Raw genomic sequence first — 72,089 nt, forward strand, 5'->3', positions numbered from 1 at the left:
TATATATATATATAGATAGATAGATATATATATATATATCTATATATCTATCTATATATATATATATATATATCTATATATATATATATATATATATATATATATATATTTATATATATCTATATATATATATGTATATATGTATATATATGTATATATATATATATATATATATATATCTATATATATATATATATATATATATATATATATATATATATATATATATATATATATATATATATATATATATATATATATATATATACGAGGAATGGGAATCGCGTGATCATTGTCCATCATGAATGAGTCAGCAGTTGCTTGCATAAATGCCATGCAAAAGTTGAAATGATGACATGGAATTAATTTAAATATGCATGAGTGTGAATGTGGGGGATATGTGGGTGCCACAAGGTAGGTTAGTACAACTTGGTAGAAGTTAATAGGCCAAACCATTAAATGACTATCTCTTTCGATCCAAGAGTTGGATTGAAGAAAATTTTATATCGTTAGAAAGGTCTTGACGAGACAATTCAATGATTTTATCCATTTTAAGTTTTGAGAAAGTTGATAAGTATAAAAGGATTAGACCCCATTTCCATAACTGTACCTTGGATATTGATTTAGCATAGTAACTATCTCTTCTTACCATAATGGGGACTATGAGTGGTAGAGGTGTTTGTTATAAGAACTTTATGTTGGGTATGTGTTATATTCTTTGCACGACTAGTCCCACACACGATATATTTCATAGGTCATGGCAGGGGATCATAAGGGTTTCAAAACCCCCCTTGTTTTGGAGGTGTAGGGGGTGGGTGCCCCGCTATATGAGGTTTGATACGACATCCCAAAAAAAAGGAATGGGTGGACAAACCCATGATTTTGCACATGGATTTATGCATGGTGATGTTTCCTATGGTTTTGTAGATCTATTCAAAGGAACTATGGTTATGTTATAATCCAAGGTTAAGGGATTGGGGGTTTATGAATGCTTTGGAATGCATATATTATATTGTAACATTGAAAGGAATATAATGAAAAATTAATTTGTTTTTCCCATTTTTGGGTTCCAAGAGAAAAATATTTGAGTATATTTTATATTCTTTCCATTATATATTTTTTTATTTTTGAGAATTCTTTTGCAAGTGTTATCTATACAGGGTTAAAACCTTAATTTGGTATCAAAGCAATTTTGGCTTCAAGGGATGCATTTAAGTACAAGGAATTGTTTCATTCGGGCATGTGGTAGGCCTTGTTATCGATCTAGGTGAATATTGGTGGCCACCCACCTATTCCACCTATACCTCCAGTCGGTTTCATCTGTTTCCTTGTTTATTGTAGAATTTTCTATTTTTAGTAGTTTTTCGGGTCCAAAACTTCCAGAGCAGTTTTGACGACCTAAACATCGTTTTTTTGAGGTTCGCAGTAGACCTGTAACTATATGCAAGGGCCTACCACAAGTCCTATAGTACATGGAGAGATATTTCCAACAGAGTATTGTACATGCCAAATAGAGATAATATGACCAAGTTAGAAAAGTTAGTTGCCCAACTAACCCCAATGGGGCCCACAAACTCTTGGCATTCCATCTCCTGGGGTTAGGATTTTGTTTGTTTAGGGGTTTCCTTTGATGCCTAATAATAAATAGGCCCTTGAGCCTCATTGTAACAAAGTTCAAAGGCATGTAGCCCTCAAATTTCTTCTCAGAGATAAGCTACCATCGCTCGAGCTAGTTTAATTTCATTCTGTTTGTAAGCATATTTCAGTATTTGATATTAAAGAAATGAAGTGTTATTTCTACTACATCTCTGTACTTATGGTTATATCTGTAATTTTTGTGTTCCTGTCTAAAGTTCGAATCAGTGGTATCAAAGCGGTCTGCTCTTTCTCTATTTTTCTTTGCATATCCCCAATGAGTTCGAGATATAAGGAGTTAGGGATTGAACTAGTCAAACCTTTGCAAGACAAGCCTCACAAATATTTACGGCCTCCCATGGCAGAATATAAGAAAGATGATGGGGCAGAAGATCCTTTCAAAATATTGCTCGGAGAAGCCCTCGAGCGATAGAGGAACATGATCATGTACAACTTTGCCCAGAACCTTCAGAGGCTACCCAAAGGCGACACATCTTCTTCCAGAAACCACTTTGGAAGCACCACACCCTTTAAGATAAATATTAACTTTCACATCCCCATATTTGAATGTCTGATAGATGTGAACACCATATATAAAGGGTTAAATCTTCTAGAAGGATATTTTTGTGTTTATGACTTTTCTAGCAAGGAAAATATTACTTCCACACTTCTCAAAGTTGCCCCCCATGTCAAGGACTAGTGGGCAACCTACTGTGAGAAAAAGGATGGAAGTCCACCCATTCTATTTTTAGCTTCACCCACTTGGAATTCATTTTGGGATGCCATCAAGGAGAAATACTACCCTGTCGGGAGATTTGAGGATAAATACTTAAAGTGGACCATGCTGTGGCAGGGAAGGTACTGAGATGTGCCAAATTTTACCAATGTTTTTCATACCCTTCATACGAAGTTGGGTATCGAGGATTCTAAGTGGAATTTGGTACTCAAGTACTGCTTTTATCTACATAGGCACATCTAGGATGAGATGGAGTTCCTGGACATTTCCTCACTTGGTATGACATACCGATATGCTATCAATATTGAGAAAAAGTTTAAGCAGAGGAAGCGATACTTTGGATCTACGAATCCAAAGAAAGGGAAAGGTGTCCCCAAACCAAAGAGGAAAGGAAAAAGCCAAGGCAGAGTAAATCAGGACAACCTACTAAAGCTGCAAGGAAAGAACAACACCCAGAAGACAAAGAAGGACATGGAAAAATGGTGTGAGTTCCATAAGAGATCCACTCACAACGCAAGTGAGTGTCGGGCCAAGAAGTCACTAGTGGCCAAGTTGAAGGCCTTTGAACAATAAGGGGAGTGACAAAGGGAAGTAATTCATTGATGCGGATCCTAGTGCCACTGTGGCCACCACCAAGATCCCAAAAAATGTTCCTGAAGATCCATAGGAAGGGGAAAAACTCTTCCACTCACAGTTGTGAGTGAAGGGTTCTCTGTTGTAGTTCATTACCGATAGTGGGAGCCAAAAGAACCTCATTTGAATAGAGGCCATGAAGAAGCTGGGCCTACCAATCATAACACATTCGTATCCATACACCATTGGGTGGCTTCACCAAGGATGAGATCTCCACGTTAGCTAGCAGTGTCGCCTTCCCGACAACATCAAGCCCATCATGGATGAGGTACTATGTGATGTTGATCCTCTTAAAGTTTGTGATGTATTATTAGGAAAACCATACTTGTGGAAGCGACATATTGTATATGAGTCTAGACCTCTCTATGTGATTATTACTTTGGGAAATACGTTGTATAGGATGCCATAGGTAGCCCCACCTTCTGCAATCTCTTTGATCTCTACAAAGAAATGGAATAAGATCATTTCATAGATGTTGAAATTTGTTTTCCTTACGATTCACCCTCAGGAAAAGAAGAAGATTATGGCCATGAATTCAAAACATGGCTCCTCTGCACAATAGCATTGGATGGATAAGGTCATGGAGGAGTTCATGGAAATTTTCACCTCACCTATGGGGGTATCTCTGCACTATCAAGTCAAGCACTCCATCGATCTGGCACTGGGTGCACCTCTACCAATTGGATCGATCTATTGACGCTCTGTTATGGAGAATGATGAGATCAAGACATAGATTCATGAGCTATTGTAGAAAGGGCACATTAGGCCAAGCTCATCACCCTATGTGAGCATAATTGTATTTGTATAGAAGAAGGAAGGGACCTGGAGACTCAGTATTGACTATTGGGTGTTGAACAAGATCACTGTCTAGAACAGGTACCTAATACCACAGATTGATGACCTTATGAACCAGCTCAAGGGGGCCAAATATTTCAGCACAATTGAATTGAAGTCCAGTTATCACCAGGTGCTTATCAAACCCTCTCATGTGTTGAATATTATGTTCAAGTATATGGAGGGACTTTTCGATTTTTTGGTTATGCCTTTCAAGTTAACGAGTGCCCTCTCAGCCTTCATGAGATTGATGGATGACATTTTGTGACCCTTCAAAAATGCATTCATGGTGATTTATTTAGATGACATATTGATCTTCAGCCAGAGTTGGGAAGAGCACCTCCATTATATTTGACAGGTCCTCCAAACCCTACAGCAACACAAGTTATGTGCCAATTTGGAGAAATTCACTTTTGCCATGACTCAGGTTCAATATCTGGGGTACGTCATTGATGAGAAGGGTGTGCATGTGGACCCAACCATGATACAATTCATTTGGTATTGGCTAGCCCCAACCACTCTAATAGAGCTCTGTAGCTTTTTGGGTCATGCCAATTTCTATCGCAGGTTCATGTTGGAGTTCTTTCATATCACTTGGCCTCTAAGGGCAGAGCGAAAGAAAATTTCTTTTGGTCCAAACCAAACAAAATGAATTTTCCAAGTTGAAGCATCTTTGATGCTCTACACCAGTGCTCACATTACCAGACCTACAACAACCATTTGAGATTGAGACAAATGCCTCCGGCTGTGCCATTAGTGCAGTTTTGACTCAGCAGGGGCATCTGGTGGCTTCGTACAGTCAAGCACTTTCAAACATAGTTTGTAAGTATCCCACTTATGAAAAATAAATGTATTCCATTTTGCAGGGCTATCATCTATGAAAGAATTACATTAGGGGTAAGGAAATGATCATCCACACAGACCACCAATCCCTGCAATTTATAAAGACACAAGGAAAAGGAAAGTTTCATAAAGATCGAAATAGGAAAGGGTCCACATACCTGCAATAGTTCCATTTGAACATTAAGTACAAGAAGGGCAACACCAATAATGTTGTAGACTGCCTCAACAGACCACCATTCATGGCGTTGATCACAATGATTGAATCCTATGGGCACAAGAATTTGAGGTGGCCAAATATTTACAAGAGTGATCTATAATTCAACAAAACATACTAGACACTCTTGTACGGTAAGGAAGTTCCAAATTTTCACCTCCAGGATGCACTGTTATGCCACCTGGGACACATATATGTTCCTTCAAGCGAGTGTGCCAAGATGATTTAGGAGGTGTACTACAGTTAGGTCGTAGGAAATTTCGGAGTAGAGGAGAGAATGGCAGTACTGTAGAAATATTTTTATTGGCTGAAACTTCATGAGGATGTGGGGAATTACATTAGATACTGCATTTCCTATGCCATTTCCAATCCAATCATTAAGAAGCAATACCTATATATTCCTATTCGTACTCCTAGTTGACCTTGGGAATCCATGTCCATGGGTTACATATTAGGCCTTCCTTCTACTAGGCAATACAGTGGATGTGTTTTCATGGTCGTCGACATATTCTATAAGATGGCGATTATGGCGGCCTACAAGAAGAGTATCACAATAAGTGCCATTGCTAATCTCTTCCTTGAGCGAGTGTGGGTACACTTTGGGATCCCACAGTACATTTTCATAGATCAAGACAACATATTCCTCAGGGAATTTTGGTCAAGTATCTGGTCAATGTTGGATACGAAACTTACTAAGTCCTTGAATTTCCACCCCCAAACTAATGGCCAAACAGAGGTCATCAACATGATAATCGTACACATTTTGTGCATGTACAACTTGAAGAATCCACGCACATGGGATGAAAGCCTCCTCTATGTACAACACAACTATAAAAGAGCTCTTCATAGCTTAATGGGCCACAACCCCTTTCCAGTAGGGCTGGGAGTTTAGCCATTATGTCCCATTGATGTGGCCATATCATTTGTAGCTACTTAGGAAGATTTGGTTGAAGTCTAGTACAACACCGACATGGATAATAGATTGATTGAGCGCATTCAACACATTCGCTAGCAAGGCCATGATATATTGGATAAAGCCAATGGTAAGTACATGCAGCGTTGTGATCAATATTAGGTGCTGCACAATTTCCAGGTGGGCAATAAATTTTGGCTACATTTGCAGAAGAAGCGCCTTATTAGACCCCACCGCAAGCTTTGCCCTCTCTGATATGGGCCATACACCATCACCAAGGTTGTAGGGGACAACTCCTGTGAGCTCAATATTCCACTGTTCCTTCGTCTTTATCCAATGTTCAATGTAGATGGGATTCGGCCATACTTTCCACCATTAGTGGACACATCCAACATTGTAGAACAACTCACTCAAACAGAGCTAAACTTGGACTACATGGAACATGCCACAAATAATAAGATCATGGACACATAGATCAAGAGTACTCACAAATATAGGATGAAACTATATCGAATTGTCAAACTAGGCCAACTCCTTCATGAGGAACCAGGTTCAACAAAAAATTCCTGCATTTTCATGGTCATCGAAAAAATCTCTAAGATGGCCATTATGGTGGCCTGCAAGAAGAGTATCGTATCATAGGCCACCACTAAGCTCTTCTTTGAGCCAATGTGGGTACAATTTGGGATCCCACACTCCATTGTCTCAGATCGAGACAACATATTTTGAGTGCATTTTGGTCAAGTCTATGGTTGATGCTAGATACCAAACATAGTATGTCCATGACTTTCCACCTCCAAACTGATGGCCAAACATAGGTCTTCAACAAGATTATCGTACACATTCTGTGCATGTAAAACTTAAATATTGCATGCACATGGGATGAAAGCCTCCCCTATGTCCATCACAACTACAATAGAGCTCTTCATAGTTCAATGGGCCATAGCCCCTTTTAGGTAGGGTTGGGGTTTGATCCATTATGTTCCATTGATTTGGTCATACCATTTGCAACTACTCAGGCAGATTTGGCTCACATCTAGCCCGAAGCCAATAGGGTTAATAGATTCATTAAGCACATTCAACACATCCTCCTCTAGATCTATGATATATTGGATAAAGCCAATGCTAAGTACAAGTAGTGTTGTGATCAACATCGTGTATTGCAAAAATTCCAGGTGGGCAACAAATTTTAGCTACATTTGCAAAAGGAGCACCTCACTAGGCCCCACCAAAAGATTTTCCCACTTCGATATGTGGTATACACTATCAACCAGGTTACATGGGACAATTCCTTCAATCTCAACATTCCACCGTTCCTTTGTCTTCATCCAATGTTCAATGTAGCTCGTCTTCGTCCATACGTTCCACCATTATTGGACATATCTGACATTGTAGAAAAACTCACACCAATAGAGCTAAAGCCAGACTACATGGAATAGGCCACAAATGATCAAATCATGGACATGCAAATCAAGAATACTCACTAATATAGGATCCAACTATATCGATTTGTCAAATCAGGCCAAGTGGTTCACGAGGGACGAGGTTCAATAGAAATTTGCTCACCTCATGGAGGCTCTGCATGCAATAAAGACCATTAATTCCTAAGGAGGGAGGACTAATATAGTTGGATATTGGTGGCCACCCACCTATTCCACCTAAACCTCTAGTTAGTTTCATCCATTTCCTTTTTTATTGAAGCATTTTCTATTTTTAGTAGTTTTTCAGGTCTTAAACTTCCAGAGCAGTTTTGACCCCCTAAACAAAGAAGAAGATGAAGTTGTTGAGGATAGATAACAGTGGATATTTCTCATAGGAGCTTCACTCAATGAACCTCTAATATATCACATCCATTCATGGCATACTAAATTATACACCTAATTTGAAAACATATTAGACAATATCTCTAAAAATCACATTATTAGACCCCTACCAATACAAACCTAATACAACTTCCCAATTTGTAACTATTTATATTTTTCGTTAACTTTGACCTCCATTTTTTATACCTATCAATATAAAAACCTTTTAGCCCCTAATATATGCTCAATTTATTGTGTCATTTTTTCCTCAATATATATCCCCTAATATGAATCCACGTGGTATGGTATTGCTCCCCCAGTGAAGCCCTGGTGAGAGTTCTATAAGAGATGTTAGATAGCATGGAAGAAGACCACATAGACACCTGAAAGAAATGAAGTTGCAAAAAGAATGAATACTATTATGATGGAAAAGGAGAGGAGCATGCTCGATGGTGTAGGCTTAGGACAAAAAATTTGGGTGCAGGCAATCGAGACTGCATGTTACCACGTTAATAAATTACCTTCATCAGTTTTGGAGGATAAGAATTCACATGAGGAATGGACTAGTAAGAAACCCTCTCTCACACATCTAAATTTATTTGGTTTTGATGCATATGTACATGTTTCGAAGGAGAAAATAACCAAGTTGGATAATGAGTCTGAAAGGTGTATCTTTGGGTTTAAAGATGACTTAAAATGTTACAAGATTTGGAACATAGAAACAAAGAAGGTTGTGTACAATTAAGATGTGGTATTTAGAGAAGTGAAAGATGTAATGAAATAGGAAGTCCTACCAAGGGAAAAGGAACTAGAGAAGATAGTGAACAATATGAAGGATGGAGAATCCAGCTCCACAACAGATAAAGAATCAATACAAGAACTAAAAACTCCAATTTTTAGGAGATCAGTTCATTAAAGAAGGAATCCAAAGACGTAGAGTCTGTTTTATTTCCATTCAAATTTTTATTTATGTATTACTGATAATGATCCTAGAACTATGAGGGAGGAAGTGGATTCATAAGATAGAAAACTATGCAAAAGGGCCATGATTGAAGAAATGGAATCCTTATACAAGAAGGAGGCTTGGGATTTTGTGAAGCTACGAGCTGGAAGAAAACCCATTGGCAACAAAAGGTTATTCCTAGGTTTTAGGAACTATTTTGGTGATATTTTCTTCTCCTATTTCCAAGTTAGCTTCTATTAGATTACTTTTAATCTCTTGCTGCAACTTTTGACTTTGAGGTAGAAAAAATGGATGTGAAGACAAAATTTGTACATGGAGATCTGGAGTAAAAGATCTACATGATATAACCAGAATGCTTTACAGTAAAGGGCAAGAAAGAACTAATATGCAAGTTGAAAAATTCTATGAATGGGTTAAAGCAATCACCATGGATGTCGTATCAAAAATTTGATACAAACACACACACACACACACACACACACACACACACACACACACATATTGAATTCACTTCATAAGGAGAAAAGCGAATCACTATGTGTATTTTAAATTAGTTGTTGATCGTACTATTTATTTTGTCTTGTATGTGGATGATGTGACGTTGATAGGAAATGATAGAAAAAATATCGAGGATGTGAGGACCCAATTGTCCTCTAAATTCGATGTGAAAGATCTTGGAGATGCAAACTTTATTTTGGGCATGGAAACTAAAAGTGACCATACAAAGAGGAAACTTTGGTTAAATTAGAGGAAGTATGTCGAGAAAATATTACAAAGGTTTAAATGGAGGATAATAAACTAGTGAAGGTTCCTATTCCTATTGGTGCAATGTTATCTATAAAATAATGTCCCAAGTCATATGAAGAGGAATATAGTATATCTTGTGTTCCATATGTGAGTGTAATAGGAAGTGTGATGTATGTAATGGTTTGTAATAGACTAGAAATTTCACATGCAGTGGAATTATTGAGCAAGTTTATGTCAAAACTAGGGAAGGACCATTGGACAACAATAATGCAAGTTTTCAAATATCTGCATGGCACTAGTGATTATGGTTTGTGCTACCAAGGAAGGACAATATTGGATAGTGTTGGACATATGTGGCTTTTTTGATGTTTACTAGGCTGAAGATATGGATCAGAGAAGATCTATAAGTGGCTATGCATTTAACCTATTTGAAGGAGCAATTGGTTGGATAAGCAAGAGACACTCCGTAGTGGCACTTTCAACTATAGCAGTTGAATTCATGGAAACCACTCATGCAAGAAAATAAGTATTTTGGTTATGATATATTGTGTTTATGTTTGGCATTAATACAATAAGCTATAAGGATAGATTGTGATAACCAAAGTGCAATATTCTTGGCAAATAATCATGCTTATCATTTGAAGACAAGGAGTATAAAATTTCATTATCACTTTATGATGGATATGGGTGAATACAAAAAGGAATTATTTGATCCGTTAATGAAAAGGTATTATAGATTGTGTGTGAGTTTGCTTATGTTACTTAGTGCAATAGATCGAAAAGATTCTGAATAACATAAACACATAAACAATTTGAAAACACATTCAAACACATCAACGCAACCAAAATTAATAAAGGAGTTCACCAGACTTTCTGGCTACGTCTCTTAGTCCTTTCGCTTCCAGTGCTGACCTCTTTATTTCATCTTCAAATTTTTGTTACAAATATGAGCTCGAAAATAGAGTCTCAAATAAGAAAATGAACATCACCACTGTGTTCAGCTTGACATTTTGAGTCAAACGAGTATAAACTTGACCATATTTTGTCACTGTGACATCCAGACACCCTGGAATGGTCCAAAACCATAATCGTTCTTTATCTTTTAGTTATGGTATTAATATACCACATGTAGTTGCAATCTATGGTGAATGTGGGATAATGTGAGAACATAAAATCAGAGGACCGACGGTCATGGGGTTGACCCCGACGTCCAACCTTTTTCCAGCGGAAATCTCGACACCAAAAATACAAGTTTATCATATCCTCCAAATCTCCACCATCGATCTGTCCATCTGATCCAACGACTATCATGTCGTCCACTCACCAACTAGCCAAGACGATCTCCACCATTGATGTGACACGTCCAATCGAATGGCCATTGCGCAATCTCGCGTGAAATCTCACATGAATGATATCAAATCGAGAGCATATGACAAAAGTGGTTTTCTTGTGCTACGTGTCGCATGCTAAGGTTAATCGCCTGAATTTTCAAAAAGCCATTTACCACCTTTAGGGCGTGCGAGATACCACTTCCCATTTTCCTGTTGGAACTCAAAGAAGTTAAACTTGTTTTTAATAACCACATCGCGTCCGTTTAGAACATTAACCTGCTTGTGTTTTCTGACGCGATATGCATCAATCTCCTCTAATCGGATGATCACCACTTCCCTGCGATTTCCATCAGTTTTAGCAGATTGCCAAATTTCTTTCTCATCAACCACATTGGTATTTCATCCCAACATTGGGCAAATCCAGGCTGCTATGTGTTAGCACTGGATTGGCCCGTATGAACCAATCACAAATTTCCATGTCACCTTCTCTGCTGACATCATCTTGAACCCATGACTCATTCCCAGGTTGCTATATTTCCTGCTGACGTAGGCATTTACTTTTCACCTTTGACTTGGTTCCACTTTCATCTGCATTTGAAGACTTTGATCCGGAGGCAAAATTGAATTCATTTTGGATCACTCGTCCCCAATGGAAGCTTTTGGTCCACAAAATGTTGGTTTTAGCTGTTGAGTAATTGAGGATAAAGTTACCTCACTTTTCCAATCTCCATCCATCGTGCTTTACTTGGATTTGTACCTTTGAGTCCAACTCGAAGATACTCAACATTTCCCCATTGCGAAGTCCTTATCCTCCTGTCAAGAACTGTGTCTTCCTATAGCTCATTGTGATACTGGGTAAAAGATCTTCAATGGAAGGTAGCTGACCTTGCTCTTCGAGATATTCAATCAATGAAGGTTCATACAACTCCAAGTTTTCAACATTTACAACAAAATAGATCTTTATATAAGCTGGTATATCTAAGCAGAAAGCATTTTCACTAATTTTTCCAAGTATTTTGAAAGGACCATATCTAATTGGCTTCAACTTTTTACCTTCCCCTTGCAGTCTTTCTTTGCTGATATAAAACCAGACTTGATCACCAACTTGAAAACTATGCTCAACTCGATGCTTGTCATGTTGCACCTTATACTTTTCTTGGCTCCTTTCCAGCTGTTCCTGTACTACCTGGTGAATTTCATGGATTTGTTCAATGAACTTGGTTTCTTTGTCCACATCACTGTGTCCATCAACTGCTATGTCTTTACCAAAGACAAAATCCAAGGGAGACTTTGGTATAAAACCAAAAAAAGTCTCAAAAGGAGATCTATGAGTAAAAGAATGTTTTGCATTGTTGTAAGCATGTTGCACATAACACAAATGCTCATCCAAAAGTTTGGGACGCTTGTTGCAATATCCTCAAATAAATTGTATCATTGTCCTATTGACCACTTCTGTCTAACCATCTGTTTGCGTATGAAATGTTGTGCTCTTCTTTAACTTTGTGTCCATTAGCTCCCATAGACTTGGCCAAAATTTCCCAACAAATCAAGAATCTTGATCAGATACAATAGAAGTATTTAACCCAAAATGAACCCATATATTTTGAAAGAACAACTTTGCAGTTTGTTCAGCTGTGACCTGTTTATTACATGGTGTCAAAATACACATCTTACTGAACCTATCCACAACTACATACAAATAATCATGACTCTTTCTAGACTTTGGCAATCCCCAACAACATCCATGGAAACACTTTCCCAATGACGAGAAGGAATTGGAAGTGGAGTATACAAGCTTAATTTTCTATTACTTGGATTGTTTGTAGCACACATAGTACATCCTTTAATATATCTATAAATTGTCTCATTCATTCGTGGCCAATAGTAGAATATTCGTAATTGTGCAACCATTTTACTTACACCAAAATGACTTGATATGAGAGAAGTATGTGCTTCTCGAATTATATTAACTCTTTCACTTTGTGGAATGCATAACTTTCCTAAATTTTATAAGAGTTTGTCCTTTATAAAATAATCCAATTCTTATACCTGCTTGCCACGACTTAAAGTTGCATATACATCCTTAAAATATGTGTCTAGAGCATATTGTTCGATGGAACTTTCATGAATTACCGAATTATGCTCAATTATTGTGGATGCATTTATAATTGGTCTTGATAACATGTCTGTAACCTTATTATGTATGCCCTTCTTATATCTAATAACAAGATGAAATTGTTGAATAAATCCAATCCACCTGTAATGTTGTGACTGTTGAAATTTATTTTGTGAGTGTAAATATTGAAGTGGTTGATGATATGTATGTATGATTGTTTCTTTACCCATTATGTAATGTTTCCACTTTTTAACACTTTGAACTAATGCATATAATTCCTTATCATATGTAGGATAGTTAACTACTACTGTTGTGAATATCTCAGAATGAAAGCATATAGGCTTTATGTGTTGCATCAACACTGCCCCCATGGCATATTCACTTGCATCTGTCTCGATCTCAAATGGATGTTGAAGATCTGACAGTGCTAGTACCGGTGTTGTACTGATCCTTTCTTTCACTGTGTCAAGCGATTTCTTCTGTTTTCCTCCCCACTGAAACACATGTTTCAGACTTGTCAAAGCATGTAAAGGAGTTGCAATCAAAGAAAAGTTAGCAATAAACTTTCTCCAATATTGCACTGCCCATAAGAAACTTCTAACTTTTGTAGTAGTATTGGGCTTAGGCCAATTTACAATGACTTCGACCTTAGAGGGATCTATATTCAATTCACCACCCCCTACAATATAACCCAAATAATTCAAAGATGTTCTACCAAATTCACATTTTGACATTTTTACATAGATATTTTCTCTTTTCAAAACATCTAAAATCTGCTTTACATGCTTTACATGTTCATGCCATGTTCTACTAAAAACAAGAATATCATCTAAATAGACTATTACAAAATCATCAATGAGTGGTCTAAATAAATCACTCATGACTCGCATGAGTGTAGCTGGAGCATTAGTTAAGCCAAAAGGCATAACCATCCATTCATAGAGTCCTTGCTTCATTTTGAAAGAAGTCTTCCATACATCCTATTCTACAACTCTGATCTAATGGTAGCCACTTTGCAAGTCCAAATTAGAGAAGTAAACTGCATCTTTTAACTGATCTAACAAATCATCAATACAAGGAAAAGGATAATGATTCCTTATTGTGATTTTATTTAATGCTCTAAAATCAGTGCACATTCTCCACGAATTGTCTTTCTTTCGCAGTAACACAATATGTGATCCACACGGTGATGTGCTTGGTCGAATAAACCCTTGATCAAGCAACTCCTGTACCTACTTCTTTATCTCTGCATTCTCTATAGTTGATAACCTGTACATTCCAATATTAGGTAGTGAAGCATCTTGCTGTAAATAAATCTCATGTTCTATCTCTTGCTTGGGTGGACGCCCTTCAGGCTCTTGAAATAAAATATCATAGTTTAAAACAAATTTAACTAGATCTGACTTCTATTTAGGATTACAGCCTTGGAAAGCATTAGCTCTATCAATATCCTTTGCTTTTACAATCATAAGTACAAATTGTTTACTTGAATTTACAATTCTTTCCCTGAATTTATGAGAGAGAAATTATGTTTGAGTTTATGAGCCCTTACAATATATTCAGTTCCATCCTTAGTGAGTTGATACTTATTTTTAGTTCGATAGAAGATATCATTTCTATTGTACAAGTATGGACTTCGTAATACAATTCCACATATGTCCAACGGGACTATGTCTAACTCAACCTCATCTACAAACTTTGACCTAATAGCAAAACGAAGTTTACATTGTTTCGTAACTTGTAGCTTAGTTTTATCACACACCCAACCTAATGGATATGGCTTTTTATGAGGTTTTGTTTCTAGACCCAACTTCTTTACAATTGCTTCAGAAATCAAATGAACTTGTGACCCATTATCAAATAATGTATCAATTTTAGTATGCTTGGAAATGAATGTAATATGAAATAGCTCATTTATTTTACTCTCATCATGATCATTATCAAAAAAATGTGAAGAAGTACTTGTAGATGCTTTAGAATCTTTATTGTCTTGTCACCTGAATCTCACCCCAAGTCCTTTTGCATAGTAGCAACATTCTTTCACTCTTTACTCCTAAACTTCTTAGGCTTCAATTCTGGATGCAATGACCAACAGTGTGCCTCATCATGTCCTTCCTTCTTACAATGACTGCATGATGGTTTATCCTTCTTCACAGTGTTTTTTTTCTTCCCCTTCCATTTAAGTTTCTTCTTGCCTTTATTCTTGCTTTCAATAGGCTTGGATGATTTCCCAACATCTCGGGTTACATTTTTACCTCTAGTTTGTAGATGAGTTGCTTGAACTGATACATCATCTAAGCTAGTTGGATTAAACATAAGTATGGTATGCCTCAAATAACTATGAATACCACCTATGTATTTCAACAATGTCTCTGGTGAGTCTAATGATATGCCTAATCTTAAAGCTCTCTTATTGAATTCTTGAGTATAACTTTGAATACTTTGACTTTTTAATTGATGCAGTGTTTTCCAACTCATCATTGCTTGTTGCATATAAGTCAAACGATAAAATTTCTTTTTAATAGAAGAAACAAATTCATTCCAAGTTGAAATGATTTTACCATGCTTTTGGAGATCTGCTTTGTGTTGCCTTCCCACCATACAAGTGCAGTTCCTCCAAGTCGAAGGCTAGCAAGCTGGATCTTCATCCTTTCTAAAACAAATTTACACACCCTACAATATACTTCAATTTGTCTTATCCAATTATCAAGCTTTTTAGTGTTAATTTCTCCATCATAAATTGGCAAATCAAATTTTACATCTAATTTGATCAAAGAGGATTTCTTATTTTTCTTTTTAGAGAACTAGTTTTATGAGAAGAAGATGATGATGACGATGATGGTGATGATGGAGGAGATGGTGGAGAAATCTTTTCCCTTGTCTCTTTATCTGGAGGACCAGAAAGAAAAGGTTCCTTTGTTCCTTTGTTTGGTTTAGGTGATGAATTGCCTTCACCTTTACCCTTTTTAAACTCATTATACATCTCTTCCACCATTGCACGTATCATCATGAAACTATCCAATAATTGGGATTCTGACCCAAGTGGAGTTTCATCTGCCATCCTTCTTTGTGAGAAGACCCTTCCAATATTTGGATTCGCCTCAACAAGTTCACCTTCACCTCGTCCGAGCCTTAACCTAGTAAGCGTTCAAATCTCCACACAAAATTGTCAAACCTTAAAAACCTTGTGCTCTGATACCACTTGATCCGTTAATGAAAAACGTATTATAGACTATGTGTGAGTTTTCTTATGTTACCTAGTGCAATGGATTTAAAAGACTGCGAATAACATAAACACATAAACAATTTGAAAACACATTCAAACACATCAACACAGCCAAATTTCATAAAGGAGTTCACCGGACTTTCTTGCTACCTATCCTGGTCCTTTCACTTCCAGTGCTGACCTCTTTATTTTGTCTTCAAATTGTTGTTACAAGTATGAGCTCAAAAATAGAGTCTCAAATAAGAAAATGAACATCACCACTGTGTTCAGCTTGAGATTTTGAGTCAAACGAGTATAAACTTGACCATATTTGGCCACTGTGACCTCCAGACCCCCTGGAATGGTCCAAAACCATAATCGTTCTTTATCTTTTGGTGATATGGTATTAATATACCACATGCAGTTGCAATCTATGGTCAATGTGGGATAATGCGATAACACAAAATCAGCGGACCAGTGGTCGTGGTGTTGAACTTGACGTCCGACCTTTCTGCAGTGGAAATCCCGACACCAAAATACAAGTTTATAATATCCTCCAAATCTCCATTTTCGATCTGTCCATCTGATCCAACGAATATCATGTCGTTCGCTCAAGAACTAGCCGAAATGATCTCCACTGTTGATGTGACCCATCCAATCGAACGACTATCGCGCAATCTCGCATGAAATCTTGCACGACCGATATCAAACCGAGAGTGTGTGAGAAAAGTGGTTTTCTCGTGCTACGTGTCAAACGCTAAGGTTAATCGCGTGAATTTTTGAAAAATCATTTACCACCTTTAGGGCATGTGAAATACCACTTCCCATTTTCCTACTGGAACTCAAAGAAGTTAAACTTATTTTTAATAACCACATCGCGTGTAAATAAAACAACAAGTGGAAGAATGTTGGGTATGTCTTATATCCTTTGCATACATAGTCTGAGACATGACAAATTGCACCACGAAGGTCACAGTGGGGTTTGCAACTGATGGGCCTCCAAATTAGACATAAATTAAAGCCCATATGACCATCCTTCAACACATTCAACCTCTTTTTTTGCATTTTATGAAATTTTTTTAACTTTAATATGTTCAATAGGAAGTTTTATAGATAATTTCATATTTGTGCCTAATATTATTTATTTTTGTAGAATATTGTGCGAATATTGGGTAGATTATGAAGATGTGTAGGAGGAGATAATCTAAGGACTTTCTCCCTAATACAGGAGGATAAAAATTGGATAATAAATGAACAAAATATCATGAAATGATTTACAAATTCTCGAGCTCTATTGATTGAGAAAATCTAGGAATGTGTTCCCTATCATTTAATTCAAATTCCTAATGTTAGGAACCAGATCCACTATTTGCAGGATTTTGGAGGGAAAATATTTCTCCTTTCAAGGATAATGCTTCTTCATCAATTTTTATAAGTTCCAATTCAAACTTTCCTAGAGAGGTAGGTATTTTTTAGTCTTCTTGTGGAGAAAACTTGTATTTTTGGAGCTTGACTTTCATTTCTAGCAGGGTTTTACTTGGATTGATTCAAATAATAAAGTTTTGTGCCATTTTTAGCTTCTTAAGAATGGTATTATTCATAGGAACCTGATTATCATTGGGCTTGGCCATCCCAGGAGCCTTAAATCCTTTTTTTATAATTTTATTTTCTTCTTTTCACTTCTTATTCACATGCATCTCTTATTCTTGTTTTTTCATTTTCTGCATTTAGTATTGATGTGTTTTTGCTATAAGATTGTGTTAAATGTTTGAAGTGAGTTATTTTGTAGGTTATATATAGAGTCACAAGCCTGATTCATCATTATAACAGATTTGGAAGGTCATAGGCATCATTGAACTACTTGGCTTGGGTTACTAGTTCACAAATCTAGAATTTTTGAAAGTCCCTTGTAGCAAATAGTACTAATTTTCTGCTATTTTTTAGAAAATTTTAATGAGATTCATTTGAGTTTATTCCAATTGGATTAGTTCATAAAAAAATTCAAGTTAATAAAAAAATTTACCCTATTTCATTTTCACTTGATTAGGTTAGACATTTGATAGGTTAACTAGCTCACTAGTTCCTGAATTTCCAGTTTTTAGAGTAGTAATTTTCTGCTATTTTTTAGCACATATGAACAAGGATATTTTGGAGTGATTCCACTTGGAATGGATACCTAAGGCAACATACTTATTAAAAAAAAAATTCCCATCCAATTTTCATTTTATTTACTTGGTCATTCGGTGAGTTATCTCCTCCTGTAGCAATTGTGTTTTGCTTGTAGCAATCGCCTATAGAAAACTTGTAACACCACTTCCCTTCATCAATTTTGATCCTGACACTACAACTATAACTTAGTCTAGATGAGTAATGACCCCGAGCTATGATTTTATGATTATGGGAAGCTCCTAAACCACTCCAACCTTCCTTTTATTCAATGCAAAAACATAGTAGACTTAGTTTCTTTATCACAATTATGATCCAAGTAGGTTACTGATTTACAAGTAAGTGTGAAATAGGTAATGGTACAAGCAATTATGATTGGTAGTTTGATGAATTATTCAAGATAAAATAGTTTTTATTCTGCAAGTATATTAACCTTTGTCCTTTCATGAATTGATTAGTTAGCATTTGCAGGTTGAGCAAGTAGAATTTCCATTTCTTGCAAATATAGTAACAATTCCATTTTGCAATTAGTTTAGTCTTTGATTTCATGACATTAACTCCATTACATCAGGTCAAAAAAAGGACACGTTGTATGCTGTACATATAGTGCCAATACCTCTTAAGTTTGTATGAACCCCAGGATGATAATTAAAGTTGGTAGTCTTGGGAGTTGCAACATTCTTGTTGTAATATCGAGGCTCATTAGTAGCCTCCCTTGTTCAGGGGGTTACAAGGGGGTGATAGGCCCCCTACACAAGGTTTGGGGAAACACCCCCAAATTTTTTTTTTGGGCCGACCCACTCATGGTTTTGATCATGATGGTTTTCCATGGTCTTGTAGATTTGGTCAAAGGAAATATGATTATGTTCTAATCCATGGTTAATAGATTGGGGGTTTATGAATTCTTGACATATATATAATGTATTGTAACATTGAAAGGAAAAACAAGAAAAAACTTTGGTTGATGTAAATTTTACCAAGTTACAAGATGGGATAATTATTAATACATAGGACTAGTGTAGAGATTTACGATTTTAGTATGTGTTATTTGAAAGAGATCGGCATTTTCTTTTGTTGAAAAATTGCAATATTTAAACAAATTTATTCAACTCTGTACATCAATAGATGTCAAAATTCAAGGATATAGTCATATATCATAATGATTCAAAAGGAAGGTTATAGCATGACAAGGAAAGGGGCACACATGAAGGAAAACCAACTTAGTGACATGTCTTATCTCCCCAATATTTCACTTTTGGTGCTTGAAGAAAAGAATTTGAATCACGTAATTTTAGGAAAGAAAATTTAGACTAATGTAAAAAGGGATCTACTTATGACTTCATAAGAATAAAAAAAAGGTTAATATTTAAGAGTAGATCATCAATATAGGGAGAATAATAAATCTAGAAATTGGACCTCACAAGTACCACTGGTTCACCTTAAATATGAAAATTTTCACATACTTTAACAATGGGTAACTCATTGAATATAGAAATTCAATCTTGATGTCGAAATCAATGAGAAATCACCTCTAAACATAGTGCGGTGATCTAATAAATATGAGTCACTGACTTAGGTACTTAACCCTCCATTAAATCAACATCGGTTAGGGAAATCTTAGGCCCTAGAGTTGGGCACACCTTTAATGAAGGCATGTGGCATAGACAAAACCCCTATCACAATAATTTCAATGAATGGATCATGAGAAATTTGACAAAAAAAGGTTCAACAAGAGTGTGTCAATGAGGAGGTGTCAAAAAATCAACACAAGGTAAATTTTCATGTCACCTTGGTGGCACAACTATGGGCATCTACCCCATATAGTGTAACTAAGTGCATGTTTAACTAAGTAGCATGTTGTCCCAATATGAGGAGGGACCAACTGACGATAAGAATGACCGAATCAGCTGATGGAGTGGGCATTGGAATAATGGTTGGAAGTGGGACGATGGGGGTGGAGCAAATCTAAGATGTTTGATAAATATAATGAGTTCATCCCATGGTAAGTAAATCAATGCAAGTGAATATTTTCATGAAGGTAGACCTCGTGCCATATATATAACAAAACAAAGGGGAGGAGAAGAACCATCAAACATGATAGATCCAAGGTAAGATGGAGAGGTAGCTCAAGTGGTCTAAGATTTTGTAGGTCTGAGCAATAATAGAACTAAATCGATGGACATAATGGGATAGGTGATAGGGTGGCCCAAGTAGAGTGTCTTAAGATGACATGTTCTCTTTGTATCATTGTGATGGGTTTTGGATACGTACTTTGAAGGAGTAAGGTTTTGTCTTAGGTATTTGTTGTATTGTAACTCATTTATAAAAGATGAAGGCTAGAGAGTCATTTCCTTATAAAATTTGGATACATGTGTATGATTATCTATGGATGTATTTTACTACAATAATTCATGTGATGTGGTATATGTGATGATATGACTACTACTCTATGTTGATGATTTCCAAAACTTAATATAATGTAGAAGCTAATAAGTGTAATATATTGCGAGGCATAGTATAGGTGAACTAACACAATTATACACTAGTATGTCATGAAACATGCTAGTGTCACATGCTCAAGGGGTCACAGTGTAGCGATCACACCTTGTAATTATGTGAAGGCCCTGGGCCGTCATAGGTGGTACCAGAGTAGTTCAATAATTGAACCAAGATGGATATGTGAAAGCAAAGAGGTGCATCTCATTTTTGTCGTTATTTTTCACTTGAATATTATGTTAAGATTATAGGTTTATTGCGGAAGGAATAACACAACTAAAGGCACAAGTTGTGCTTTGTGAACATATAAATTAGCAAGAGGACAATACTATCATTTGTTGATACAAGTTCATTGCATAATTTCCAAGAGGAATGTTTGGCAAAGCATCTTGGGTTGAAAGTAACCGTGAGGTAGATCATGGTGAAAGTAGTCACCTCTAAGGCTAAAGCACTCATGGGATTTGCAAAAAATGTATAGGTTGATATTAATGGTTGGAAGGAAATTTTTTACTTTATAGTGATACAATGGATGATTTTGAGGTGAAATGAGGTGGTTCTGATACCATGGACGGATCTACTCATTATCTTGGATGACAACAAGATGTGGGCTGTGTACAAAACTATATGAAAGAAACAAAATGAGAGTATGCAACTCATGTCTATGATGAGAATTAAGAGAGTAGCATAGAGGCCATATGCTAAGATATATCCATCAATGATAAGGTAAACAGGGGACAATGGGATAAGGAAACCTATTAAACAAGTTCTGTTAGGTCCCTATACTACTAGGGTAACCCCTTATTGTTATTAGTACAACCCCCTTATTATATTTTTGTGCCCATATAGTCCCCATATTGTTATTATTGTGCCCCATAGAAGCCCACTATTGTTATTATTGTGCCCTTACATTATTATTTTTATGTTAGCTATAATTATATTATGACCCCTTAGACTCCTATATATAGAAAGGAGGTCTTGTCATTTGGATCTCCAAAAATTGTTCATTTGTGTAATTTAAAAGAGGTTTCCCCCTCGAAGAGGCTTATTTCTAAGGTGTTCATCTATCTTTTCTATCTTTTTGTGAATTGGTTTCATAACATTTGGTATCAGAGCTTTAGATTCTAGGGTTTCACTTCTCCAAACAGGTCATCGTGGAAGTTTCACTATAACTTTTTTCTGCGATGTTTCAGAAGCTAAAAAAAAAACCCATTTGAGAATAAATTGCCCTGAACCTCTAGACCAAATTTCAGATTTTGTCTCGCTATATTTTTAGAGATATGATCTAAGGAATTTAGGGTTTTTGCAAGCTCCAAAATTTCATCTAAAATAGGTCATCGTGGAATTTTCACTATAACTCTTTCACTACAAAGTTTCAGAAACTAAAAAAAAACAATTTGAGAAGTAATCAGTCTGAACCTCGGCTCTGAATTTCAAATTTTTTCTCGCTATATTTTCAGAGATATAATCTAAGGAAGTTAGGGTTTTTGTAGACCCCCGAATTACATTCCAAACATGTCACCTTGGGAAAACTGTCATAACATTCTCTGTGAGCATTAGATTGAAATTTCGTAAGAATTTACAGAAAGAGGACAGACTTTATTTTGTTTGAGTATATTTTTCAGAACCTAAGGTTGAAACAGTGACATGTGGCACTACGTACAAGTTCACTCTACTGGACTAGTCTATAATTAGGTCATCATGGGAGATTGGGAATAGTTATTTCTTGAGGAATCCAATTGTGATGAGACTTGAGGAGTTAGAAAGAGGACTCAGAGGGCTATTATAGAACAAAATTTCAGAACTTAAGGATTTGAAAGTACAAAGTTACAGTTGTTTCAAGATCGAAGTCCTAAAATCAAGAAAAAGTGAGATGAGGAAGTTTGATGGTAAGGATCTGGTAAATTGGATACCACAGATGGAGAAATATTTTGATCTACATGGTGTACCATTGTTACAAGATGTATGTATTTCATCTAATTATTTAGAACCAAATCAATTTTTATGGTATAAAGGGCTTTGTTCTCGTAAACCACTTGTCACGTGGTCAATTTTCACAGAGGAAATGATAGAACATTATGAGGATACAAAGAGAAACACCTTCTTTACCCAATTAATAAATCTCGAACAAAAGGGCTCAATGGAAGAGCACATTGAGGACTTTCAAAAGTTGAATATAAGGGTAAATGATATTCCAGAGAAGCAAAGGATTGATGTCTTCATAGGGACTTTAAATGATAACATTCAACATGAGCTTCGTATTTGGGAACCTGATTCATTGGAGAAGGCATTCAGGTTGGCAAGAAAAATTGAAACCGAAATTATGGAAACAAGGAATCCCACCACTCACGGCTATAATTATGGAAGTGTTTTTTCTCCTGGCATTCCACAATCTACAAGGCTTACACGACAACAATTGGAAGAGAAAATAGAAAAAGGGCTTTGTTACAATTGTGATATCAAATACACTAGAGGTCATAAGTGTGCTTAGAAGAAATTATTTTGCATAGATTATGAAGAGGAGGAAGAAAAGGATCAAGAAACCTCAAAAGAAGAGGATATACACTAGGAACCAACCCTAGAGAAAGAAGAAATTAATCTGACCATATCTTGTAAAGCATTGGAAAGAATTACCACTCAAACTCGCAAGATAGAAGTGCATATCAAGAGGAAAAAGGCTCAAGAAGTGAAAGATCACATCGAGAAATAAGAAATTAATCCGACCATATCTTGTAATGCATTGGCTGAAATTATCACTCATCAAACTATCAAGATAGAAGGACATATCAAGAAGTGAAATTTTCAAGAAGTGAAAGATCATATCGAGCATCAAGAAATGATTCCAACCATATCTTGTAATGCATTGGAAGAAATTATGACTCCTCAAACTCTCAAGATAGAAGGACATATCAACAAGAAAAAGATTCAAGCAGTGAAAGATCACATTGAGCATCAACAATAATTTCTCTAAATTTTAAAGGATAACACCATTTTGGTGCAGAATCAAATGAAACAATGGGCAGATCAACATCAAAATGAAAGAAGTTTTGATGTAGGAAATTGGGTATTTTTACAGCTACATATCAAGCAAGCTATTTATGAGAAGGAAATGTTGGAAATACTACATGCACTTAAGAAATGGTGACCTTACCTAGTGGGAAGACACTTCAAGGTAAAAATGGATCATGATAGTCTTAAATACTTTTTAGAACAAAGCTTATCTTTAGAAGAACAGAAAAAATGGGTCATAAATATGTTGGGTTATGATTTTGAAATCATCTACAAAATAGGGAAGCAAAATGTTGTTGCAGATGCACTCTCAAGAAAGGATGAGGATGTGGAAGCATTGTTTTCTACTATTTCTATTATCCAACCAGATTGGATAAAAAAAGAAAGGGATGAATGGAAGAAGGATGAAGTGTGGATACTCATTCAAAAGTTGCAGAAGATCCCAATTCAAATAATATTGCCAGAACTTGACGAGGAAGGAAAAGTCATATTGGACTCTAGAGAAGTCACAAAAATAAGAACCTGAGAGCTATGAAATCTATCAATTGCAGATTATCTCATCAACTGGAAGAACTTACTCTCTGAAGATTCCATGGGAGGACAAGAATTTTATACAGAAGCATCAAGAACTACTCAAGCGTTGAGGACAACACTTTTTGAAGGAGAGGGGCATGTTAGGTCCCTATACTACTAGGGTAACCCCTTATTATTATTAGTAAAACCCCCTTATTATATTGTTGTGCCCATGTAGTCCCCATATTGTTATTATTGTGCCCCATAGAAGCCTACTATTGTTATTATTGTGCCCTTACATTATTATTGTTATGTTGGCTTTGATTATATTATAACCCCTTAGACTCATATATATAGAAAGGAGGTCTTGTCATTTGGATCATCCAAGAATTGTTCATTTGTGTAATGTAAAGGAGGTGGCCTCCTCAAAGAGGCTTATTTCTAAGGTTTTTATCTATCTATTCTATCTTTTTGTGAGCTGGTTTCATAACAAGTTCTTTCTGAGTTACTGAATAAATATATAAATAAGATGCTAGATGAGTTGTCAAAAACTCTCCCACCAAGAAGAGAAATGGATCATCATATTAAGATTGATTTTGGTCCACCACCATCAGAAGGAGCTCCTTACAGGTTTTAAATACTATATTTGGATGAGTTTGAATGTCAATTGATAGATCTTATTGATGCATGATTCATTCATCCTTCTTAATCTCCTTATGGTGCTCTTGTACTCTTCTAGAGGAAGAAGGATTCAAATGAGCTAAGGATTTATATTGGCTATAAAACCTTGAAAAACTAGACTGTGAAGAATCAATGCCCCCTTCAACTAGGAATACATTTCTTCAACAGGCGGGGAAAGGAAGAAGTGTTCACAAAGCTAGACTATAGATAGGCTTACAATTAGGTATGAATAATAGAGGGAAATCAAAGTAATATATCCATGGTTATAAGGTATGGAAGTTATGAACTCCTACTTACACCTTTTGGTTTTTGCAATGATCCTACTACATTTTTGAACTTGATGAAATAAATATTCCATCCACCTTTGGATAAGTTTATCGTAATATACTTTAATGATATTATAATGTTCAACGATAATTTGGAAGAACATAAGAAACATTTAACACAAGTATGTCAGGCATTTGTACATCACCCATTATACTTAAAAAATACTAAATGTATGTTTTCCATAAAAGAGATACCATTTCTAGGTCATTAGGTTAATCAGGGATGTATTCACATGGACTTTGAGAAGATAAAGGGGATAAAAGATTGGGAGGAACCTTACAATGTGCATGACATGAAGGTATTTACTATCATGATCAAATATTATTGAAAGTTTGTGGAGGGTTATTCGAAGATAACCTCCCAATTTGAAAGACTTACTATAGAAGGATAGACCATGGAAGTGCATAGAGAAGAGCTCAAATGTAGGATTATGACAACTCCCATGTTGAAATTATTGGATTATGAGAGATTGTTTGTGGTGCACATAGATGCATTCGATTTTTCCATAGGAGTTTTGATGCAAGATGGACACCCCATTGCTTTTGAGAGTAGGAATTTAGAAGATTAAGAACGAAGCTATCACATTCATGAGAAAGAGAAGAAAGAAGTGGTACATTATCTTGTGGTGTGTAGATACTATATATTAGGGAATTTGTTTTTGGTTAAGACTAATAACATCACGAAGAGATACTTTGCTACCCATCCAAGGTTATCACCAAAATAGGCTTGATGGAAATCCTTTTTGGCTAAGTTTGACATGACGAGTGAATATAGGCCAAAGAAACTCAATGAAGTTTTGGATGCCTTTAGTAGAAAGGAACAGTTGGTGGTTCTCTAAGAAGAGGAAGAGAACATACCCACCTTGATAGAGAGCCAAATTTATTTGATTGAAGAAATATGGAAAAGAATTCATGATTTTTTGAAAAAGAACACTACAATGAATAACATAATGAAGTGAAGGAAGGAAAGAGGCAGAATCTCCCACTATACAATGTTCTCTTTTCTATGGATACCACATCTTGTTATGAAAATTGGTGGACTCGAGACAGAACTTTTGAAGTAGTGTGATAACTCAACTTGGGTTGACCACCCAAGACAGTGTAAAAATTTAACATCATTAAAAATAGGTTACTTTTAGGAGTCATAAGGTGAAATGTGGAAGAGTATGTACAAACTTTACTTACATTACAATAGGATAAGTTTGACACTAGAGGACAAGAAGGATTGTTACAACCCTTACCAATTCCAAAGAGCCCATGGGGGCATGTCTGGATGGACATCATCTAACAATTTCTAGTGGTGCAAGCATATAATAGAGCGTTTTTTATTGTATATAAATGCTTTAAGTACTCGATATTCATGCCTATGAAGTTTCCATGTAGTGTAGAAGAAACACCAGGGAAGTTATTCCAAAATGTGATGGAGTATTGGGGTCTTTCATAATGATTGTGTCAAATAGAGATATGAGATTAACAAGAAAGTTTTTTACCTCGCTATTCAAACTTGTTGGGCTTTAGTTACCACAAAGTTATAGTTTTCATCTACATACATATGAACAAACGAAGCATATCATATCCTTACTATAGGATTACCTCAGCCATTATGCGAGACCTAATCAGGAGAACTATCCATGCTTGTTCAATGCAAATCATTTTATTTACAACCTATAATACAGTGCAAAGTAGACACCCCATCGCAAGGATTGAAAGAAAGATATCATAAGAAATGTAACAAAGAGAAGGTTTGGGAATGATCAAATGAGTGGAATGAGTGGGAATTAAAATGATGGGCATGTTTTGGATGAAAAAGGTTAAGCCATCAAGAAGTATGACACATGCAATAAGCCAATCGAAGACACATGAGACATGTGATGAATTGACCCACTGACAAGTTAAGGGATGAAAATTAAGAGACCTAGGGAGGGAGAACTTGTGAAATATATAACCGTACAAAGGGGAGGAGAAGAGCCATCAAAAAAAGAAAATTCATAACACAAGGTGATGTATAATTAAGAAAGCTAAGACGACATGGATAGGTAGCTCGAATGGTCTACAGTCATGTAAATCTCGTGTAATATATGTAACCGCACAAAGGGGAGGAGAAGAGCCATGAAACAAAGCATAACAAAATGTGATGTACAATGACGAGAGCTAAGATGAGATGGATAAGTAGCTTGAGTGGTCTACAATTATGTATACTTGAGGGAGAAGAGAATTGAATTGAAGGATGTACTAGGATGGGAGCTATAGCGATTAGATTAGGGTGGTTTTAGATGCCATGTTCTCTTTGTATCCTTGTGATGGGTTTTGTCTATGCACTTTGAAGGAAAGAACATTTGTCTAAGGGATTTTTTGTATTGTTATTCATTTATAAAATAATTTCAGAGGGTTGTTTACTTATAAAATCTATGTACGTGTGTATGATTATATGTTGATGTATTTTACTATAAATAATTCATACAATGTCATAAAGGTGACAATAATATTATTTCTCTATATTGAGAAATTCTGCAACTTAATATAATATTAGAGCTTACAATATGAATGTATTATGAGGCATAGTATAGGTGAATTAATAATGTGCCACACTAAGGAGTCATGAAACACACCAATGTCGTATGGTTAAGGGATCATGGTTTTGAGTGTGGTTTGTAGCTGTGTGAACCCTTCGGGTAATGGAAAGACATTAACCAAACTTTCCCCTTTAATAAGACAAAAATTTCATATAAAACTCTATTCTCTTATTTTGTGTTTACTATGTTTGATTTCTCATGGCTTTAATGAATGTGTAGGTTAGGAGCTATAGAATATCATTTTGAAAGCATTAATGTTTTCTACACTTACAAGATATCATGGTACTCCAAACACATGGGAATCTACTAAAAAAACCTAATATCTTGAGATAAGCCATTAATTCTTTAAAATGATACAAAAATCTCAAGCTCATTAAAGTTTCAAACATTCTTCCTTAATTTTATTTTTTATCCTAATATATCATTGAATATTTCTTAAAATACCTTTATATAGATTTTTAGCTTGCAAAAAAAGGTTTAATGGCACAAAGCATGATTGAACATATAGACCAATACCCTCATCAACAAACTACCAAAAATCACAAGTCAGGGTTTTGTAAAATCAAGCCATTTATGAACAAACTACATTGGTCCTTGTTACTAAAAACCAGTTCCGAATATCATCAAACAATACAATTTTTGGCCAATGGAATCACAAGAGAGGGTTATCCTTTGTTGCAACTTAGTAGAAAGAGTGCAATGTAATTGATATTTCTTCCATTCAAGTCCTAAAATGAGTCTTTTGTCTAAATGCATCTTGCCTATAGAATCCATTTGATGAAACAATGTGAAATTTTTCTATGTACGTTAAAACCAAATTGTGTGGTATAAATGAGTTTTGTAATCTCTTATAAGTGTTTCTGGGTAGGTCTCATGTGATAATTGTACACATAATCACCTAATTTAGGGTTTCGTAAACACTTATATGTAAAAATTACATTAGTCCTTATTGACAAAAACCATAGCTCTAGATGTCATCCTTTGAAACAATTTTTAGCTAAAATAATAATATGAAAGTGGTTCTCCTTACTAAAAGTTGGTTTTAGGAAGCTAACATAATTGAATTTCTCCCATTTGAGTTAGAGTTAGAGTTCTATTATGAGTTGCAACTCATTCTCTAAATTAGCTCAGGAAAACATTATGAGTTTGGTGCAAGGGAAAAAAAACCCAAATCACTTAGCATAAATGAGTTTCATAAACTTTGGAAAGTCTTATTAAATGAGGACCATGTTAGAATTATACCTTCAATTTCTCAATATAGGGTTTTTCAAAATCGACCCCTTTGTGCAAAAATTGCATTAATACTTAACGAGGAAAATCCTTAGTTGTAACTTGGTGTTCCAAAGCAATCAATGATTCTAACATTCAAGTACCAATTAGAGTTTTATGCTAAAGGAATACCCTTAGTTGTAACTTGAATGGCCAATAGAATTATGCGAAAGGACTACCCTTAGGTGTCATGATTCCAAAGCAATCAATGATTCTAACATTCAAGTAACAATTAGCGTTTCATATCAAGTTGCAACTCATTTCGTGAAGCCATTGAGACCCACATTGTGAAATTGATTAGTGTAAATAAGTTTCATAAGATTGATGAAATTGATTAGCATAAGTAAGTTTCATAGGATCAAATAATTGTGTTTAGCCATGGCCCATATGAGTACAATGCCCACAATTACCCAATATAGGGTTTTTTCAAAACTAACCCCCTTATGGAAACATATTTTGGTCCGAAGCAAGAAAAATGCTAGATCCATAATTTTTCAAATTACACAATTTCCACTAGTGGTGTCATAAGGGATTGGTGCCACTAAGTACAACTTAGTGTCAAGAGGAAAAAAAAAGTGAGTTTCATAAGCTCCAAAAAGTGTGTTATTGCAAGGCTCGTGTGAGCATGAGACCCACATTTTTTGAGTTAAGGTTTTGTAAAATTGATCACTATGTTTAAAATTTCATTGGCCCTTACTCAAAAATACCTATATCTAAATATTATTGAGTAAAACAAATATGTAACAATGGAATAATAAGAAATAGGTTTCGTTAAAAGGGGTTATCATTGCAATGAAATCACTATTCTCCCATGAAAATCTATATTAGTGTTTTATAGCAATTTGCAACTTGATTCCTAGAGAAAGCAACGAACAAATTGGGGTACAAAAACCAAAACAAACAATACAAATGATTTCTACAAGATGCATTAAGTATGATTGATTAAATCTTATGTTATAATGTTATCCACAATAACCTGATTTAAGGTTTTGTAAAATCATTTTCTTTGTGTAAACATTGCATTGGTCCTTAATGAGGACAACCCTAGGTTTGGAAAGTGACAAATAAAATTATTTTTTGAAAATGGAATCATAGGATATAGATGCTCATAATTGTAATTTAGGGTTAGGATTCTAATGCAATTGATGGGTCCCCCATCGAAGTCTTAGTTATAGTTTTTTTGCAACTTGTAACACATATCTTAGAGCTATTTAAGGACACATTATAAACTTGGTAAAAGGGCATAAAAACCAAACTCAATAGTATAAATGAGTTTGATAATCTCTATAACATGTGTTTAGTTAAGGCCCAGGTGAGAAGGCTATGCACAATCAGCCAAGCCAAGGTTTTAATCATTGCATTAGTCCTTATAAAGTGGAACCATATGTTTAGATAATTTTAAATAAAATAATTTTTTGAAAATGAAGTCATAGGATATGGGTTTCCCAATTAATATAATTGATCCAAGGAAATTGATGGTTCATGCAACCAAATAACAATTGGAGTTTCTTGATGAGTTTTCATTCAAGGAGACATAATGGAGTTATTCCATGTGCATAAAAAAATAAAAATTTGAATAATACTAGAAACTTGTTTTTTGAAAGACTATGGGAACATGCTACCATTATTACCATAGCCAAGGATTTTCAAAATCAACCCCTTAGTGTAAAACTTTTATTGGTCATTACTTAGCTTGAATAATATTAGAAACTTATTTTTTGAAAGACTATGCGAACATGCTACCATTATTACCAAAGCCAAGGATTTTCAAAATCAACCCCTTAGTGTAAAACTTTTATTGGTCATTACTTAGCAAAACAATAGCTCTAGATATTGTCATATAAATCAATTTCTAGGCATTAGAATCACAAGAAAGGGAGTCAAGAGTCCAACACAAATATAAATTCACCCATCCAAGTCATAACTACAATTTTATTGTGAGAATATAAATTCATCCATCGTCATAGCTACAATTTTATTGTGAGTTGTAAATTTCTTTCTTAAAATTTTCGTTATTCCTTACTAAGCAAAACCAAACTCTATAGGTTCCTATTTCTAACCAATGGAATTATAAAAAAGGGGTTCCAATTATAACCTAATGTCAAAATTCCAACTTAATCAGGTCATGGTTAAAGTGTTATGGCAAGTTGTAATTCACTTATTGAAACCATTCAAATACACATTATGAATTTGGTGTGGTGGTGATAAAAATAAATTGAGTGGCATAATTAATTTCCATAAGCTCTTGTAACCATGTTTCTCCCAGGTTCTCCTAATCATAACCAAGTACCGAGATTCCAAGGCAATCAAAAGTAAAACCATTTAATCCATGATTAGAATGTTAGGGTGAGCTAAGTGCTGGCAGAGCCATGATAACAAAACGGTCTCAGTTTCCATACACAGATAGGGTTTCAAGTTGAATTTCCATCTGGAGGAAAGCACTGTTGGACTATGAGGTCCATGATAATCTCTCGAAATTCTCTTAGGCAGGCCCATCCAAAAACATGGATGGTATATTTTTCAATTCTTTCGACCACAGAAGTCCAACCGGGGCCAATTTAGTTCCTACATATTCTTCTCCAACCGGAGGCAATTTAGTTCCTAACTTCCGACATATTCTTCTCCCGTCCATCTTTCGACCACCATCTTTTCGTGAATTTTTTCGGTCATTAGCTTTCGAAGTGTACGATTTTATTCTCCAGTCCATCATACAACGACCACCTTCTTTTCGTGAATTTTTTCGATCATTAGCTTTAGAAGTATAATTTTACGAATTCATAAAATAAACAATTTGTAAAAAGCTTTTAGTCGTCTTTATTGGAATGTACTTTATCGAAACACCAGACTTCGACTATGTGAACACTGTCTTGGACTTAAGGATCTGCTGTTTTGCATTAGATTACCCTTTATATTACATTTCTGAATTATGCATTTTAATATTAATACGAGTTTTTCAGTGACAATCAAGAGCGACGAAATTACGAGGAGCATGGGGAAGACGGATTGAAGCAACAGGTACCTTGACCTGGTGCTGGTGGTTAATCATCATTTTCTAGTGAAGGTGGTGGAGCAAATAAGTTTACATTTCACACCAGAAATGCAGAAGATGTTTTTACAGATTTATTTGGTAGTTCAAGCCTTTTTGAACGCTTTACCAACACGGGTTAAAGAAATTCACGGTTTCATGAAGGAATGTATGGTGTTTTCAGTGGGAAAATATGTTTAGATATTTAATGTGTTCATCCACAGGGACTCACCATTTGCATATATAGACACCAGTGCCCCATAGAGTATTATGAAAGTAAATTATGCTCGTTAGGTGTCATCAACATCTGTTAAACAAGTAATTCTGGCAACAAATAATTGTTGAGAAATACATTTAACAAACACTAATAGACTCGAACATTATAACATTATAATGCAGACGAGAAATATCATTTTTTCTAGAAATATAATTCCCCTTGATTTATGTTGAGAACAATTGAGCATATGACACTATTTTTGTCTACGTCTATCATACAATTAGTTTCCCCATTCATAATAATTTGAGCAATTTCTTCACAGACAGAAGGCTCATGCCCCTCCACAAAATTTGTATATACTTAGTCCTGTTTTGCCATTTTAGTCTTTGCGGGTTCAATCCATTAGGTCTCCTGTGCATGTTTGGATATAATCTCAATGTTAAACTTGACGGCTTCCCGAATCTAGTGATCAATATCTGGATTGGAAGAATAGCCCAACTGGTCCACCTCCCATCACAATTTGGAAGCCACCTGATCAAGCCTTGGGACATAATCCTGAAGCAAATATTGAAATGGTGATCTTAATTAATGCTCACTTGAAGCGGACTTAACACATAATGTAGTGCTTAATAATGATTAGAACCTGAAGGGCTGTGGAAATTATTATTCGAAACACATCGAAGAAGTTGAGGCAGACATTATTGTGACATTCAATCCCTACCTCTAATTTCTTCAATAATTCTCTAGCCGTTGGAGAAGAGACAAGTATATAACGAGCTGTCGGACTAATGAATCCTTCTTGCACAGCTTTGTCGAAAAAGGATATCAGCGAGTTGTAGTAACCGTCTACATTCAGCACGCCAACCTATAAGCTAATTTGTTGTTAATCAATGAACATTGCATTTTAAAGATCCAAATTCTTCTGGAAAAAGCTGTCAGTAAAAACAAATTAATGAAGCCGGTCTTAAAGCAATTAGTTTCGATGTTTATAGTATTGATATTAATGAAAGAATTACCGGCTTGTCGTGTATACTGAGCTGAGCCCATGTTATCACCTCAAGTAATTCTTCCAAAGTTCCATAGCCACCTGGCGGTACAAATTTTATGAGTCTTGGGTTAAGCTCTCTGGATTTCTTTTCAGTAAAATTCATTCTGATTCTTGAGGTTTTTATTCTACCTGGTAAGGCGATGAAAGCGTCAGATTGCCGGGCCATTTCAGCCTTCCTTTGGTGCATGTCAGCAACGACTTTCACTTCGCCTACGGTTTCACCAGTGACCTGCAGCAGCGCAAAAAAAATAACAAACACCTTATACCAGATAAATCTGTGATGCTTTAACATACGTATTAGTACAATCACATTATTAGTCCTTACCTTGTCAACGAAAGACTTCATTTGGGTGTTGATCATTACTGGTTTAGCATATTCCATTATAATTTAAAGGTTTTATGGTAAAGTTGATCACTATTAATTTTGTATATTTTATTATAATTTGAAAGTTTTATGTAGAGTTTATTCTATAGAGATAAATTTGTTATAATTTTGGATAGAGTTGCAATATTTATGGCATAAATTTTATATATTTGTGAAGTGGTTCGTTCTTAAATTTTATTTGAAAACCAATCAAAATTAAAATTTTGAAAATATTTATTATCTCTCCCTTTCATTTAAGAAATCATTTGCATAAAAAATAGAGAGGAATAAGGTAAACATACTTACAAACTAGTAAAAACTATTATTTATATATTTTTAGGACTTTAATAAGTAATAATAGTTGGCAATTAATTATACTCTTCATATATCAATTTGCAATTTTTATGAAAGCATCATTTCCACTTGTGGCAAGGACAAAGCTGCCCTGCAACACTTCTAAGTAAATGTGGTTGATATTCACATCATTTTCATTTTCATATGCCAATTAGGATATCAAAAGAGTAAATTGTCATATTAATACAATTACATTAATAAGTAAATATAGTTGATATAGGTAGTTCTCTAATTTTGATATGCTAATTAGTATAAAAAAAATTGCCTTTATATTAGAGTATATTAATCACCTGTATAATTTATTAATACAATGGTTTTAATATAATAAATTAAAATTAACTATAAAAAATATAAACTATGGTATCATTATTTTATAAACTATGATAAATTATCATTATCCTTCACATTGCTATTTTAAAAAAAATGGTTATAAAAAATAAACCAATAATTGACTATAATTGAGAATGGTTAACCAATAATGGATGATGATTAAGGATTTAACGTAGTTGAGTATGCTTAGACTATACTACCGACGAACATAATCATATAATAAAGTTTGAAAAAACGCAATTGCGGACCATGAATTTAAAAAATAATAAAACCCTAGTTCCTCGTTCATGAAAATGACTTGCATGTACATATTTTTATTTTATAATAGAAATTCAGCCAAAAACAAAAGAGTTTTACATGAGTTTTACCTCGATGAGCGTCTTGGGAATGACCCTGGAAACAGAAATCGTAAAATTAGCAAAGCGATATGAAAATTTAAACCAAGTTTGATATTTATTTTTTAAATTTAGTCCAGTGGAATATTCATTTTATTTGAATTCTTCTCAAGCATTGGAGGATTTGTTCAAAACGAATTTAAGATATAAGTTTTTATACCCGAGTACATGGCCACCGCCTCCATGAACGGCCTGTGCAATTACACCCATAAGTCCTACGCTACCTCCGCCGTAAACCAAATCAATGTTTCTTGAAACCTGAGAAACCAAGCCAAAGAAAAACCGTTGTTAGGAGGATAATTAAGAAAATAGGGATTTAAGGGAGAAAGCAATAAAACCCTAAAAATCAAAGACAAAACGAGACGATTTACCAGCTCCTTTCCCAGCTCAACGGCGGCATCTTGATAATTACCTTTCTTCCCCAGACTGCTTCCGCAGAACACACAGACCTTCTTGAATCTTGACCTCGCCTTCTCCATTTTCATGTCCATCCCTTTCAGCAATCACTATCTTTGTCCCGCCGTCTCGCAGCTTTCTGTACTAACTATCTTTGTCCCGCTTTCTCGCGGCTGTTTGGACTCCGCTCCCGCGCCTTACACTCCTTTTATTATTCGGGGGTGATGGTCCTCGTGCTGCTGGACGATGTGTTTTCTCAGCTTCAAAATTACGATAATTAGCCACCCGAATACATGAAATAGTAAGGAACTACTTCATTAGCTGATATAGCATCGAACATAAAAATGTATTCACCCCAACACTTCCTACTTTATATGCGTGCCCAAGCCGCCTCCATGTTCCGATATCCAATAGTCGTCTCGTTTCTCCACATTAGCATCATTTACTAATATCTGCTGATTCGGTAAGTAAATTGAAATATGAATATATAATGAGTGAAATGGTTGTTATTTGGCATTATAGATTCATGCTTCTTTTTTATCGGAATTGAACTTGAACTTAGGTAATAGTGAGGAAATTTTCATTTTCCATAATTTTATAATTGTATTATTATTAATTATTATCGATACCATTGGTGGTCCAACTTACCATTAGGATATAGATGCTCATAATTGTAATTTAGGATTAAGATTCTAATGCAATTGATGGGTCCCCATGGAAGTCTTAGTTATAGTTTTTTTGCAACTTGTAACACATATCTTAGAGCTATTTAAGGACACATTATAAACTTGGTAAAAGGGCATAAAAACCAAACTCAATAGTATAAATGAGTTTGATAATCTCTATAACATGTGTTTAGTTAAGGCCCAGGTGAGAACGCTATGCAAAATCAGCCAAGCCAAGGTTTTAATCATTGCATTGGTCCTTATAAAGTGAAACCATATGTTTGGATAATTTTAAATAAAATAATTTTTTGAAAATGAAGTCATAGGATATGGGTTTCCCAATTAATATAATTGATCCAAGGAAATTGATGGTTCATGCAACCAAATAACAATTGGAGTTTCTTGATGAGTTTTCATTCAAAGAGACATAATGGAGTTATTCCATGTGCATAAAAAAATAAAAATTTGAATAATATTAGAAACTTGTTTTTTTAAAGACTATGGGAACCTGCTACCATTATTACCAAAGCCAAGGATTTTCAAAATCAACCCCTTAGTGTAAAACTTTTATTTGTCATTACTTAGCAAAACAATAGCTCTAGATATTGTCATATAAATCAATTTCTAGCCATTAGAATCACATGAAAGGGGTCAGGAGTCCAACACAAATATAAATTCACCCATCCAAGTCATAACTACAATTTTATTGTGAGAATATAAATTCAACCATCGTCATAGCTACAATTTTATTGTGAGTTGTAAATTTCTTCTTAAAATTTGCGTTATTGCTTACTAAGAAAAACCGAACTCTATAGGTTCCTAATTTCTAACCAATGGAATTATAAAAATGGGGTTCCCAATTATAACCTAATGTCAAAATTCCAACTTAATCAGGTCATGATTAAAGTGTTATGGCAAGTTGTAATTCACTTATTGAAACCATTGAAATACACATTATGAATTTGGTGTGGTGGTGATAAAAATAAATTGAGTGGCATAATTAATTTCCATAAGCTCTTGTAACCATGTTTCCAAGGCAATCAAAAGTAAAACCATTTAATCCATGATTAGAATGTTAGGGTGAGCTAAGTGCTGGCAGAGCCATGATAAGAAAACGGTCTCAGTTTCCATACACAAATATGGTTTCAAAGCACTGTTGGACTATGAGGTCCATGATAATCTCTCGAAATTCTCTTAGGCAGGCCAATCCAGAAACATTAATGGTATATTTTTCAATTCTTTCGATCACAGAAGTCCAACCGGGGCCAATTTATTTCCTACATATTCTTCTCCAACCGGAGGCAATTTAGTTCCTAACTTCCGACATATTCTTCTCCCGTCCATCTTTCGACCACCATCTTTTCGTGAATTTTTTCGGTCATTAGCTTTCGATGTGTACGATTTTATTCTCCAGTCCATCATACAACGACCACCTTCTTTTCGTGAATTTTTTCGATCATTAGCTTTAGAAGTATAATTTTACGAATTCATAAAATAAACAATTTGTAAAAAGCTTTTAGTCGTTTTTATTGGAATGTACTTTATCGAAACACCAGACTTCGACTATGTGAACACTGTCTTGGACTTAAGGATATGTTGTTTTGCATTAGATTACCCTTTATATTACATTTCTGAATTATGCATTTTAATATTAATACGAGTTTTTTAGTGACAATCAAGAGCGACGAAATTACGAGTATGTGGAAGACGGATTGAAGCAACAGGTACCTTGACCTGGTGCTGGTGGTTAATCATCATTTTCTAGTGAAGGTGGTCGAGCAAATAAGTTTACATTTCATACCAGAAATGCAGAAGATGTTTTTACAGATTTATTTGGTAGTTCAAGCGTTTTTGAACGCTTTACCAACACGGGTTCAAGAAATTCACGGTTTCATGAAGGAATGTATGGTGTTTTCAGTGGGAAAATATGTTTAGATATTTAATGTGTTCATCCACAGGGACTCACCATTTGCATATATAGACACCAGTGCCCCGTAGAGTATTATGAAAGTACATTATGCTCGTTAGGTGTCATCAACATCTGTTAAACAAGTAATTCTGGCAACAAATAATGGTTGAGAAATACATTTAACAAACACTAATAGACTCGACCATTATAACATTATAATGCAGACGAGAAATATCATTTTTTCTAGAAAAATAATTCCCCTTGATTTATGTTGAGCACAATTGAGCATATGACACTATTTTTGTCTACGTCTATCATACAATTAGTTTCGCCATTCATAATAATTTGAGCAATTTCTTCACAGACAGAAGGCTCATGCCCCTCCACAAAATTTGTATATACTTAGTCCTGTTTTGCCATTTTAGTCTTTGCGGGTTCAATCCACTAGGTCTCCTGTGCATGTTTGGATATAATCTCAATGTTAAACTGACCGCTTCCCGAATCTAGTGATCAATATCTGGATTGGAAGAATAGCCCAACTGGTCCACCTCCCATCACAATTTGGAAGCCACCTGATCAAGCCTTGGGACATAATCCTGAAGCAAATATTGAAATGGTGATCTTAATTAATGCTCACTTGAAGCGGACTTAACACATAATGTAGTGCTTAATAATGATTAGAACCTGAAGGGCTGTGGAAATTATTATTCGAAACACATCGAAGAAGTTGAGGCAGACATTATTGTGACATTCAATCCCTACCTCTAATTTCTTCAATAATTCTCTAGCCGTTGGAGCAGAGACAAGTATATAACGAGCTGTCGGACTAATGAATCCTTCTTGCACAGCTTTGTCGAAAAAGGATATCAGCGAATTGTAGTAACCGTCTACATTCAGCACGCCAACCTATAAGCTAATTTGTTGTTAATAAATGAAACATTGCATTTTAAAGATCCAAATTCTTCTGGAAAAAGCTGTCGGTAAAAACAATTTAATGAAGCCGGCCTTAAAGCAATTAGTTTCGATGTTTATAGTATTGACATTAATGAAAGAATTACCGGCTTGTCGTGTATACTGAGCTGAGCCCATGTTATCACCTCAAGTAATTCTTCCAAAGTTCCATAGCCACCTGGCGGTACAAATTTTATGAGTCTTGGGTTAAGCTCTCTGGATTTCTTTTCAGTAAAATTCATTCTAATTCTTGAGGTTTTTATTCTACCTGGTAAGGCGATGAAAGCGTCAGATTGCCGGGCCATTTCAGCCTTCCTTTGGTGCATGTCAGCAACGACTTTCACTTCGCCTACGGTTTCACCAGTAAACTGCAGCAGCGCAAAAAAAATGACAAAAAACCTTATATCAGATAAATCTGGGATGCTTATCACATACGTATTAGTACAATCACATTATTTGTCCTTGCCTTGTCAACGAAAGGCTTAATTTGGGTGTTGATCATTACTGGTTTAGCATATTCCGTTATAATTTAAAGGTTTTATGGTAAAGTTGATCACTATTAATTTTGTATATTTTATTATAATTTGAAAGTTTTATGTAGAGTTAGTTCTATATTGATAAATTTGTTATAATTTTTGGATAGAGTTGCAATATTTATGTCATAAATTTTATATATTTGTGAAGTGACTTTTTCTTAAGTTTCATTTGAAAACCAACCAAAATTAAAATTTTGAAAATATTTATCATCTCTCACTTTAATTTAAGAAATTATTTGCATAAAAAATAGAGAAGAATAAGATAAATATACTTACAAACTAGTGAAAACTATTATTTATGTATTTTTAAGACTTTAATAAGTAATAGTGGTTGCTTTAAAACAGCAGTTTAATGTTTTCTCAATTGCTCATATATACAGGGAATTCAATGAGGAAGCGGATAGATTTTCTAAAGAAGGCTTGCGGCAGGCTGTGGGCGCTTGGAGAATAACTGAACAGGAACATGATCAGATCCGTGTGTCGGAACAAGCTCCAAATATATAAATCTTCCACAAAAGTTGCTCTTTTATATGCGCTGGTTTTTTTCCTGTTTAGCGGTTAGAACAGGATGACAACGTTCCAAACTGATAATTTTACTCTTATGTTTTTATAAGCTCTGGTTTAAAGAGCGAACTATATTCTGGTCAAACTTTTATGCTTTGATCCTGGGTTGTTTTCCATATGTATGGAGGCCCAGGAAGCACTGCGGTTTTTTCCTTGAGAGTACATGCAAAGTAGAAATGGCTGTAAAAGCCGGGTTCAGCAGATGTTTTTAGAGCCCTGTAGGGGCGCTAATGATCCTTCCAGAGGAGTCTCGGCTCCTAAACAGGCAGTTTATGCAGAATGTTAACTCAAAAGCATTGTAACTTTTTTATATCTTATAAGAAAGTTCGTTTTTTCCTTGGAAAAAAAAAAAGTAATAGTGGTTGGCAATTAATTATACTCTTTCATATATCAATTTGCAATTTTTATGAAAGCATCATTTCCACTTATGGTAAGCACAAAGTTGCCCTGCAACACTTCTAAGTAAATGTGCTTGATATTCACATCATTTTGATTTTCATATGCCAATTAGGGTATTAAAAGAGTAAATTGTCTTATTAATACAATTACATTAATAAGTAAATATGGTTGATATACCTAGTTCTCTAATTTTGATAGACTAATTGATATACCAAAAAAAAATAACTTGTATATCAATCACCTGTATAATTTATTAATGCAATTGTTTTAATATAATAAAAATTAATTAAAACTATGATAAATTATCATTCAAATTAATTAGCTATTTAAAAAAAATGGTTATAAAAAATTAACCAATAATGGACTATAATTGAGAATGGTTAACCAATAATGGATGATGATTAAGGATTTAACGTAGTTGAGTATCCTTAAACTATACTACCGACGAACATAATCATACAATAAAGTTTGAAAAAACGCAATTGCGGACCATGAATTTAAAAAATAATAAAAACCCTAGTTCCTCGTTCATGAAAATGACTTACATGTACATATTTTTATTTTATAATAGAAATTCAGTCAAAAACAAAAGAGTTTTACATGAGTTTTACCTCGATGAGCGTCTTGGGAATGACCCTGAAAACAGAAATCGTAAAATTAGCAAAGCGATATGAAAATTTAAACAAAGTTTGATATTTATTTTTTAAATTTAGTCCAGTGGAATATTCATTCTATTTTAATTCTTCTCAAGTATTGGAGGAGTTGTTAAAAAAAAAATTAATATATAAGTTTTAATACCCGAGTACATGGCTACCGCCTTCATGAACGGCCTGTGCAATTACACCCATAAGTCCTACGCTACCTCCGCCGTAAACCAAATCAATGTTTCTTGAAACCTGAGAAACCAAGCCAAAGAAAAACCGTTGTTAGGAGGATAAAGAAAATAGGGATTTAAGGGAGAAAGCAATAAAACCCTACAAATCAAAGACAAAACGAGACGATTTACCAGCTCCTTTCCCAGCTCGACGGCGGCATCTTGATAACTACCTTTCTTCCCCAGACTGCTTCCGCAGAACACACAGACCTTCTTGAATCTTGACCTCGCCTTTTCCATTTACATGTCCATCCCTTTCAGCAATCACTATCTTTGTCCCGCCGTCTCGCAGCTGTCTGTACTAACTATCTTTGTCCCGCTCTCTTCCAGCTGTCTGCACTCACTATCTTTGTACCGCTTTCTCGCGGCTGTTTGGACTCCGCTCCCGCGCCTTACACTCCTTTTATTATTCGGGGGTGATGGTCCTCGTGCTGCTGGACGATGTGTTTTCTCAGCTTCAAAATTACGATAATTAGCCACCCGAATACATGAAATAGTAAGGAACTACTTCATTAGCTGATATAGCATCGAACATAAAAATGTATTCACCCCAACACTTCCTACTTTATATGCGTGCCCAAGCCGCCTCCATGTTCCAATATCCAATAGTCGTCTCGTTTCTCCACATTAGCATCATTTACTAATATCTGCTGATTCGGTAAGTAAATTGAAATATGAATATATAATGAGTGAAATGGTTGTTATTTGGCATTATAGATTCATGATTCTTTTTTATCGGAATTGAACTTAGGTAATGGTGAGGAAATTTTCATTTTCCATAATTTTATAATTGTATTATTATTAATTATAAAAAAAATAATATGTGAGTTTTATATATATATATATATATATTTATATATTTATTCTACTTTATTATAGAAATAATTTGTTGTAACATTATGCTCCAAAAATCATAATTTATATGACATTTGTTTATAAGATATTTTAATCAATTTAATTATATCACTTTATTACTGCAGAAGAGAAAATATAAGTATTTGTGAAATAAATCTCATCTTTTTATTTGTGACTATTATTAAAAATATTTAAGAATATTTAGTGGAGGTTAAATCTCTACCATCCATGTAATATGTATGAAGTTATTCCCCACGTTTATCTATGGTTGAACATTCTAGACCAACACAATGATTGACCTATGTTGACTAAGGTTGATTTTGGTTCATCATGGTCTTGTATCAATGCTCTAGATTTTATGGATAATGAAATGAAAAGTAAGATTATGAATGGAAAATTTCAAAAAAAAAAATATATATAAACATAATATAATGAAACCCAAATTCTATTAATGAAAGAAATAATAAAAGACTATAAAATGTAGAACAATATAAACTAATTGGAATGGTGGTAGCTTATCTCTAAAGTGAGAAGTTTCAACAACATACGTTTGCAAGATGACATTATAAGAGCCCTGAAATTTCTTTTTATCATAAAGCAATAAACCTTAACAAGCAAAAATCTAATCGTAAGAGACAAAGCACTTGAGATATTCAAGACCCTAAGCACTTGAGATATTCAAGACCCTAACGTGTTTAGTTGTTATGTCAAATATCTAGATGCGCAACTTTTGCATACAATCTATGTTTAGGATACACAATAGCTCGTTGAAAATATCTATCTAGGAAGTATAATTACGAGTAGGTCTAGCAAATCCATTGCAACCCCAAGACTGTAGATGAAAAAAGAATGCATCATTTAAGGCCTCAAAAATCCCCCAATTGTTTTAAATCTAAAAACCACCAAGTTAGAGAATAAAAGAATGCATCATTTAAGGCCTCAAAAGTTCCCCAAGTGTTTTAAATCTAAAAACCACCTAGTTAGAGAATAATGTTGAGTCAGTGAAAGATATGGGTGTCCACTTCAATTAGTTTGCCTTACTTAGGAAGCAATGATCCCCATTATCTTGTCAATTGGGGTTATTCTACGTGGTTGAGAGGATGGAATGTAATCCTTCCCACTCAAATTCAATTCTTGCAAGTGACATGATGGATGTTGAAACTATAAATAATATAGATATATTACTTTTATGGAATTCAAAACGTTGTACCTGTGAAAGAAAAGAATCCCCATTATGTCAAGTTTCCTTAGAAGATTAGAAAATAGTTTTACTAAATTTGACTCCTAATGAGCCACTTACTTTGCAAGGAAGCTAATTTGTCTTATTTTGACAATATAATATTAGAGTTATATATTGTATCAATACCCTTTATCTTGGAATCCATGATTTGATCCATTGTAACCTATTTAATGCGGTCATAACTAAGTTCAATAGTTGCCAAATTCTCAACCACCTCTAATGTGTCAAATTAAGGTGTAAAATGTGGTTAACGTAGTTCCACATTAAATATATGGTTTAAGCCAAAGAAAGCGGGGAAACTCAATTCAAATTAAATAACATTCATGATCGTGTAAGGCCTATATATGAGTGGTTTAGGTCTTTTGTGAGTGCCTTTGATTCCATATTTCTAGAAATGCAATCACACCTTATCACCAACCTGGAACTTGTATGAAACTGGATGTCGGTCATGTTGCTACTTATACTTGGCATTGCTTTATGCATGCTATCATGAAGTTATTGCTAGTTGTGTTAGATTTGGTCAACATATTTATTTCTTTATCTACCTTGGGATAAACATGGAAGGACCATTCCTATCAAAATGTAATGAGTAGAGCTACATCAATGGGGCGAAATGTTTCGAACCGTAAACACCCGTGAAAATGGTTGTGACCAATAGAGTTGTCTAGAGATTTATTGTAGCCATGTTGAATATATGAAGGACTTCATCCCATGTAGTTGGATGCTATGATTTGTGCATGTCCAGGATATGCACAAAAATCAAATAGACTAATTTTTTTACGTTTCCATCTATTTGAAAGTAGAAAGATATTCATTTTTTCAACTTGGTGTCCATTAGAGCCCAATTCTAGACTAGAAGGTAGTAATGAACCTACTATCCCTATTTGAAATAATGGTTTATGTTAGCTCAAAATTAATTGAAACACATTCGAAGAAGATTTCAACAATGGCTATATCTAATGTACTCTTCTTGTATTGTGCCAAAATGGCTACCTTAGAGAATTGATCGACAACCAAATAGTAAAAATCACTGCCATGTTTGTTGTAAGGAAACTTGACATGTAATTATGGGTACTAGCCCTCAAGGCTTTCTTAACTTATGTGGAGGATTGTATAACCTCGTAATAGAAGGTTTAACAATGACACAAATAGTGCATGATCTGAATTACCTATTGACTTCTTGCTATATTTTTAGCTAGTAGAAACATTTATATATTATTTATATTGTCTTCTCTACACTAGAAGAAATTTCCACCTCACTATAATGTGCCTCCAAAATCAACTCTACATGATCAATTAAAGGAACACAAATATGACCCTAACAGAACAAAAGTGCATCTTGGAAGTGAAGGTCTAAACTTTTTTACCTACCATTCACATATAATTGGGGTAACATGGATATTGTAATCCCATAGGAATTAAAAACTATAATAAGCACCCAAACTAGGGCATAGCTTAGATAATTTGTGATATTGTTTTTACTATCTTTCTTCTGCTTAACGTTCAAATGGAATTATTTCAATTAGGTGGAAAAATTATAATGATGGTGATTATGTAATATCCCTATCTACGAGAATTCTATTAGCTTGTGGTTAGTGTGGGTGATCATTTCCTTTCCTAGAATATAATGGTTCCACTATTAACATGTATGAAAATGAGAGTACATCACCCATTCATATATGGGATATCTATGAACAATCCTACATAGTGTTTTACTATGATAGAACACCAAATGTGCATGTTATGTGAGGATTCCATTTCTAACATAGTCAAAGGAATCTATCTCATTATGAAATGATAATTTCAGGTCTAACACAATGAGGAATGGTGAGGTCTAACACAGTGAGGAATGGTGTGACCTAAACGTGTTTAAAACCTTCAATAATTTCTATTGTGAAATAGACTAAGGAAACATGTATTTAGATCCACCCTTGATTGATTTACTGAAGGGCCATGTTATTGCACCGAGAGGCACTCTACAACCCAATATGGGAGAGATGTTATCATGTAGCATTACATCTAAAAATAATAAAGTAATACTTACATTAACAAATAAAAAATAGTAATAACAAAAAGTTGATGTCGGCCAATAAAAAATACTTTAATTTTTACCTTAATTTTACATCAACTTTATATAAAGAGATAAAGTAATTGAAACTAAAAGAAATAATTTACTTTTTAGTATGAGGGAGATATGTACATTCTTCACTACTTAATATGGAATAGAAAGAGAATAATATTATTGATATTACATGATGTTTAATTTATTTTATGTCTTGTTTACATGTAATGATTAAAAATAAATATTTTAATAACAAAAATATTTTACTTGGAGTCATAAATAAAATATTTCAATGTCCATATTAAAGAAAAATAAAGTAGTTTAAGTTTAATATATATATATATATATATATATATATATATATATATATATATATATATAAACTTCCTATTACTAGGGAGATGTGTAATTTATTTCATTTTTAAGATGGAGTTTACATATAAGGTCTTAGAAATAAGAGTAATAAGGAAAATTTTAATGTGGATTATACATCATTTTTTTCAGCATGCAGGTTAAATAAGTGATTTTAACATCAAACATATATATAAAGAGAGAAAGAGTGGGAGAATACTTATTCCATTAATAAGTGTTTTCCAATTAACGGTTTGACGGAGATTTATAATCGTGTCAATGTTTAATTTGGATTTGATATATATATTTCAAAAAATATTAATAATTAAATTTATCCATACATGAAAAAATATTAATTAAAAAAATATTCAATATGTGTGTGTTTCTATATATATATATATATATATATATATATAGAGAGAGAGAGAGAGAGAGAGAGAGAGAGAGAGAGAGAGAGAGAGAGAGAGAGATGCTCAAAACCAACATAGATCCATCTACCACTCGATGTACTAAGAGATGAGAGGAATAAAATATCTTGAGGTGCAAACCCTTCCTCAATTTCTGCAATCAAAAATAGGTTCTCATCTTGAGAGATTTGATCATTCTCAATGCTTGGTAGATTCATATTTATATGGATCTATGTTGATAAAAGATAATCTAAATACAAACCAATGGTATAAGTTGGCATGACCCATGAATATTATAAGATATATCAATATTATTTGGTATAGACAATTATGGATGACTTGGATCTTGGTAAAATCCATATGCAACCCATCTTCATCCATGATGTATCCAAAATACTAAAGTTTCTACATAAAAAACGGGAATTTTTAAAGATTTATACGTAACTTGTGTTGTTGCAAGATGCTTGAGACCCACTAAATGAGTTTTAAATATCCTTCCCTATTCTTCTTAAAGATGAGGAAGTCGTCCATATGTATGAGTGTAAAATAATTTGTGAATTACTGTAATATATCAGTCATCATCCTCATGAATGTTGTTGGACAATTAGTTATGGAAAATGACGCAACCAACCACTCAAAAAATCCTTCTTGTACTTGAACGTTATCTTCCATAGATTAGTTTGTTCATTCAAAATTTGGTGGTAGCCCAACCTTAGGTCAATATTGCTAATGTACATGACATGCTTAAGCTCATTGAGAATAACATTAATCCAAGGGATAAAGTATTGATTATTGACAATTATTTGTTTGAGAGCTATATAATCAACACCATGTCCCATCGTTATTTTGCAAAAACAACATTGAGCTCCCATGTGCTGAGAATCTTTGGTGAATATGGCCCTTTTTGATGAATTCATGATTCTAAAATTTTAATTCCTCATTCTCAATAGATAATTTCTATATATAGGTCCATTAGGTAAAGGAGAACAAGATATCATGTCAATTTAATATTTGACTTGATAGTTCAGACACACCCTTACAAGTGAGGTGAATATATCTCTATATTCCTCTCAAAAAAATTCCATCTAATTTTGTTGTGTAGATAGGCCATGTGGTTAAACTATGATAGTGATAGTGAGATTACTTTCACCTTTTGACTGAATCATGAGGAGCACAAATTTTCTATCATGACAGGTCATCTTTTATCACTTCTTTTTCATGAAAAAAGAAATTTCAGTAGTCAAAACTATGTCTAATACCTAGTAGAGCTAGTCTCCTAAAGTAATACTGACATTATGGGGCCTAGTATCATAAATAACATTATGTGTCCACATATAGGATTTTTCTAAAAAAAATCACAAAAATTGAGTGGGAAAACGTCACATATAACCTCATCTTTGAAGGGCCTGATGTTATATAATAGTTGACATTCTTTTGTAATGTTGACATCTCATCACTAGCTCAACCAATTGATAATGCATGGTTTAGAGTGTTCCACTGATGAGTTTTGAGTGACATCTAGAAGATCTAGTATGACCATTGATGTATTATAAATTCATACCTTGAGATAAATATTGTGTAATACAATGGCCTGAATCCTTTTCCACAAATTTTCTTATCTCACTCTTACCAATTCTTAACAAGTGTCTAATGGTTGATAGATTCAATATTTTAATGACCTTGGTTGATATTAAGTTCTTCTAGATACCACTGTTAAAAATGAAATGTAGTGGAGTCCCCTTCACCCACAATTTTTAATGGAAATGATACCATCTTCCTTAGATTCCTCTCACTCTTTCTAAAAATATGGTTGGATCATTACAATAGTGATGAAAGTAGTAATTTATACATCAATGATTTTATATTCCTTGCCTCGTTGTCTATCAAGGTCTGAGCTATCAGTTTATTTTTCTTCCTTAAGCTCAACTAGAAATGACTATTTTGAGTGATAATCATCAATGTTGTACCAAGGTATTTTGTGAAACACACATAATTATCTATAATACTTCTTCTACTTTCCATTACACTTCCTTACACACACCTTGGAGTAGCTATCTTGAGATTTTTTCTCCTTCTACTGTCATTTAGTTTTTTAGTTAAAGGTTGTTGTATCATCCTTTTGTTTCGAGAATTTTGGAAATCCCAACTTCTCTTTATTACTTTCCTTAATTTTTTATTTATAAATTTTGACAATATATCAATAAGCAACTCCTATTGAGGAGATGTCCACAAAGTCAATCTATATTTGGAGATACCCATAGGCCTCTATGGTTCTTCACATTTAGATGTCATTGAATCTCAAATACCCAACATTGAGTACAAGGTATGGAAAATATTTTTGTAGTCCAACAACATATAGTCTCTCCCTTAATGAAACTTTGTCCATATCATATATTTATTATCATAGTTTCCAATAAAGTAGAACTCCTCCTTCATCACTACAACATTCTCACAAACAATTGCCTTGGGAATGGACTGAAAGAGAGAAAATAAAATATTTTCAAAAATAAAATAAAATTATGATAATAATCCCCTCACAAATTTAACCATTTCACCAAAGCATCTGCAACGATTTATCTTTAAAAAAAAGGTATAGCAAATTTAACTTATAACTTGAAGGGTGTCACATATATGAAATGGATACTTATTGAATATGCATTGGCTTCCATTGGTGATCATTCAAGGATATAGGAAACATTTTTCATCCTTTCATTTCTCTATCATGTGAGGGCCCTCAAGCAACAACTTGATAGATATCCTACTTTTCCATCTCTTTTTATTCAATCACGGGAGACTACTTGAGAAAATGAAAGTGGTTTTCCCTAAGATTAGATTAAGACCCAGCCTTTTATAACTTAACCTCATTGGGAACATGCACCAAGGAACAAAAAAGATGATACCACTCTTACACCATTGATTTGGATTATAAAGAAACAAATGAAAGGAAAGAATAGGAAAGGAAACATGTACAAAAGATATTTCATAAGCACAATAATATAGTGAAACACATATTTCGTTAATGAAAGAAATAGGAAATGATTATAAAATGTAGAGAAATGCAAACTAGCTACAATGGTTTTAGATCAACACGAGAGGTGTGTTAGCACTTTGTAATTTCCTTTAGGCTGAAAAAGGATTATAAAGGTAACCACATACCACTTTTAGGCTAGAATATAGCCCTTCTAGCCTTGGAGAGGGCTCTCTCACTAAGGTTTTCTCAGTCAATTAGATGATTGAATGACTCTAACATTAGGCTAGTTATGAGGATCATCAAGATGATTTTTTTTTTTTAATTTGTGGTCACGTGGTGAAAGAGAGACCTAGTGGGCATAGAATCAAAATAATGTGCAGTAACCAATCATAATCAACATAGTAGTTTGAACGATGGCGAGGTAGAAAAACTCATGGATCTACAAAATTTTTTGTAGTGTAGCTGGGATGAAATGAGAGTAAAGATACATTAAACATAAAGCATGTATAGATGAATTCTATATCTAAATTCAAAATAAAAAAATTGAAATTTTTTGACAAGCGTGAGCAAAGTACCAATGTAAATTTTGCAACATAATTTTCTTTCAAATAATTAAGAAGCAAAGTAACTATGAAAACTACAAGGAAAGACAAATAACAAAGAGAGGCACATCACCATTACATATGACACAAGATGTTGGGTCCCTATAATACTAGTGATTACCCCATTACTATTGTAGTTATACCCCTTATTTATATTGTTGTGCCCCTATTACCCCCATATTGTTAATTCTGTGCCCCATAGAATCCATCTATTGTTATTTTTGTGGCTTTATATTATTATTGTTAGGTCGGCTGGATTATATTATGACTCCTTAGACTCCTATATATAGAAAGGAGGTTTTTTCATTTGTATCATCCAAGAATTGTTCATTTATGTAATGTAAAGGAGGTTGCCCCCTCGAAGAGGCTGAATTCTAAGGTGTTGATCTATCTTTTCTATCTTTTCTTGAGTTGGTTCATAACATTTGGTATCAGAGCTTTGTATTCTAGGGTTTCGTTGCTCCAAACAGGTCATCGTGGCATTTTCGCTATAAATTTTTTCTATGACGTTTCAGAAGTCGCAAAAAAAAACCATTTGATAAGAAATCGCGCTGAACCTTGGGTCCAAATTTCAGAGCTTTGCCGCGCGATATTTGCGGAGATATGATCTGAGGAAGTTGGTCTTTTTGCAGACTCCTGAATTACATTCAAAACAGGTGACCTGGGGAAAATCGTCATAACTTTCTCTCTGGGGATCGGATTGAAATTTCGTAAGAAGGTACAGAAAGAGGACGGACTGAAGTTTCTCGTGTGTGTGTTTCAGATTCAAAGGTTGAAACAATGACTCGCGGCACGTCGTACAAGTTCGCTCTGCTGAACCAGTCTAAAAGCAAGTCACTGTGGGAGATTTCACATAACGCTTCCTTGGAGAATCCAATTTGGCTCAGACTTGTGGCATTGGAAAGAGGACACAGAAGGCTACTACAGGTAGCAATGTCAGAACTGGATGATCTGAAATTACAGAGATACATCAGAATCAATATCAGACTTCTATAAAGTGAAAAAAGGTGTGTAGTTTTTTTTTTTAATTTTTGTGTAAGCTTGGTTTAACGGAATTCAAAGGGAATAGTAAAGCATTATTATTGGTAGCTGATGCCCCAAGAAAAAAAATGCAAACACCTAGTAAGGAACCTGAAAGCTCTAGCATGACTCATGAAGAAGAGGAAGAAATGCTACATGATATATCAAAATTACAAGAACAAGTGCAACAAATGTCATGCTCACAAAAGCTAACAGAAGCTAAGATAAGTGACGTGGAATCTAAGGTAAATGGCGTGGAATCTAAGATAAAGGGAATGGAAGCTAAGATGGATGATTTGAAGATAGATTTGAAGACAGACATGGAAGAATTGAAGAAGTTGCTACAAGAAAGGGTCACTAATGGTGAAAAGGTAGTAAAGGAAACTCATGATGAGAAAAAAAGAAATGTTAATCATGATTCCATAGACGCTAATGTTGGATCGAAGAATCACCATATTCCAAAAATCGATATGAGGAAGTTTGATGGCAAGGATCCCGCCACATGGATATTACAGATGGAGCAATTCTTCGATCTCAATAATGTGCAAAACACACAAAAGGTACGTATGGCAACTGTATATTTGGAACCAAATCAGTTTGTATGGTATCAATGGCTTTGCTCTCGTAAACAATTTATCACTTGGGCAATTTTTACGGAAGAATTGATAGCACATTATGAAGATACAAAAAGCAACACTTTTTTTAGCCAATTGATAAGTCTCAAACAAAAGGGTTCAGTAATGGAGCACATTGAGGAGTTCCAAAAATTGAACATAAGGGTAAAAGATATTCCAGAGGAGCATAGGATTGATGTGTTCATAGGGTCTTTAAAGGATAATATCCAACATGATGTTCGCCTTTGGGAACCTGATTCATTAGAGAAGGCATTCAGGTTAGCAAGAAAAATGGAAAGCAAAATTATGGCAACCAGGAAGCATACCACTCACAACTATAAAGACGGAAGTGTTGTTGCCCCTAGTCTTCCACAACCTATAAGGTTGACACCACAACAATTGGAAGAAAAAAGAGCAAAAGGGCTTTGTTACAGTTGTGATAGCAAATACACTAAAGGTCATAAGTGTGCTGAGAAGAAATTATTCTACATAGATTGTGAAGAGGAAGAAGAAAAGGAGCAAGAAAGGTCAAAAGAAGAAGATATACTCCAGGAACAAAGCCTAGATGAAGAACAAATAAATCCGACCATATCTTGTAATGCATTGGCGGGAATTACCACTCCTCAAACCATCAAGATAGAAGGACAAATCAAGAAGAAAAAGGTAATAGTGTTGATTGATTCAGGAAGCACCCACAATTTTATTCATTGTAAGGTAGCAAAAGAATTGAATTGCTTCCTATATCCAGCACCAGAGTGTCAAGTGATGATTGCAAATGGAGGAACAATAAATTGCTCTGGAAAGTGCCATAATATCAAGCTATCCATGGGAGAATATGTATTGACTAGCCCAATGCTTTCCATTCCAATGGGAGGTGCTGATGTTGTACTAGGAGTCCAATGGCTACAATCCTTGGGTACAATAGCTTTTAATTTTCAAGAACTTTTCATCAAATTTTCTACAGAAGGAAAGGAAGTTGAATTAAGGGGTATTGCAGGGAAACCAGGAAAGATAATCAGCTCTAATGGCATGACAAAGCTTCTAAAAAAGGAGCAAAGAGGTGTAATTGCACAATTATGTTCGCTAGATGTTTCCACATTGGAATCATCTATTTCTCCAGATCTCCAAAAAGTCCTGGACAATCATTCCAAGGTATTTGAGACTCCAAAGGTCTCCCACCTATGCGTGATCATGATCATGCTATTCATCTGATTCCAGGAAGTGTTCCTCCAAACATCAGGCCGTACAGATATCCCTATGTCCAAAAAAGTGAAATTGAACGTATGGTTGCAGAAATGCTAGAGGCTGGTATAATTCAACCGAGTCAAAGTTCTTTCTCAGCTCCAGTAGTATTGGTGCACAAGAAGGATGGATCATGGCGCATGTGTCCAGATTATAGGGAGCTCAACAAGCTCACTATTAAAGATAAGTTCCCCATTCCTGTTATTGATGAATTACTGGATGAATTGCATGGATCAATTTACTTCACCAAGTTGGATCTTCGTTCGGGATATCATCAAATCAGAATGAAGATTGAAGACATTCCGAAAACGGCATTTAGAACTCATGAGGGTCATTATGAATTTTTGGTCATGCCTTTTGGCCTTACCAATGCACCTTCAACATTTCAAGGTTTGATGAATTCAATTTTCAAACCATTCCTTAGAAAATTTGTGTTAGTATTTTTTGATGATATACTAATCTACAGCAAGTCTTGGAAGGATCATGTTGAACATGTTGACAGGGTGCTACAACTATTGGAGGAGAAACAATTATATGCAAAAAGATCCAAATGTTTCTTTGGAGTCCAGGAGGTGGAATATTTGGGTCATATTGTATCTCATGAAGGAGTTAAGGTAGACCCTAGCAAAATTAAAGCCATTAAGGAATGGAAAATCCCCACATCCATAAAGCATCTGCGAGGATTTCTTGGGTTGACAGGGTATTATCGCAAGTTTGTTAAGAATTATGGGAGAATAGCAGCACCTCTAACAACATTATTGAAGAAAGATTCATTTTCATGGACTCCAGAAGCAACAAAGGCCTTTGAACATCTTAAAGAGGCAATGTGCCAAGCACCGGTCTTAGCTACACCGGACTTCACAAAAACCTTTATTGTGGAATGTGATGCTTCAGGAAATGGAATTGGTGTTGTTCTAATGCAAGATGAAAGACCCATTGCTTTTGAAAGTCGTCCAATCAAGGGAAAGTTTTTAAGCAAAGCTATTTATGAGAAGGAAATGTTGGCAATACTCCATGCACTTAAGAAATGGCGACCCTACCTAATGGGAAGACACTTCAAGGTAAAAACGGATCATGATAGCCTTAAATACTTTTTAGAACAAAGATTATCCTCTGAAGAGCAACAAAAGTGGGTCACAAAGATGTTGGGTTATGACTTTGAAATCATCTACAAAAAAGGGAAGCAAAATGTGGTGGCAGATGCACTCTCAAGAAAGGATGAGGATGTGGAAGCATTGTTGTGTGCCATTTCTATTATCCAACCAGATTGGATAAACGAAGCAAGGGAGGAATGGAAGAATGACGAAGAAGTGTGGGCACTTATTCGAAAGCTACAACAAGATTCCAGTACTTCTGATACATTTAGCTGGCAAAATGATTCGTTATGGTACAAAGATCGCTTATACCTCTGTAAGAATTCCCAGCTAAAACAAAAGATTCTTATGGAATTGCACACTTCTCCCTTAGGAGGGCACTCAGGATTTTTAAAAACTTACCACAGGGTTAAGAAGGAATTTTTTTGGGATGGCCTTAAATCAGATATTCAAAAGTTTGTGGCGGAATGTTTGGTTTGCAAGAAAAATAAAGTTGAAACAATTAAGACACCAGGTCTATTACAACCTTTATCCATTCCAAGCCAACGTTGGGAGGAGGTTTCAATGGATTTTATCACAGGTTTACCCAAGTCTGAGGGAAAGAGTGTCATCATGGTGGTAGTTGACAGACTTACCAAGTATGCACACTTTTGTGCATTATCACATCCATTTAAAGCCAGTACAGTTTCTACTGCATTTATGGAAACAGTTCAAAAGCTACATGGAAACCCAAAGATTATTGTAAGTGACAGAGATCCCATTTTCACTGGAAATTTTTGGACAAAATTATTTTCTTGTCTTGGTACTCAGTTAGCTCATAGCTCATCTTATCATCCTCAATCTGATGGGCAAACTGAGATAGTAAACAAATGTTTGGAAGGATATCTTCGTTGCTTTGTATCTGATAAACAGACACAATGGGTCAAATGGTTGCCTCTGGCTGAATGGTGGTATAACACTTCCTTCCATACAACAACAAAAATGACCCCATTTATGGCACTTTATGGGTATCAACCACCATCCATCACATCATATTTAAGAGAAAATTCTAAGGTTCAGGCAGTGGAACATCACATCGAACATCAACAACAAGTCCTCCAACTCTTAAAGGATAACCTCGTGTTGGCACAAAATAGAATGAAACAACAGGCAGATCAACATCGCAGTGAAAGAAGTTTTGATGTAGGTGATTGGGTATTCCTACGGCTACAACCATATAAGCAAATGTCCCTAAAGCAAGCTAAGAAGGATAATAAATTATCACCAAAGTATTATGGTCCGTACAAGGTGTTGCAAAAGATTGGTACTATGGCATACAAATTGGAGCTTCCTGCAGCTTCTCGATTGCACCCAGTTTTCCATGTTTCATGTTTAAAGAAGGTTATAGGTGACAAGCTCCCAATTCAAACAATATTGCCAGAACTTGACGAGGAAGGAAAAATTATATTGGAACCAGAAGCAGTCACAGAAACAAGAACTCGACAGCTACGAAATCGATCAATTTCAGAGTATCTTATCAAGTGGAAGAACTTATCTGCTGAAGATTCCACATGGGAGGATGAGAATTTTATGCAGAAGTATCCAAAACTACTCAAGCGTTGAGGACAACACTTTTTTGAAGGAGAGGGGCATGTTGGGTCCCTATAATACTAGTGATTACCCCATTACTATTGTAGTTATACCCCTTATTTATATTGTTGTGCCCCTATTACCCCCATATTGTTATTTCTGTGCCCCATAGAATCCATCTATTGTTATTTTTGTGGCTTCATATTATTATTGTTAGGTCGGCTGGATTATATTGTGACTCCTTAGACTCCTATATATAGAAAGGAGGTTTTTTCATTTGTATCATCCAAGAATTGTTCATTTATGTAATGTAAAGGAGGTTGCCCCCTCGAAGAGGCTGAATTCTAAGGCGTTGATCTATCTTTTCTATCTTTTATTGAGCTGGTTTCATAACACGAGAATTATAGAACAAAATTGTCTCTGCATTGATGTATTGATCACTGTTTAAAAAATTTCTCCATTGTTTACAAAGTTTTCAAATGATACACTCTATTCACTCCTTAATCCAACCCCACCCCTTTACAATTTTTTTCTTAAATAACGAAACAATAATTAAATATACTCCTAATTTGTTGGAAAGAAATCCAATAAAAATTTCAAAAATAACTATGAAAATACTTGGTTGCAAAAGGCTTCGAATAATTAATCTTCTGAAGTCAAATGTTGTTGGAGTTGGTGGAATCAAATGCAAGATCCAAGTCTCAAATTAGTAAATTTTTCCTAATGTTTCTCCTTCAAATCTTGACCTGATGAAGTTAAACAACGTTTATGCCAAATTGATTATTAGAAATATAGCTAGAAATCTGTAAGATGATCCATTTTTCGATGATGCTTTGCCACTTGCCCTTAAATCTGGAGTTGATCTTTTGATATCGAACATTTTTCAGGAGTTTTCTGATCTTTAGATGGATATGTTCAGCTATCAAATGCCTTTGAATATCGGATCGTGATTTGATAATTAACCTGAAATCTAGGATCGATTCAATTTTCTTATCCTCTTTAATTAGTAGATACTTTACCATTTGTTATGAATGTGACCTCAATTATTTCTTTACTTGACATGAAAACACAACAAACCTTTTACTAGGAAATCAACATATTGATATATTATAGTCCATATGGTATTGTTGGAGCTTGCAGTCCACCCCATACCTAAAAACTTGGTGATTCAACCAAAATTTGTGAAATTTTCATCTACTGTATCGCACATAGTTAAAAGCAGAGCACCTTCACTACAAAATTGTTGTAGAATACCTTGTTTTACCCTCAACTCTTTCCTTTGCATTTCAAAAGTGTTGTAGGATTTCCAAACCCCGTATCTTGATGAATTTTAACTTCTATAAATCAAATCCATAGGACAGCAAATCAAAAGATGATGCAGGCTGAAGAAGCAGCATGTCTGCTAGTTTAGGAGCAACTTGCACAACAGATTGTATTTTGTGTGTATCACCCAAAAAATCAGTCTGATTGAGCTTAAATTTTGAAAAAAAGTTACTTTCACCATACCTCATCTCCATAATCATTTTGAGCCAAATCCGAGTCATGTATGTCGAGAGAAAATAAAAATGGTTGTATATGATAGTGCATTGTTTTTCAAAAACCATGAAGCATTTTGACTTGAAATTTACTGCGTTTATTCATCTCAGCCCCATGCATCTACTATCAAATTTTCATGGAAAATGAGTATAGGGTTTAAAATATATGGTGCAAATATGATAACTTTGTGAACGTGTAAGGCAGAAGTGTGTCGCTCTACATTCTGCATATATTTGACCTCTTTCGGGCATTCTAAAGCATTTGAGTTGGCTTGAAATATCCTTGAGAAGATTATGAACTCGTAAAACAACTTTGTAACTAAAAACATGCCTCTAAAACACTATCTCCCTTTGGAAGCAAACATGTAGAAACTTGTGCAACACCTAGAAGCATCTCTAGAATGTGAGCCTATGGTGATATTTCCTGAGCTAAACTACTTGAGGCAACACCCACCAACAATGTTAACAATATAACATCCCATAAGACTATCAAAAACTTTAAAATCACACCTTATCTATCAAAATGGGAAATCATGACAAATGTGTAGCATCTCTGGCTGTGTGTATGCATTCTTCATCGAAAAATTAACATGTGCGAGTTTTATAGGAAAATAGACAAAATTAAAAAATCTTTCAGACCTACACCTAATGAACTTTAACTATGTATTGCTTTTGCACGTAAATCCAAACTGCCTCTTCTTCTCCTTCTTCTAGACTGTGTTGCTTCGACCAATTGTTGTTTTCCTTCCCTAATATTCTTTTTGATTGCTAAGGTATCCATGGACATGTGTGAAATGTTTGTAGACCTCTCAAAGTGATATGGGATGGCCTTGAAGGGTAAACTTGCAGTAGAATGGGAAATAGGACAAACACACAGCAAAGAGGGAAAATGAGCAACAGATGGGAATTATGACATTTTAAAAAGGAAACCAATGGTTTGATTAATAATATTTGACTAGGGTTTGTAATCAATGTGTGAAAATCTAAAGGCAGACAATGAATATAATAATGAAAGTTTTTTTGTGTATAAAAATACCAATGACACAGGCACAACAACTTGTGCAACAATTATTTCCTTTGATGGTTAGGGGGTGTATTGAAGCTTCTTATCATTTTGGAAAGATAAAATAGGGCACATACATCATCAAAAATCTCATAATAGACAAATAAATCCCTACTGTGACTAGATTCGTGATTTCTTGCAATGCAGAGAAATTCCCTCAATTACACAACAAACTCCAATTTGTGCAGCGCCTTTGATTTGTAAGCATGAAGTTTTCTTCTTCTCGACATCTAAAGCATTTTAGAGCAGAGAATTGGCTTCAAATGAGTGAAATGGAAATCCCTATGCACTTTTTAAAACTTCATCCACCTTTAGAATCTTCCTTCATAGTAATCATGATCCATTTCAAAATGAAGTTCCATTTGTTGAAATGATAGGGGCATGACATTACCTATTATAATAGACCCCTAAAACTAAGATAACGCACCATAACTAACTCAGATAACCAAAAATATTCATGAAATGACCTCTTTAGACTCTTTCATGATGACTGATGAACTCCATATTGACCTCTTAATGATGACACCACATGACCTTTCATCTCATCTTGCGAAATAAGCCCTTTTGAGATTAGAGATTTTACATGACATTTGATACCTAAAACTTAGACCTATTTTTTTAAAAATTCCCCTTTAAACTCTAATACTCATGAAATCAAGACTGACATTTACAAATTGACCTTGAGTGCAAAGAAATACTGAAATGACTAAGATCCAGATAATATAGGACCCTAACATTCACTCCAATGGGGATGGCATCCTCCCTGTGAGGTGCCAATAACACTACAAACCATGTGCCTGGCCATCATCATTCCTGCAACTTGTTCTTTCTCTGAAACCATTGCACATGAAAGAAAATTTCCAACCTGTTCCAATCCTCAATTGAACCAAATCCATTCATCAAACTGAAACCTAAATTGTACATTGAAAACTGAAAAAATTGCTACAAACTGAAATTGAAAAGAATTCTTAGATTATTGAGCTTATTCATCATACCTACCTTCTCAAAATTACTGAAAACATCTATTGTATTAGGTAATAGAAAAATTCCAGTGTAACCATGAAAGAATATGATCACTTGATTGTTTTATGCTCATATTTTCCTCAAGCGAATAGAAAAGAATAGAATATGAAAATTCCAATTCCATGTGGAATTGGTCACTTTGATCTGAGAATACTATGCACTTCACATTTTTTGATGATTTAAACATACTAGCAAAAGAATATTCAAAAGCATGAAATCCCACCCTTTCTTGAAACTAGAAAAAAGGTAAGGATCTCTTTCATTCACAGTTGCTAGTTGTTCTATGTTATTAGGATGATCCTCCTCAAAAATGGCAGTGAACTCTCATTTTATTCTATCACACATAATAGAAACAACATCTATCTCAAGCTCATTTTCAAAATGAAAGGAAGCTAATAGTTCGTATTTCACATCATCTATAGTAAGAGAAGGGTTTGTCTACTCTTGAAAAGGTTAAAAAAGGAAAGCCTTATCATATATGTCAGAACCATTAGAATTTAACCCTTTATGTGATCCATGGAGAAAATCATTCAAACTTGTAAAGATTTCTAAATTTTTTAATTCAAATGATGAAAAATTATTAATAATTACTTCAACTCCAAGGGTATTAAAGACAGTTTGCTCCTTTCCCATATTTACTTGTAACTGTAGAATGCCATTATTATGATTTGGCTCACTGTCATAAGATTTTCATGAAACAAGGATCCAAAAAATGAATGATATGAAGAATGGTTTTGCTGAATATCCTGAGCTTCCTCATCACTTAAAAATGACAAGACTGCTGCAAATTTTCATCAACTTCAGAGGACAGAACATGACTATCATCATTAAAATCTTGCTTAGTTTCATTTTCATCCAAGGGAAAGGATAGCATTTCTTCCTGGTGATGGAAAGGGTTCTCATACAAATATTCCAAGATTTATTCATCAATGAACTCTTCAACACCATAAGGATTTTCCAGATTTTGAATTAAATCCTCAAAATGGTCACAACAATTCTCAATGAAAAACAAAGAAGAATGATATTCTTTTTATTTCTCAAAAATACTAAATGAAAATATTTAAGGGAATACAAGCTAACAAGTGGAAAACCTTCATACTGCAATCTTGTTTTTCCTTCCAAAGTAACCATAAACATCTCCATCAAGTAATCTTCATGAAATTAAACTCTTAGTCTATGCACATGCATGTGAAATTTAACCAAGTGAAGAGGAACGTCCTCTCCTACCTGATCTTTGAATCTTGGAAAATAAGTATGCCAATATATATAAAACATTTGATTTGGAAAACCAGGAATGTGAGCATGATTTATGGGTGCATACCTTGTAGCTGAATTCAATTTTGGCCAATAGAGTCATTAGTAAAATCCTAATTTCTATATCCTACTACCAATGGAGTCTTTGGATTAGGTTGAACTTGATTGGAGTCATGAGGTGAATGGTACAACCTTCATTTATATGACTATTTTCCACCATCAGCGATCAGATCTAAAATTTGGATGATCTTTCTAGGGGAATATGGAACCTTTCGCTCCCTAGCAACGTTTCCAGAATGTTAGCACTCTGTAATTTCCTTTAGGCTAAAAGAGGGTTAAAAGGTTACCATATACCACTTTTAGGCTAGAATATAACCCTTATAGCCTTGGAGAGGGCTTTGTCACAAACTTTTTCTCAGTCAATTACATGAATGAATGATTTATGATCTTAGGCTAGTTATGAGGATCATCAAGGTGAAAATGTTTTTAAATTTGTGGCTACAGGGTGAAAGAGAGATCCATTGGGCATGGCTCAAAACAATGTTTAGTAACCAATCAAAATCAAAAGAAAATTTTGAATAAGGGTGAGGTAGGAAGACTCTTGGAACTACAAAATTTGTTGTAGTGTGGTTGGGATGAAATGAGAGTAAAGATCCATTAAATATAAAGCATGTATAGGTGAATTTTATAACTAAATTCAGAATAAAAACACTAAAATTGTTTGACAAGCCAGAGCAGAGTACCAATGTAAATTCTACAACATAATTATCTTTCAAATAATTAAGAAGCAAAGTACATGTGAAAACTAGAAGGGAAGACAAATCACAAAGAGAGGCACATCACCATTATGTCTGACACAAGAATCTTGGAACAAAATTGTATTTGTATTGATGTATTGATCATTTTTAAAAAACTTTCCACATTGTTTACAACATTTTCAAAGATGCACTATATTCAATCCTGAATCCAACCTCATCCCTTTACAATTTTTTTTCTTAAATAATAAAAAATAATTAAATCTACTCCTAATTTGTTGGAAAGAAATCCAATAAACATTTCAAAAAATAACAATGAAAATACTTAGTTGCAAAAGGCTTCAAATAGTTAAGCTTCTAAAGTCAAATGTTGTTGGAGTTGGTGGAATCAAATGGAAGATCCAAATCTCAACTTACTAAATTTTTCCTAATTTTTCTCCTTCAAATATTAACCTCATGAATTTAAAAAACATTTATATGAAATTGAATATTATAAATCTTCCTATAAATCTATTGGATGATCTATTTTTTGATGATGCTCTACCACTTTCCCTTAAATATGTAGTTGATCCTCTGATATCAATCATTTGTTTGGAGTTTGTTGATATTTATATGGATATGTTGAGCTTTCAAATTCCTCCAAATGTGGGATCTTGATTTGATCACTATCCTGAAATCTAGGATCAACTCATTTTTGTTATCCTCTTTAATTAGTAGATACTTTACCATTTGTTATCAATGTGAACTGAATTATTTCTTTACTTCACATGAAATCACAACAAACCTTTTATAAGGAAATCAAAATATTTAGATATTATAGTCCATGTGGTATTTCTGGAGCTTGGAGTCCACCTCGTACCTCAAAACTTGGAGATTCGACCAAAATATGTGAAATATCCATCTAGAGTAGCACACATAGTTCAAAACAGAGCACCTTCACTACAAAATTGTTTTAGAATAACCCGTTTTTCCCTCAACTCTTTCCTTTATATTTGAAATGTGTTATAGCATTTACAGACCCTTTATCTTGATGAATTGCAACTTCTAGAAATCAAATCCATGAGACAGGAAGTAAAAATTTGATGTAGGCCGAAAACACAGCATGCCTACCCATTTCGTAGGAAATTGTGCAACAGACTATATTTTTTCTGTATCTCCCAAACGCTGTGTCTGATTGAGTTGAAATTTTGAAAATAAATTACGATCATCATACCTCATCTCCAAAGAATCTGGCTCACATATCTTGAGAAACTCCAAAAATGGTTGTATATGAGATTGGTTCACTTATTGAAAACTGTGAATCATTTTGACCTAAAATTTACTTAGTTTATTCATCTCACCTCCATGCATCTACTGTAAAATTTTCATGGAGAATGGGTTAAAATACAGTAATTTTGTGAATGGGCAGTGCATCGCTCCAAGTTCTACATATCTTCGACCTCTTTCTAACATTCTGAAGCATGTGGGTTGGCTTGAAATATCCTTGAGAAGCTTATGAATTGATAAAACAAATTTGAAACTAAAAACATGCCTGTGAAGCACTATCACCCTTTGGTAGAAAATGCACAACACCTGTAGTCATATCCAAAAATTTGAGCTTTTGGTGATCTCTCTTGAGCTAAATTGCTTGAGGAAACACCCACCAACAATGTTAACCTTATAACTTTCCATAAGACTATCCAAAATTTTAAAATTTCAGCTCTATAAAAATGGGAAGTCATGAAAAATACGTAACATCTCTTGCTGTGTTTCTGCATTCTTTAACAAAAAGTTGACCTGTACAAGTTTTATAAGAAAAGAGGAAAATTTTAAAAACTTTGGGACCTCCACTTGGTGAAGCTTAACTATGTGCTGCTTATGCAAGTAAATCCAAATTGCCTCTTATTCTCCTTCTTCTAGACTATGTTGCGTTGGCTAATTTTTGTTTTTCTTCCATGAGATTATTTTTTATTGGTAAGGTATCCATGGCCATGTGTGAAATTTTTCATACCTCTTAGAGTGTTATGGGGTGGCCATGAAGGGTAAACTTGCAACATAATTGGTAATAGGAGAAACATGCAGCAAATAGGGAAAATGTGTAACAGATGGGAATTATGGATTTTTAAAGAGGCAAGAAATGATTTGATTAATGATATTTGACTGGGGTTTGTAATCAACCGATGCAGAGTTCAAGAAAGGTTTTTTGTGTAGCAAAATACCAATGACACAGGTGGAATAACTTGTGTGGCAAGCGTTTGTGCAACAATTATTGTCTCTGATGCTTAGGGGTGTCTTGAAGCTTGCGATCAATTTCCAAAGATAAGTTAGGGAACATACATCATTAAAAATCTCAGAAGAGTCAAATAAACCCTTATGAATGGATTGGTGATTTCTTGAAATTCATAGAAATTCCCTCAATTGTGCAACAAACTCCAATTTGTGCAACAGCTTCGACTTGTAGAAATGCAATTTTATTTTTATCGACCTCCAAATTGTTTTAGAGAAGAGAATGGAATTTGAATGAGTGAAATGGAAATCCCTATGCACTTTTTAAAACTTCATCCACCTCTAGAGTCTTCCTTGATGGTAATGATGATCCATTTCAAAATGAAGTGGCACTTGTTGAAATGATAGAGGCATGACATGACCTATCATAACAGACCCCTATAACTAACATAACTCACCATAACTAACTTAGATAACTAAAAATATTCATGACATGGCCTCTTTAGACTCTTTCATGATGACTGATGAACTCCATAATGACCTCTTAATGATGACACCACATGACCTTTCATCTCATCCTGCCAAATAAGCCCTTTTGACTTTAGAGACTTTACATGACATTTGATACCTAAAAATTAGACCTATTATTTACAAAAGTCCCCTTTAAACTCTAATACTCATGAAATCAAGACTGACATTTACAAATTGACCTCAAGTTCATAGAAAGACTAAAATTACTAATATCCCTATAATATAGGACCTTAACAAGGTGAAAACTCTAACCCTAGGAGATGAAGTGTTGAAATATCCATGGATTGCAAGGTGGCTTGTAGATATGTCAACTTCCCATGGGTAAAATTCTTACATGAGATCTCTATTTTGGGAGAATAGTAGCTTGATGGAAACATATAACTATGAAGTACAATTGTTGTTAGGGTTGGAAAATTAATAGCAATATTAGGTCCCCAAATGGCTAAATAAGGCATCAAAACAACCCTAAGAGTTAGATCTAAGACATTACCATGATAGAGAACCATGAGTCGGTTGAAGAGGTTTGTAGCCACCAATGTCCACTTGGATCCATGGATGGCCATGGTTGACTATGGCTAACCATGATGATGGCCATTGTTTACTATTGTTAAAAATAATTTATTACCATTGACCATGACCATAATTGACTATGATTTTCTATGGTTGATTGTGTCCATGGTTATCTATTACTATGGTTGACCATGTTTAAGGTTGACTATGATTAACCAAGGATGTGGTTTATTTTTATTTATTATGCATAAGTATGGTTGGCTATGATCAAACATGACCATGACTATGGTTTACTATGGCTAAATATGATCATGACCATGGTTGATTATGACTATGGTTTTCCATGGTTGACGATGACTATGGTTTACTATGGTTAAATATGATCATGATAATGGTTGACTATGACTATGCCTATCCATGGTTGACCATGACCATGGTTAACCATGCCCATGATCATGGATAAATATAGTTGACCTTGTCATGGTTAGTTATCGTTAACCATGATTCATCTTAACCATAACTATAGGTTATTATGGTTACCTATGGTTAACAATGACAATGACCATGGTTAATCTTAAGCATTACAAGTCATGGTTAACCTTAGCCTTGACTACCATTGATTATTGTTAGCCATGACCATGGTTTGGCTATGGTTGAGTACAATGATGACCATGGTTGAATGTGGCCAAAAAGAGTTGAATATGATGAACAATGCCCATGATGACCTTGACCATTATTGACTATGACATGAGTATATGGTTGACCATGTTGATTATGTTTAACCATTATTTACTATGGTAATACTATATTATGATGTTCATTGTGGTTGACTTTTGTTAAATTACTACATTCTCAATGGTTATGACATTAATATGTTCATCTACATTATATTGTATTATATTAATTTGTTCCTCAATGGTTACATTGCATAACAACATTAATAGACATTGTGTTATGTTGAATTACTTCATTACTTAATGGTTATGTCACATTCTATGATGCACTAGGAGTTATATCACGTTCCAACATTCCTTAGGGGTTATGATTCAATGTTCTATCCCCAAATGATCTTCTTTGGAATACTTTAATCTTTATCATGCCTTTCCTTATTTTCTATTACTCAACCTCAGCTACTTTCGATCACTCCCATTTGGTCACAGTAATCCACATTACCAAGTTTTCTTCCATATTTATCAAGCATATTAGTGCTCCCTACTAGTTACATTACCATGGATATGATATGAGGAGGTTCTCTCATAGGTTTGTTAGTGCTCATGTAAGTCTATCCAACCCAATGTTACTTGATCTGTCTTATAAATAATAAAAGAATTCACATACCGTGTGAAAAATGAGCCAACCCAAAAAAAATAAAATATCATTACATTATTGTTCCACCCAAAATTATTTCTCTTCCACCCAAAGGTCTATCAAGGAAGGAAATATATTATATATCCATTAGCCTTGATGTAACGTGATACGACCACCATAATTACTTTATTTTCTAAAGAGAAAGGAGACAAAAGATACCATACATCATGATATTCATGTTGGTTTTTTATATGGAATTTCTATGTTGCTTAATAGTTATGTCACAATGTGGTCATTTTGAGGATTATAATGCTCAAAGTGATCTGGGTGGTACAAGGAATGGAACAAAAGTAAAGAAAGGAAATGAAATATGAACACAGGGAGATATAATATAGAACATAGTAATATATAAAGAACCAGACTTATATTAATGAATAAAATAACAATATGTTGTAGAACATAAACTAGATAGAATAGGGATAGCTATCTTTGAAGAGAGAGAGAGAGAGAGAGAGAGAGAGAGAGAGAGAGATGGTATCTACACACATTCACAAAATTTTAACAAGAGGATGAAAAAATAGCATTTTAACATGAAGAAAGATCCAATAGGTTAAAAACCATAAACCTACAAGTTAAGCTTCCAGAAGGCTTATGGGCCCTGAGGTTGTTATTTAATACATCAACCCCGTAAGTGTACAACTTTTTTGTAAACTCACTATTAAAAGTTCATAGCAGCTCCTTAGGGCCCTGGAATGGCCCCAAGTGTTTTAGACCCAAAACTCCATCGAAAATATACCAATAATATAAATAACCATTTAGGCCTCCATGCGTTAACAGCCTGATGTAGTGTATGTGTTGTTAGTAGGAATTCTTTGTCTTGGAGTCCATGACCTAATCCAGTATATCCTAATAAACGTAATCATGATTAATTATCATGGGGGGGAATAAACTCGCTACTTCAAGATGTCAAATAAAGGTGGGAAATATGGTAGAAGTGGATCTACATTAAATATAGGGTGCTAGAAAAAGAAAGGGGGCATACTCAATTCCAAAGCATTTTCATCCACGTCCTTTTTCATTATATAAGGCTCGTATCAAGGTGTTATGATCTTTCTATGAATCACTACGAGGCGCTCTCTCCAAGAATGCAACCACATCTTATCACCAAATTAATACTTGTGTGGAATGAGGTGTTGATCATATCATTTCTTATACTTGGAATTGGCTCTCTATAGGATATGATAAACATATTCTTGGTAGTGTTGGAATTGTTAAACAAATTTGGATACTCCATCTACCTTTACATAACAATGGGAGGATTATTCAAGTGACGATGCAATTGGAATAGTTACATCAACTAGTTCCAATAATTGAAACCAAAAATACACCTAAAAAGGATTGTGGTAAATATAGTTATGCAAGGATTAGTGATGAGCCTCGGTATTGCAACAAGAATGCTACAACTCCCAAGGCTACCAACTTTAATTACCAACATGGGGTTCGTACAAAATTAAGGGGTATCGGCACTATATGTGCAACATACAATGTTTCCTTCCTTTCTTGTCATGATGTAATGGAGTGCATGTACTGATGTCAAATCCTGAACTAATTTCAGAGAATGGAATGTTTGAAATGGAACCTTAACCTATTGCAAGAAAGAAAGTACAAGGAAAGGGACTAAAATCAAATTCTAAAGCACACCATTTTCTAACTAACTGCTAAGAGGATTTGCTTCAAAATAATGCTAAGTTAACGTGTATGCAATCCTACTGTCCTAATCATGCAAATTCAAGCCATCAAACCTTCCACTGTTGTGCATGAAAATGAATAAAATAAATATGTTTTTCCTTTTGTCTTTTTTCATGTGAGAGTGTGAAAGCTAATCTCTTTTAGTCATGTGGCAGGTGGATTGGAGATGATGGTGGTTGGTTGGAAGGCTTGGGGGACCCTTAGGTGAACTTGTGTGCCTTCTTGGAGGTTTTGCCTTAATTCGGCCTCAAAATAGCCCACTACAGGAAAACCTACAAGATGTACTAAAAAACTATAGGATCCCCTTAAAACCTATAGGATACAGTCGAGAGAAAAAGGATGGATGTTGAAGGTGATGGAAATCTTAGGGAAGGCTGTTGGTGGATGGAATGGAGTGATAAAATTCCTAGGATCACTCAGAATTCAAAACCAAAGTTGGGAGATGGATGGATTTGCTCAAAAAGCTTTGAGAGGTTTCCTTGTGAAATGATGAAATTGGTGAGGGTTTAATGACTAAGACAATCAAATCCAAATTGGATGGGAAAAATTATATAATTAAATAGGATGTATTAGGCCCCTACTCCAATTGGAATCACTCAAAACGACCTCTGTTAACCTATGCAAAAAAAAATAAAAAAACATTACTAGTCAAAAATATAGAAATTCGAGAACTAGTGAGCTAGTAAGTCTAAATAAAGCCTAACCAATTCAAGTGCAAATGCAATGGGTCAATTTTTGATATGAACTAGAATTTTTTTGTGATCTAATGCAAGTGGAATCAATTTGATTGAAGCTCTTTAGCATGCTCTAGAAAATACCAGAGATTTATTGTTCTTTGCTAAAAAGGAGGTTCAAAAATCTAGATTTGCGAATAAGAAGACTAATCCAAGAAACTCAATGATTCCTGTGAACTTACAAAGAATTTCCAAGAATGAAATAATTCTTGTTATTCTGCAAAATAACTTACATCAACCATTTACCTCAATCCTACAACAAGAAATCATTAATACTAAATGCAGAAATAGAAAGAAATAAAAACTAGAGATGCATGTGAATAAGTAGTGAAAAGAAGGAAAGAAAATGATAAAAGAGGGCTCTGAGGGTCCTGGGATGGCCAAGACCAAGGAAAATCAGAGATCGATGGAGGATAACAAGATTCAGAAGCTGAACATGACACCAATCTTCATTATTTTCATCAATAGAATTATATCCTTGTGAGAAAATATAATGGAGCTACAAAAATACAAGCTCTCTCCACCATAACACTAATGAAAATATATCCCTAGAGGAAAATTCGACTTGGTACTTATAAAAAATGATTAGGAATCATTACCCATGAATGAAAGAATCTTTTCTCATGAAAATCCCTTGATTAGTGGATCTGGTCCCCAATACTAGGAATTTGCATTAAATGGGAAGGAACACATTCCTAGATTTTCTCAAGCATTCCCTAGAGACAAATTCCACTTGGTAATTATACAAAATGATTAGGAATCATTCCCTTCCCCACCAAAATCCCTTGATTAGTGGATCTGGTCCGTTGATTAGTGGAACACATTCCTAGATTTTTTCAATCATGGGAGTTCCACAATTTGTGCCATAATTCCATAATATCTTGTTGACTTATTATTTATTATTGATCCTCATGTAGTAGGGAACAAGTCCCTAAATTATCTCCTCCTCCAAATATTCATAATCTGCACAATATTCTCATAATTTTCCATAAAAATAAATAATATTAGGCACAAATATCCAATTATTCATAAACCTTGCTAATGAATATATTAAAGTTAAAAATAAATTATCTAATGCAGAAAGAAAGGTTTAATGTGTTGAAGGATTGTCAAAGGCCTTAATTTATGTTTTAGTTTAGAGACATGGGCCTGTTACCGGGAAAAGTGTCTATTTAGAACTGCTCTATCCCACTAAGGTGTGACAGTTGCCTTAGAAACAAACAGAGAAAACTACTTTTGTATTTCCTTTATGAATTAAAGATAGAGGGGGATAGAAAGAACCGACCTGTGTCTTGCGCTAGTCCTTTGATCCAATCCCTCTCTCCTTTGACAGCTTCCAGCTACCTGCTCCCTTACTTGCCCAGCTTCACCAAGTTCCCGTAAGATCACAGAAGAAGAAAACTATACAAAGACATGGATCTATATTCATAAACAGCTTAGGATCAGATTTAAGCTAACCATACAAATGTAACAAGCATCAATGATACACAAGCATGTAGGAAAAACTCAAATAGTTTTTATTGATATAAAAGAAGATCCAGGAGGAGTTACAACCGATGATTCCTGATCCAGCATCAACCTCCCAGCAAAGAAGCCCCTCTTCAACTCCAACAAAGCATAAATCACCCAATACTCTGATATCTATCTCAAAACCAACAACAATTTCTTGCAATGTACAAAATTCCAGCCTCTGGATCTCTGGGATGAGAGATCCATATATAGATGTATGCAAGGAGGATGAGTCAGCTTATGATTTGATTAGTGTCTTCTCTCTGTTAGTTCTTGCTTCCACTTGGAGACTGAAAGCCTCTTACTCATCCTTGGTCGAATTCAGTGAGGCAAGTGTCATAGGAGAAGATTCTGGAAGCTTCCATTGTCTTTCCACCTCGCGGAATGACACTGCCATTTGTCATTTCTCGCTCAACGCACCCTAATAGTGCATTTAGGTGCATTGCAACGCACCCAGCTAGTGTATTTAGGTGGTATGCAACGCAGCTAGCCAGTGGAGCAGCTGAAATGATCCTGTTTTGACTTATTCTGAGCAGTTTCTGGTGGAGAACTTCTGGGAGAAGCTGTAATTTGTTGACCTTGTTCCTTTAGGGGTTAGAACAACACTTTTAGGGACTTAGGAGCCCTTGGTTTATGGACATTTCATGCTTGGTGCTGCAAGGCACAAAAATGTCTATAACAGTTGCCCCCTAAAGTATGAGCCCGTTAATCGGGTGAAATGATTTATTATGAGGATCCGAAGTTCTTTCAATGCTAGGAGGAGATTTGTAATAAGATACAATACAATACATTATCTTCATACTGTTTTTCATGATCTAGCTGAGGCGGGCATTCCCATGCTCAGCTTTATAAATTCATTTTCATGTACATATGACAGACAATCGTCTGAGTGTAGACTGATGATTCTGATAGAGCCATCATCCTTTTGGTAGGATGATTATCTGTGTTGCAATGCTGTACATTTAATGTCTTTATTTTCCTGAATATATATCGCAGCCCAGATGGATGAAACTAGATCCGGGGTCTTCAATCTCGTCCGATCTTCACTCGAAGTACAAGTCGATCCATGTGAGAAATGTTCTGAAGTCGAACATGGAAAGACATCGCTTGATTACCAGTCAATGATGTAAACTGTTAACAAGCGCGAGAGGAATCACCGATAATGATAATGACCCTCAAGGTACTACAGTACAATTCACATGGTGTGAATAAAGGACTTGGCGTCGAACACCACGCAAAATCTTTCGGTCGAAGGCCATTGATGTAAACCTGTCGCCGGAAGTGAGAAACTTGCCATTGAGGCATGCAAGCTTCAAAGTACTGAATGGGGTGTTCCTAGACCAACTTCTTGGATAATGAGCTGATGTCAACAAGAAGTGATCCATCAAAGGAGGGCCTTAATGAATCCCACATCAATGACACGGAACGGAGCAAATGATTTTGATGGAGGTGAAAACAATCTGATGATATACGGTTCAAGATGGCGGTCATGAAAGAATAGAGTATAATGTACGGTAGTGGGTGGGACACACGTGACTTCTCTGGATGACTTCTCTTGAACATGTCGGCGACACTTATGTGGTGGATGGGTAGCATTAACCCCAAATGTTGATGGTATGGCGTGACCATGGTGATGTGACCGGTGAATGAAACAACCCAACCCGACTCAGACACGGAGTGGAAGTGTCATGTTCAAGAGCGACTTGCTACCAACAAAGATTCTTTGAGTTTTCTTCCCAATTTTTCCCAAGTCATTGTTGACCGGTACCTCTTTATTTTTGTCAAGCTTGAGGAGGATAACATATTCTTGTTCTATAATTTGCCCTTCGGGTAAACCCATCGCTATGTTTTAACAAGCCTAGCGATAGTGAAACTCGTTCTCGTCTAAAGACAAGTTTGTCACTATTAATCTTTTTAACGAGTTTAACGACAAAGATAACTCAGTCCTTTTCATTTTTAGAGAGTCTGAAAAGGTACGTAAAGGTAACTCCAAAATTCCTTTTTCGTCATCTAATCCCTTAAGTCCGAAAAAGTATAAAACAATACAGAAGGGATGAATTTTTGATAGTTTTAACGAGCCGAACAAAACAAGCGCTCGATCGTTTTGTGTAATAATCCCTCCGGTCCAAAAAGATTAAAATCTAGAGGAGGGATAGCACTTCCTGTCCCTTTAACGAGCTGGAGAGGCCAATGGCTCGGCAATCTTTTCATATTTTACGATTCAGTTGAAAAGAGCTTAAAGGAGACTTGTCTTTTGAGGAACGAGTGATAAAATGGGTAGCAGCTGATTCTAGGTAAGGTTTGGAATTTTCCAATCACGACAGTGTCACAAGGATGGCTAGTGAAATCACTCTTCGCAGCTGTTCCTCAAAATGGGTAAACAATCAAATGGAGGTGAATGATCAGCCAATGTAAAAGTGGAGGTGACGGTGCAAACACGACCAAGGCTTTAATGGCTGAAGTACTACGTTCACGGTGGTTATTTACCGGGCAATAGTTCATTTTTTAATGAGCTTAAACGCGGGTGGAAACATTTGCTCGGTCCGGGTTTATTTTTTAACGAGCCTGAACCTCGTGGTAACACTGCTCGATTAATCCAGTCATATGATAAGAATGTCTCATATAAAAACGGAAATTTTTAGAGTTTTGCCCCAAATCCTTTCTTTATGCAAGTTAGGAGACGACCAATCCTATGAGTTTAAAGGGTTAGAGGTCCTAAAAATTTAAAAAATAAATATCCGCTCTTTCCTTGCACTCCAAAAGGTTTGCATGCCCCCAGGTATAAAACAGAGTTTCAAGGTTACCCCTTCTTTAGTCCGTTAAAAAATTTGTTTTACCGAGAGAGGCCTACCTCTT

The 72,089-nt window shown here is 34.8% G+C and overlaps 2 pseudogenes; both read right to left on the bottom strand.

Moving 5' to 3' along the window:
• Nucleotides 1-32,707: 32,707 nt before the first annotated feature.
• LOC149170743 (cytokinin riboside 5'-monophosphate phosphoribohydrolase LOG1-like) lies at nt 32,708-35,233 on the bottom strand (annotated as a pseudogene).
• Nucleotides 35,234-38,209: 2,976 nt separating this feature from the next.
• On the bottom strand, nt 38,210-46,617 carry LOC149170744 (cytokinin riboside 5'-monophosphate phosphoribohydrolase LOG3-like; annotated as a pseudogene).
• Nucleotides 46,618-72,089: the final 25,472 nt, after the last annotated feature.

The sequence above is a fragment of the Pinus tabuliformis genome, chromosome 4_2 (assembly GCF_031772625.1).
Source record: "Pinus tabuliformis cultivar Carrire ecotype Pingquan chromosome 4_2, CPIR1, whole genome shotgun sequence".
Lineage (NCBI taxonomy): Eukaryota > Viridiplantae > Streptophyta > Pinopsida > Pinales > Pinaceae > Pinus > Pinus tabuliformis.